Source organism: Sus scrofa, chromosome 6 (assembly GCF_054392235.1).
Source record: "Sus scrofa isolate SSC_HxYL_T2T_F1_AM1 chromosome 6, Sscrofa_HxYL_maternal_Yorkshire_Landrace_v2.0, whole genome shotgun sequence".
Classification (NCBI taxonomy): domain Eukaryota; kingdom Metazoa; phylum Chordata; class Mammalia; order Artiodactyla; family Suidae; genus Sus; species Sus scrofa.
This window is the reverse complement of record NC_139388.1, coordinates 128,996,452-129,068,540: the sequence shown is the minus strand read 5'-3', so window position 1 is coordinate 129,068,540 and position 72,089 is coordinate 128,996,452.

Sequence of the window (72,089 nt, the reverse complement as noted above, 5' to 3'; positions counted from 1 at the left end):
ATATATATATATATATATGTATGATGGTCACTTTTCTGTACAGCAGAAATTGACAGAACAGAGTAAATCAACCAAAATTTAAAAAAAATTAAAAATCAATTGTTCTTAGCTAATTTAAAAATTAAATAGCACTAATATAAGAATTTAAGGATGAATGCTAAACAATGTAAATTTTTAACTACAAACAGTAAGTTGCATGTAGTTAATATTTAAGTGTTTTTAAAATTTTAAAACATTTTATTGTGATTTATTTTGTAACCCAAGAATGGCTTCAGATTTTTTTGTAATGAGGATCATGGCTAAATAATATTCCATTGTATATATGTACCACATCTTTAACAACTCCTCTGTCAACAGATATTTAGCTTCCTTCCATATTTGGGGTATATAATGCTGCAATGAACATTGGGGCACATTGGTGTACATATATCTTATATCTTTTGAGTCATGGTTTTCTCCAGATAGATGCACAGGAGTGGGATTGATGTATCATATGCTAATTTTATTTTTAGTTTTTTGAGGAAACCATACTGTTTTCCATAGAAGTTGCACCAATTTACATTACGAGGTAAGAGGGGTCCCTTTTCTCCTCATGCTCTTGTTTGTAGAGTCTTTATTCTCTTTTTATGACCAAACCCATGGCATATGGAAGTTCCTAGGCTAGAGGTCAAATCTAAGCTGCAGCTGCCAGCCTACATCACAGCCGCAACTCTAGATCTGAGCCACCTCTGCTACTTATACCAGAGCTCACTGCATTGCTAGATCCTTAACACACTGAGTGGGGCCAGGGATCCAACTCACATCCTCTAAGATAATAGTCAGTTTTGCTAATATTGGCATAAATTGAAAAATCCTTGCATCCCCAGGGTAAATCCCATTTGATCATGGTGTATGATCCTTTTAATGTATTGCTGGATTCAGTTTGCTAGTATTTTGTTGAGGATTTTTGTGTCTATGTTCATCAGGGATATTGGTTTATAAGCTGTGTGTGTGTGTGCGTGTGTGTGTTGCTCTTATTGTTCACTTTTGGGTTTTACAAACATATTTTGTAGAGATAAATCTTAATGTTTAATCATAATTTTTTTTTTGGTTACAACCATGTCATGTGAAAGTTCCAAAGCCAGGGATCAAACATAAATGACAGTTTCAAGCTTCAGTAATGCTGGTAATCCTTAACCAGCAGCACCACATGGGAACTTCCAATCATAAATACTTAAAGCCTGAAGTATACAGTGTTTTTTGCCATGTGTCCAAAAATTATAAGGAACTTGTGGCAATTTATTTATATTTACTATTTTTGTATGTTTTAGTGTTTTATATTTGTTTTAATTCCACAAGTGACACATTATTTATAAATCTACACACCAAAGCATTTGTGTGTTATGTGTATATACACATGTATTTTTTATTTGGATACCATTTCTACCTCAATTTCCTATTATGCCTATCCATTAGAAATATACTTCTAATGGATTTCTAATGGTGGAGGACATTTTATGCCACACTTCTGTTTATCTATATACATATTTTATTGCCATTCTTTCTCTTTTTCTTTTTATGGCCAAACCTGCAGTATATGGAGTTTCCCAGGCTAGGGGTTGAATCAAAACTGCAGCTAAGGCCTATACCAAGACACAGCAACGCTGGATTCAAGGCACATCTGTGTCCTATGATGCAGATTGGAGCAATGCCAAATCCTTAATCCACTGAGCAAGGCCAGGGATCAAAACCAGGTCCTTACAGAGATTACATCAAGTTCTTAACACATTAATCCACAATGAAAACACCTTGTTGCCATTCTTGAAAGAGAATTTTTGTGGGAAATATTTCTAAGTCGACAGTTATTTTGCCTCAGAATATTGAATACATTTTTTTCTTTATCCTCTTTTCATTTTTTAATATTGAGATGTCCTTTGTAGTTCAGCTGTATTTTTTTCTGTGACTATTTTTTAAGATAATTCCTTGTTTTTCATGTTCTTTCAGGTATTTTAACGTGTCTTGGTATGTATTTATTCATAATTATTCTTCTTTGAATATATTGTACTTTCTGCACCTGTGTATTTATGCTTTTAATCAACTCTAGAATATTCTGAATAATGGGTTCTATAAATATTGCCCTTTGGCCGTTTTCTCTATTGTCTTCTCCTGAGGATCCAATAAGAAGCATTTAAAGTCTCTTCATTCTATCCTCTGTATCTCAATTTTCTTCTATGTCTATATGTTATTCTATTATTTTATTATGAGTGCTATTGTTTTTGCTTTTCCTGACATTCATGCATCATTGCTTCTCTATTCTTGTGCTTGTTGATCTTTGTGGATTGATTGGATGATAGTAAGCTATGGAAATACTGTTTGCATACATTAGGGATGCTTTCCTTAGGATTGGATTTGCAAAAAATTCTTCTGGGAACCAGAGAATGCTAATGACACCAATTCAGTCTCCAACAGGGTTTTAGCTCAATATAGATGTTCTGGGCTTAATTCCCATACCATGCTGGTTGACAAAGTCTCATTACCAAGATCACAGTGATGCTACAGACATCTACTTTCAGGGCAACAATACCCTCTTCTTTGCTCACCTTTTCTTAGCACTTATCACTCTTGGTTCTGCCTCTGGATACAGCTTATATTTCCTTTTTCTTCTTCTTTACTTCTTTCATTTCTTTCTTGTATCAGGGAGCTTAAGGCATCCTCTACCCCTTACAATCCCAGTAATAATGATGTCCCAATGTTAAAAGTTTTCTTACCAAGATCTAATGGTTCAACACTAGGGCGGGGGGATCACTCACCTTACTTAGTTAACCATATTACAATTCAAAATAAAGACATACATTTTCTTTTATTCTAGAATTTTATCTGTCATTGTTTCTTTGAATATAACTTTCCTGCCATTCCTTCTATTAGAGATGGAGCAGTAGTAACAGTAGTAGTAGTAATAATGTGCTATAGCAACACTTTTAGTAATTTTGTGTGAAAACCATGAGACTGATCTAGATGATTAACCCAGAAGAGCCTTGTCAACCAAATAGAAGAATATTAAGGGTAAGTTGAATTCTAAAGAAGTTAGGTAAAGAAGAAGAAAGGTCATCGTTGAGTACTGGTCTCAGGAAATTTCTAACAGAAGAAGGGAGGGATATATTGTACTTTTATAAGTCCAATCATCCCCCAACGGGGAATGGATCATGGAGAGTGGGTACCATAGGAAATGTTATTGATAAATCTTGCCTCTGAGCAGAAAGTCAAAATTAACACTCCTCTGAAATATCACTATTAAAAGAAGCAAACATAAAATTATAATTGACATTTAGTGTGAATTCCTTAATATTATATTCCAAATTAAATTCTCGCAGATATTCCTCAAGCTCATCTTCTTGATGCTGAAATCCATTTACTTGTTTTCTCAACCTGTAAACTTCAAGTCACTTTTGACACCATCTCTCATTGATGCTTCCTTCTTTGCTGATCTGTGCACATTTATCTATCTGCATACTCTCTGTTTTAATCATCACTAATTCACTGGCATGATTACAGCTGGGTCTGCCTGCCTCCCATACATAGAAACCAATTAACATAACTTTTGTCAAATTTTTATCCTGAAGTTAAAATCTGATCATTCCACTTCCCTATTTGTTTTATGACTTTGCTGTTTTCTACTGGTTTCTCAGTCTTAGCAATTTGTTGTACTATCTTCATCTGTGTTTGCTTCTTCTGACACTTCCAACTACGCAAGATGCAACTATTTCCCAAAATACCTCTGATATATGACTTTATGTCAAAGATTTTATTAAAATTTGGCTAGGTTGCACTGAAGTGATTATATCACAGTGTGGCACAGAAATAATTTATATCATAGTAGAAATCCATATTCCAAAACACCACAGTCTTCCCTGGAATTTTCCTTTTTTCTAATCAAATCAGTCAGTCAAGGGTTTTCTCTAAACAGAGAGTCATCAGCCCTGAAGAACAATTATGCTTCTCCCCTGGAGGGCAAGCATGGTTTTCAACAATGTTTTATTCCTCTGATATTAGGAAATATAGGATGTTTCTTCTCTACTGCTTCCCTTATCCTTGCTCAGACATCACACCAAATGTCAAATGAGTAATTATTCTTTTGCCTTTCCAATAACAGCTTGTGGGCTGAATGTCCTTATTCCTCTCCCCAGTCTAGTGAAAGTCATTGATGTTCCCTGTCCAGTGACCTTCCCCCCCTTGAACCTCTTTAGTACTAGTGACTTCAAATATTTATTATTACCACCTTTGTAACATAGGAAAAATATTTTTTGCTTTCTCATGAATACTTATGTTCCTTAAAAATAGGTACTCCTTCCTAGTAACATGCATTATAGTAGCTGGAACAAAGGAGGTATGTATCTTATGTATTTTTATGAAATGAGCATTTTCACTTCCCTCACATTTCTCCAAAAATATCTAAGTCAAATAAATTATGTCCTCAGAATAACAAGGGAGAGTCCCTTTATTAGTACAATAAAATTTATGAAATCATGTGAAAACATTATAAAATAATCACTAGCAGAAGAACAATAAGATATAAGCAGCAAGTACTTTACAATCATTATAATCAATTTTCACAATAACTCTGAGAAGAAGGTATTGCTATCCTGATTTTGTAGATGAGGAAATCAGTCACAAACTATTAAACAAAAGGCTAAAAGATGAACTATTAAGAATTTATGTTAGGATATGGGATATTTGCCATCTTAAATCATTTCTCTTTTTTAAAAACAATTGTTGGATTTGTAGTATATTTTATAATGTTTCTTATCTTTTATAAATAAAAACTTCAAGAAATTTTGGGAGTTTCAAATGCTACAATAGAAATGTTATGGTAAACTTGCAGGGGTTGGAGATACCAGCGTCTGACTAAACTTTAGGGCAGAGAAAGCAATGATGAGGCCGATCAACCATTTTCAAAAGTTGGGAAGGGAATTCAGGTCACCCAGTTACCAAATTCCAGTCCTAAGTGGTAGACTCTCGGTCATCTACTGCAGCAACATTCCCTGTGAGATACTCTTCAGTGTCTAGTCAATCAAGTTTACAGTTGTCTAAAGGAGTTGATGTACCCACTGATTCAAAGAACACAGCATTTCACAGTCAGAGATTTTCATGATCAAGAGTTTTGTTTTTGAGAATTATCCAAAATTGTCCTTTCTTTCCCTATATACTTTCATCCTACCTCATTCAAATTTGTTGTCTAGATCCTAATTGGCTACAAAATTTACCTTTTAGGAGGGACAAGGAGGATATTTCAGTTAAAACATATCTTTTCTTGAAATCCTGTATGCTTCTTCAGAATGTAAAAGGACCAGTAATTTTGAGAAGTATTAAGTAGTGGCAATGGAAAGCAGATATTTTTTCTTTATATAGTCAATAAATACTGAGTAACCTACTTTATATCCAAAACAATATAAGGTCCCAAGAAATTAATAGTAAAAATTGTGAAGGGATGTTATTCTTGTTCTCAGTGAGCATATAGGACAAATAATGAGACTTAACATGTAACTAAAATACAGGTTTATAAGTATATTGTGGGTGAGGCTGGTCCTTATCTAGGCTTGGAGTGTCCAGGAAGCCTTTCTAAAGTGTCATCTCACCTGAGCAAATCTACAGAGAAGCACGGGAAGAGCATCATAAGAGGAGGGATGCACATAAGAAAATGTTAATGACGAGATCTTGTCAGTTTTAGGAAGCAATATAGATGAGCTGTGACTAGGAAGGAATTGTGGTTCAGTGCAATATGCAAAACAAAGCAGGGATCAAGGGAATGAAGGAGAACATTAGAAAAGTCTTTCCTAAAAATAAAACAATAGGAACAACAGCAACAATTCCAATACCTATTGCTAGCTACTATTGTATTATATACCACTGGAACTTTATTTCTTTGAGTCTTTTGTTACATGTTATCGCCCAGGGCCTCCCACTAAAATGCAAATGTAGTTGGAATGAGTATTAATCAAAGCTCCTTTATAAAATAAAAACTTGGAGGATTTTAGAATAACTGAGGAATGTAGGTAGAAAATTGCCATAGGAAACTTCACCCATTCTACAGTTTTGCTGCAGGCCACTTCCACTTATAATTATCATAGCCCCTTTCTAATCCCTGGGAGGGGCTGTATTAATGTTTCAGTGCCAAGACCTTAAGGCAGGGGCTTCCAGGCTGGCTGGAAGCAAACAGTAGAGAAAATGTCATAAGCATATCCTCAATAGATTTCTACCAATTTTTATAGACTCTGAGATGTGATTCCAAAGTTTTCTGGGTAAGCATCCAACTCTATCCTTTGGAGATTCACCCATCACCAGTCTTTAATCCTTTTAAATGTTTGAAAATGATAATCATATCCCTCTTCCCTTGAGCTGTGAATATTGCATTTTACTTGGTTCTTCGTAAATCAATCCTTTTTGACACATAGGCAATGCCTTTGCAGCAGACAGATTTACAATTGCATTGTTAATTTAGGACAGTATATTTCCACATACACATTACTTTAAAAAAAGTCTAAGTGGATAGACAGGAAGAACAATTGTTCCATATTTAAGTGTGAAGTCATCAATTCTGGATATCTATATTGCTCATTCATCTCTACTTCACCTCAGAGACACAAGAGGAAAACCCTTAAGATAGGATGTGCAATTGATTCAGCCCTCTAGGTATCTAGCATGCTTTACTTTATGGCTTTATTTTATGATTTTTAGCCCCTTTCCTAACTAAGAATTCTGTTCCTTAAGATGAAGACTTTTTCTTGAAAGAAAGGAAAGCTTAATATGGCTTAGCAGGCAGGTAAAGGAAGGGGGAGGTGTAAATAAAAGTAAGGAAAAGAAGAATGATGAGTGGGTGGCTTTTGCAGATATCTTTAAACAGTGCCTATTCAGACACCATGGATGCCTAAATTTATTATAATTTCTTTACTTCCTTCCTTCCTAAAACTGATATGATGCATGAATTAGAATATGTGGAGGGAATCTAAAATATCCATTTATGTAAGATTTAGACAAGGTTGAGTTTAGAATTCCAATGGCTATTTTTCCCTCAGACTGGATTATATGGGCACTGAATAATGGGAGAAAACATGAAATAATAAGCTTATAAATTATAATATACATTTTATTTGAAATATAGAACATTTTGATAGAGGGCACTAAGACTCATTGTACAATGCAAGATAAGATATTCTAATTTGAAAAAAAATTCAGTATCTATTTTTATATGCATGAGGTATATAATTATCAAATTCACATAATTTTGACTTTCCCCTTTTCTCCCTTCCTAAACCTTTTTTTGCCAGACTAGATATATGCCTTTGGCTGTTGGCTTGATGAAATGAACCAGATAATTGCCAAATTTTTACTTTATTATGTGCCCATGTAGACACAGTCTAATTGGAACATATAATGAAATGTTTAAATATATACATACATTTTGCACAAAATGAAGCCCCAAAATAATCCTCCTCCCAGAACTTGGCCACTAGGGTATTTAAGGATGCACAACTGCAGCTGATGCAGAAGTTCTTTCCCAGATGTTCAATTTGACCTGGGGCATCTCAATCAAAGTTTGTAAGGTTTCCAACATTCCTAGTGGGAATTTTCAGAAAAGGAGGCATATGGATTATTCTGGCAAGTGGATATACAGGCAGAAACTTGTGTGCAGTGACTCCAGAAATCTCCCTGAGAGCAAGTCAAATAATAACATTATTTGTAACAATAATATTAATAAATAATGAAAGGAGCTGTGTTATTGCTTTTCAAGGAAATGAATTAACCATACAAAAAGCAATAGGAATAAAAGAAGTGAGGCTACATGCTGAGAGCCATAGGAGAGATATGGAAGACAGAGAAAATGAAAAAAAAACATAAAATGTTATAAAACCCCATGCATTATAACTATATATTAAGGGAGATAGGCAAGTAGAAGTTTGGGGAAACTCCCCTCTAAAGTTATTGTCCACATCCCAAATTAATCAGATTTCATTCCTTATTTTTATTTTAAGACGTATAAGCCATGCCCAAGCCATAAAGAACAAAGCCAAGCAAACTTTTTTTTTTTTTTGGAGCTATTCTATTTGAACTAGCAGTTTAACATTAAGAGTTTATCATGTGTTCAGCAGCATGCTGTACACTCTGAGGAAAGACACAGGTTTAGGGACTTAGACTCAATTTTAAAAGAGTTTTGTGAAATTTTGCAAAGCATTTTGATCATTTGTAAGAAAAAAGTTATTAAACTGCCATATCCATTCATTTCTTTCTAATGGTTAAGATATGTATAAGTACTAATTATTAAGAAAAACAACATGCATAAAATCTGTGGATTAAAGACTGTGTTGTGATGTAAGTAGTGCAGTTATTCTAAAAAGAAGAGCTTGATGACAGTTTGAAAAGGATTATAGGACATTTACTGAAGCGAAGGGTTACTTGCACCTAGAAGATTTTATTAGCTAGAGAGGATTGATAGAGCATCCTCCCAGAGTTCAAAACAGAGAAACAAGTATCACTGGTAACAGAGGGATTACCAGATAGACCTGGATCACAGAATAACTGAGCTGAGTATGGAAGATGAATGCAGTGGGAAATATGACTGCATGAGATAGGCAGAATTACAAAAATAGAGACACAGAATGCTAAGAATTCTCTTTCCCTGTTTCATGATGATGTTTCAGTGCCATGACCTGATTCTTGAATTTTTCAATGATCTTCACTCGTTGACCTGCCTTCACTCTCTGGGAATCACAAAGATCTGTGAATGCACCTGTGGGTGTTCTGTTGTGGTGACAGGATGAGTGTTACATGCAGAAGGCCTGTTACTTTCTTCTCCTCCCCTCAAAGCAGGCCATGTCAAAAAAGGATTGACAAAGCACAGAAGGGTGTGTTAACCTTGGTGATTAGGAAGAGGAAGAGCTGAAAAATGAATAAAATGTGTGCTTGGGAACCAACTATGGCTTAACTCTGAGCATCCTCTCAGAGTTAAAATCTTTCATCAGATTCATAAAGTATAGATAAATCCTAAGATGTAATGAAAAACTTTCATCAGATTCATAGAGTATATATAAAGCCTAAAATGGAACTAAGTTAGAAGTTGGAAGTGAGACTAGTGCCAGGATCACACAGGTTAAAGAATTAGAAAAGTGAAATGAAGGCATCCAAGAATTGTGCCACAGATTAAGGTAAACATTTAGATATCTATCTTCATTAGGGCCTAGCCATGTGTTCACTTCAAATCTTTTCTTGAGAATAAAATTCCATGACATATGGTATATATAGTTAATTTTCAAGGAATATTTGCAATAATAATTTCCTTTTCTGGAACTTTTTTGTTTGGAACAGTGAGAACATATATTTCATTATCGTTCTCAACCTTCTTAATCAATAGTGTATAATTCTTTGCTGGGCCATTTTCCTCTCATGCTTTCTTAAATTCTGGTATTCCATAAGGCTGAAATATAGAGATTGCAAAGAAACACCACTCATACTTGTGTTTTAAAAAAAGTAGCACTATTTATCCTTTGTGTTTTCCTTATGTCAAGTTCAAGGTTCATGTGTACAACATACCACACTTTATTTGCAAACAGGTGTTTCAGTGTATATCTGTGTAACTATGAGTTCCTTGAAGGCATAGACCAGTTTTGACAGAAAAGTGAATATACCAATAGGTTAGTTAATGCATACGTGAATATTTGATTGTTTCTACCCAAGTGGTACAGAGAGGTCTCTCAAGGATACATTTGAAACATAGGCCACTAGCCTAATTCTCTTCAGATTTGCCTTTTTAAATCTTGTTTATCTATTGATACAAATCATCTATGCTTTTTATCCTATTACAGCACACTACAAACTCTTGTCAAAACATCTGAAAAATTTTTCCTTTGAATGTATTCTTGATTGCATCTAGCCCCTTCCAACAACGTGGCTGGAGAGAGATTGTTTTAAAAACAACCACTATGGAAAACAGTACAGAGGTTCCTCAAAAAACTAAAACTAGAACTATCAAACGATCCTATAATCCCAGGATATATCTGGAGAAAACCATAATTTGGAATGACACATGGTTTACTAACGTTTTGTTGAGAATTTTTTGCATCTATGTTTATCAGTGATATTGGTTATTTTCTTAGTTTGTGATACATATAAATTTTGCTATCGGAGTGATGTTGGCTTCAAATAATGGGTTTGGATGCTCTTCCTCATCCCTGAAATTTTGTGGAATAGTTTGAGAATAATAGGTATTAACTCTTTTCAAAATACTTGATAGAATCCACCTTGGAAGCCATCTGGGCTTGGACTTTTGTTTCTTGGGGTTTTTTTTCTTTATTCAGCTACACCCTTGGCATATGGAGGTTCCCAGCCTAGGGGTCAAATCGGAGCAGTAGCTGCCAGCCTATGGCATAGCCACAGCAACGCAGGATCTGAGCCACATCTGTGATCTACAACACAGCTCATGGCAATTCCAGATCTTTAACCCACTGAGCCAGGGGTTGAATCTGCATCTTCATGGATGCGAGTCAGATTCGTTTCTGTTGAGCCACAATGGGAACTCTGGGATTTTTTTTTTTTAATTACTCATTCTATTGGTCTGTTAAAGTTTTCAATTTCTTCCTAGTTCAGTCTTGGGAGATTGAACATTTCTAGCAGATTGTCTATTTTTTCTAGGTTGTTAATTTCATTGCCATGTGATTAGTCATAGTAATCTTTTATGACTCTTTGTATTTATGTGGTATCAGTTGTAACTTCTTTTTCATTTCTGATTTTATTGATTTGAGCAATCTTTTTTTTCTTTTTGATTGTTTGGCTAAAAGTTTAACAATTATATTTATCTTTTCAAAGAACCAACTCAGTTTCATTGATCTTTTCTATCATTGTTTGATCTTTATTTTATTTACTGGTGCTCTGATTTTTATAATTTTACTAAATTTATGTTTAATTTTTTTCTCTTTCCCTTAGGTCAAAGTGTAGGTTCTTTATTTGATATTTTCCTGTTTTATTAGGTAGAATTACATCAATATAAACTTCCATCTTAGATTTGCTTTTACTACATCTTATAGATTTATAATTTCTGAGTTTACTTTTTCATTTGTCTCCATATTGGTTTTTTATTTATTTAATTTTTTCAGTGATACATTAATAAATGAGTAGTATTTTGTTTAGGTACCATGTGCTTTTGGCTTTTGTGTGTTTTGTTTTTTTCTTGTAGTTGATTTCTAGTCTCACACAATTGTGTTTAAAAAAAAAAGGTACTTGATATGACTCAAGTTGCTTCAATTTACCGAGACATGTTTATGGCCTATCATTTGATCTATCTTAAAGAATTTTCCATGTGTGCTTGAAAAGAATGTGTATTCTGTTGCTTTTGGATGAAATGTTTCACATATATCTATTAATTCAATTTGGTCTAAAGTGTCATTTAAGGCAGTGTTTCATTATTTATTTTTCATCTGGATGATATGCTCATTGATGTAAGTGGAGTATTAAAATTCCCCACTATTATTGCATTACTGTTTCTTACTTTAGGTCTGTTAATATTTGTTTTATATATTTAGTTGCCCCTACAACTAAGAAGGAGCAATGTTCTGCTTCAATTAATCCCTTGATCATTATGTAATGTCCTTCTTTGTCTCTTGGTGAGTCTGTATATTTTTTGTTTGTTTGTTTGTTTTACTTTTTAGGGCCACACTCACAGCATGTGGAAGTTCCCAGGCTAGGGGTCAAATCAGGGCCATTGCCACCAGCCTACACTACAGCCATAGCAGTGCAGGATCTGATCTGCATCTGTGACCTACACCATAGCTCATGGCAATGCTGGATCCTTAACCCACTGAGTAAGGCCAGGGATTGAATCCATGTCTTCATGGATACTAGTATGGTTTGTTACCACTGAGCCACAATGGGAATTTCTACAGTCCTTGCTTTAAAGTCTGTTTCGTATGATATAAGTATTGCTATTGTGGCTTTTTTTTTTTTTTCCATTTCCACTTGCATGAAATACCTTTATCCATCCTCACATTTTCAGATTTGAAGTGAGTCTCTTGTATGCATTTTATATATATATAAAATATATATATATATAATTTTGTATCCACTGAACTACTCTCTACCTTTTGATCAGAGCATTTAGTCCATTCACATTTAAAGAAATTATTAATATGTATGCACTTATTTCCCCTTATTTGTTTTGGGATTGTTTCAGTAGTTCTTTTTTCTTGCTCTTCACTTGCTGTCTTCATTTGCCCTGCCCAGCTTACTATTTGGCCTCAGGGTCCTAGTACTGATGCCAACAGGCTAGTGGGCAGGGCCAGGTCCCAGGGTTAGTAAGTGAGATGGAGAATTTCAAAATGGTTCTTGAGATTACCAGCATCCTTGTTGTAGGACAAGCTCCCAAACATGACTGCTGCCACCATTGTCTGTATCGCCATGGTAGAATCTCATTTCTTCCTATCTCTCTAGGAGGCTCTCCAAGATGAGCAGGTGATCTGACCCAGGCTTCTTTCAAATTGCTACTTCCTCAGTATGTCCTGGATGTTTAAGATTTTGTGTGTGCCCTTTAAGAGTAAAGTTTCTATTTCCCACAGTCTTATGGCTTTTCCAAAACTAAGAGTCTTTGGCCTTTAAAGCCAAACATTTCTGGTCTCTCACCTTCCTGTGTAGGACCATTTCACTGGGAAGCCCAGTATGACACTTGTAAATCTCACTCTGTGAGGAGAGAAATTTTAAATTTTCTCCTGTTTATGTTTTGCCCACCTGAAGGTACAGGTCTTTACTATACTGCATCGCAATTGCTCCTATTTATATCATTGTGGTTCCTTCCTTATATCTTTAGTTAAAGAAGATCTGTGTTGATTGTCTTCTTGGTATTTCTCAATAGCACATATATGTAATATTGATGTGCCCATGAGTGCAGGTGAATTCAGTGTCTTCTTTTTTATTATTTATTTATTTTTTATTTTATTTATTTATTTTTTTTTTTCCCCACTGTACAGCAAGGGGGTCAGGTTATCCTTAGATGTATACATTGAAGTTACAGTTTTTCCCCCCACCCTTTCTTCTGTTGCGACATGAGTATCTAGACATAGTTCTCAATGCTATTCAGCAAGATCTCCTTGTAAATCTATTCTAGGTTGTGTCTGATAAGCCCAAGTCAGTGTCTTCTTATTCCACAATATTGCCCAGCTTCTCTTTAAAATTAGAATACCCCATTAGTGAAACATAATACTTTAAAAACAGGAAAAAATAGAAATTGCCAAAGAATATCTTCAACTTAGGATAATCATTATGTTAGGAAATGTGTGTGTTCACATGTACATGCTTATGGGCATCCAAAGCTAAAGTAATTTTTATGGCAAATCATGATTTAATGACTTTGCAAACTCTGGTTTCTGTTGATATGGCGATTTTCAATTCCTGCTATTCTTTCTCTCCTGCTAGTCCCACTAATTTTCTTTACTTAGCCATTCCATCTTTTCTATCTCAAGGACTTTGCACTTTGTACTATTATTCAACATAGATTCAGAAGTCCTAGCCACAACAATCAGAGGTGAAAAAGAAATAAAAGTAATTCAAATTGGAAAGGAAGAAGTAAAACTATCACTATTTGCAGATGACATGATACTATACCTAGAGAATCCTAAAGACACTACCAGAAAACTATTAGAGCTCATCAGTGAATTTGGCAAAGTCACAGGATACAAAATTAATACACAGAAATCAACAACATTTCTATACACTAAAAACAAAAGATCAGAAAGATAAATTGGGGAAACAATCCTGTTTACCATTGCATCAAAAAGAATAAAATGCTTAGGAATAAATCTACCTAAAGAGACAAAGACCTGTTCTGAAAATTATAAGATGCTGATGAAAGAAATCAAAGATGACACAAAAAGATGGAAAGACCTACAATGCTTTTAGATTGGAAGACTCAGTATTGTCAAAATGATTATACTACCCAAGGCAATCTGCAGATACAATGCAATCCCTATCAAATTACCAAGGACATTTTTCATGGAACTCAAACAAAATATCTTAAAGTTTGTTTGGAACCACAAAAGTCCCAGAATAGCCAAAGCCATCCTGAGAAAGAAAAATAGAGCTGGAGGAATAAGGCTGCCTGACTTCAGACTATACTACAAAGCAACAGTCATCAGAACTGTATAATACTGGCACAAAGACAGAAATCTAGATCAGTGGAACAGGATAGAAAGCCCAGAATTAAACACATAAACACCTACAGTCAACTAATCTATGACAAAGGAGGCATGAATATACAGTGGAGATAAAACAGCCCCTTCAATAAGTGGTTCTGGGAAAACTGGATAGCCACATGGAAAAGAATGAAATTAGAACATTTCCTAACACCATACACAAAAATAAACTCAAAATGGATAAAAGGTCTAAATATAAGAGTGGATATGATAAAACTCTTAGAGTAAAACATAGACCAAACAATCTCTGACATAAACCACAGCAACATCTTCTCAGATCCACCTCTAAGAGCAAAGACAATAATAAAAAAATAAACAAATGGGACTAATTAAACTTAGAAGTTTATGAACAGCAAAGCAAACCCTAAACAAAATGAAAAGACAACCCACAGAATATGAGAAAATATTTGCAAATGAAGTGACTGACAAGGGATTGATCTCCAAAATATATAAACACCTCCTGCAGCTTAATACCAAAACAACAACAAAAAAAAAAAAATAAAAAAATGGGCAGAAGATCTAAAAAGACACTTCTCCAAAGGTGACATATATAGATGGGCAAAAACACATGAAAGGATGTTCAATATCAATAATTATTAGAAAAATGCATACCAAAACCACTATGAGGTATCAACTTACACCAGCCAGAATGGTCATCATCAAAAAGTCTTCAAACAATAAGTGCTGGAGAGGGTGTGGAGAAAAAGGAACTCTCTTATGCTGTTTATAGGAATATAAATTGGTGCAACCACTGTGGAAAACAGTATGGAGATTCCTCAGAAAACTAAACAAAGAACTACCATTTGATCCAGCAACCCTACTCCTGGGCATCTATCCAGAGAAAACCATGACTCGCCAAAACACATGTACTCCAATGTTCATTGTAGCACAAATTTTCAATAGCCAAGACATGCCAACAACCAAAATGTTCATTGAAAGAGGAGTGGATAAGGATGACATAGTATACTTACACAATGGAACATTACTCAGCCATTAAGAGAAAATAAATAATGGCATTTGCAACAACAGGGATGGACCTAGAAATTATCACACTAAATGACGTTAGCCAGATAGTGAGACACCAATATCCTATGCTATCAACTTACATGTGGAATCTACAAAAAGGACACAATGAACTTCTTTGAAAAACAGAAATGACTCACAGACTTTGAAAAAATTATTATTTCCAAGTGAGATAGATTATACTAACCAAGGCAATCTACAGATTTAATGAGATCCCTATCAAATTATCAAGGACATTTTTCACAGAACTAGAACAAAATATTCTAAAGTTTGTTTGGAAGCACAAAAGATGCAGAATAGCTAAAGAAATCCTGAGAATGAAAAATAGAGATGGTGGGATCAGGCTCCCTGTTTTCAGATTATACTATAAAGCTATAGTCATCAAAATAGAATGGTACTGGCACAAAAGCAGAAATCTAGATCAGAGGAAAAGGATAGAAATCCCAGAATTAAACCCACACACCTATGGTCAACTAATCTATGACAAAGAATGCAAAAAATACAATGGAGAAAAGACAGTCCCTTCAATAAGTAGTGCTGGGAAAACTGGACAGCTACATGTAAATAATTAAATTAGAACATTCTATAACACCATACACAAAAGTAAACTCACAGTGGTTTAAAGAGCTAAATATAAGAGTGGATACAATAAACTCTTAGAAGAAAACATGTCAAACACCCTCTGACATAAACCACAGCAACATCTTCTCAGATCTACCTCTCAGAGTAATTACAATAAAAATAGATATAAACAAATGGGACCTCATTAAACTTTTAAACTTAAAAGTTTTTGCACTGCAAAGAAATCCCTAAACTAAATGAAAAGACAACACATAGCTTGGGAGAAAATATCTGCAAATAAATTGACTGACAAGGGATTAATCTCCAAAATATATAAACACCTCCTGCAGCTCAATACCAAAAAAAAAAAAAAAAAAAAAAAAAACTGTCAAAAAATGTGAAGTTCTACATAAATGTTTCTCCAAAGACACACAGATATCCAAAAAACACATGTAAAGATGTTCAAAATTACTAATTATTAGAGATAGGCAATCAAATCTACTATGAAGTACCACCTTACACCAGGCAGAATGGCCATCTTCAAAAAGTCTACAAATAATAAATGCTGGAGAGGGTGTGGAGAAAAGGGAACTTTCTTAACCTGTTGGTGGGAAAGTAAATCTGTGCAAACACAATGGAAAGCAGTGTGGAGATTCCTCAAAATAAATAAAAATAGAATCATCATATGACCCTGCAATTCCACTCCTGTACTTCTATCCAGAGAAATCCATGACTTGAAAATTTACATGTACCCCAATGTTCATTGCAGCACTATATACAATAGCCAAGGCATGGAAGCAACTTAAATGTCTATTGACAGAAGAATGGATAAAGATATAGTACATACACACAATGGAATATTACTTAACCATAAAAAGAATGAAATAATGTCATTTGCAACAACATGGATAGACCTAGAAATTGTCATGCTATGCTAAGTGATGTTAGATAGTGAGACACAATCATCATACGCTATCACATATGTGGAATCTAAAAAAAAAAGGACACAATGAACTTATATGCAGAACAGAAACAGACTCACAGACATTGAAACTTTTATGATTACTAATGGAGACAGGTTGTGGGGGCTTGAATGGGCTGGACGTTTGGGATGGAAATGTTGTAAAACTAGATGATGATGTTTGTACAATTATAAATATAATAAAGTTAATTGAATATCAAAATAGGGTTATTTCTCTGTCTTATAGCAATCAAATTATGTTTTAGAAGTCCAGGGCTAGCAGCTATGCTACAATTCTTCACAAGTGTTTTCTGCATATGGAAATTCTCCAGTCCTCATTGGTTTTGAGTAGCTGGTAGGGATAAAGAACTACTAGAGCTCACAGCCAAATTTTTAAAAATAATATCTGGCACTGACCAACACATTAGAACATCTAATCTCTTGCCAGAACTTGATCACATGGCAATAATGGGCAGCAAAGAATGATGGGAATGTACTTTTTAGTTGGATCGCCATGGTCCTGTCTAAAATTATATTACTATAAAGTAGAAAGTGGATATTAGGTTACAAGTAGCCATCTTCCATACATTGTTTGTGTGACAGAAATATGCAAAAGCCCGGCTTTTACCAAGGCTATTAGCATTTTTAAATTGAAGATTCAAAAATATTTATCAAGGAGTAGATTCTTCTAGATTTACCACTTCTCTGCACAAACTCAGAGGTTTCTGCAAGGAATGTAAATTGCTTTAAAGTATAGCTCATAGACCAACTATTTATAATGTTTACTTTTTCTAATTGAAATAATGTGCCATCAAAATCAAGCTTTAAATGAACCATTGCTTTTTTTCCCCAAATATGCCACATATGAACAATATTTATTAGAAATTTCCTTTTTAGAACATTCTTGTTGTGCATCATTTTCATGTAAAAATTCCACTAATTTATCCTAAATTTATATTTTCATAAAAATTTAATATCTACTTTAAATTCCCTGAGGTATTATTTTACATGTACACCTCTCTCCATGCTGAAGGGTCAACTTACAATAACCTGTCCACATTTTTCTAAAGATCTTTTTACCAAAGGATTTCTGATACAAAAAAAGAATAAATTAGGTAGTTTAATGGGCATTTGTTATATGCTGAAACTTTTTCTATTATTATTAAAAATATTTCAGTTTAGTTTTCTTAATTCAAAAGTTTAATGCACATATTGCCTATGCAATGCTGGATCTAATACAGGTCTGTGACCTACACCACAGCTCACCCCAGTGCCAGATCCTTAACCCACTCAGCAAGGCCAGGGATCCAACCCACATCCTTATGGATACTAGTCAGGTTCATTACCACTGAGACACAGTGGGAACGCAAGACACATGTTATTAAGTTATATTTTAAAGTATAGTTTGGTAACTGAGCAGCAGAATACAACAAAAACTTTTTAAAAATGATTTTATAAATTAGACTTTGTGGAGAATTAAGACAAAACAAACCAAATAATACCTATCTTTATGAAATGTTCTTTACATGGTAAAACAGAACTCACTTTCACTGAATTAGTAATATGAATGTATTAATACATGATTAGTGGCAAATATTATGTTACAGACAATAAATGCTATTAGGCATTAATAGAAGAGGAACTCCTGAAAAGCTAACTCAGTTGTCCTCTTTTTCTATAGTTTTCCTTACACTCAGTAGTTATGCAATAAATGTTTGCTGAATGCATCAGCATTCTGTCCTGAACTGTGACATTAAAATGGTTGGCTCTAGGTTGAATGGAGATGAAAGAAAGAGAATGTGATCCAATTTTGGAAGAAAAGTATAAAAAAGAAGGTCAGCATTAAATAAGAGATGGCATGATACATTTGGTCAAACTGGCTTATTAGAAAAAAATAGTTTTAGCATTTATTATGTAGTTATATTCTACTTCCTTCCCAGATGTTCAGAGCTGCTAACTTCTTTGTCTTTGATCTAGATTAAGAAGTGGAAACAGGGTGAGGACATTCTTTACCCAAATGCACATTAATTCATATTCAGACATATGTGGTTACTTGGCATCCTAAAACCTCCTCATGGTAGAAAATCACCCTTGGTCTGTAAAAAGAAGGTATTAAATTCCAGGGTAAAAGAGTTCGGTCTACTTGGCCTCTGAGTGCCGAGTCAGTAGAACATATTAACTTTTCACAGTGCACTCAATTGACCTGTCCTTCACAACTGCATCACTATGCTAAAAAATGTGATTTTCATAGAAATGTTCAATTTTGCTGCTTGGAGATTGTGTGAAAGGAAAAAATACAATTTCTGCACCTAAACTGCTCCTCAAATTGCTCACCTTAGAAAGTTAAAATTGTCTCTGAATATAGTGACACTGGACCAACATGTGTTAGGATATTATTAACTCTTTCATCTTCAGTTAGCTCTGCTGTCCTATGACCTCAGGTCAAATGTAGAAAGCAAATAATAAAACACTTCAAACTTTAGCTTTTCCACCTTCCCCTGGACAATTCCAGGGGATGTTAAGAAGTGCTAAGATTTTTTTTTTAACTTTATTTGGCTGCTTGAAGATGAGTGAGACTTTACACAACTAATTCTAGACATTAGGACTACATAGGACCATGGAAATCTTTCTATGAGAGAGACTGCTTTTAGCTCACTTCCCTTCATCAATATCCCCCCACCCATCATCAATACACCAATGAGTTCTGATTGCAGTTTTATTCCCAGTCGACCAGTTTATAAGCTTTCTGTAAAGGAACTTCCCTTCGTGTGAAGACTAGGATAAAGCATTAAGGTTTCAGTCATACATATTTAAAAGTGCAGTTGCAAGAGTCTTTACATCAGAAGATAAGGCTGTGTATTTATCATTATTTTAAATCATTGAGTGGTTTCTGAATTTCTCTTTGCAAGTTATCTATCATGGCTCCCCTATTGAATATTCTAACACTCTACCTATTTAATCTTCTTATGTAAACAAAAGTTTAGTTTTTTACATCTCCTGCACTATCTGACAAAAATTTAAGACTGACTGTCAATTTATCTTTTTAAAGCAACTATCCAAAGTAATGAAAATACCCTCAATAAGAAAAATGCCCATAGCACATACTTCCTTTTTCTTATCTCTCTTACTCTTTCTTTCCATCATGATCAACATAGCAAATATTTATATAATACCCACTATAAATAAACTCATTTAGTGGCACTGTATGGAAAAACAAAAAAGCCACCCTGGTCTTTCCATATCTGCCGTATTAATATCATTTATGTTAAAATTACCCCATACTGGAAAAATCTCATCTCTATCTCCAGCCCCATCAATAAGCATTTATCCAACATTACCAATCATAAAACACCATTTTTTGCAAGTAAGGAAAGAAAGAAATGCTAAGAATAGTCCCTATGTTTAACCAATTTTCATTTTTCTATTTTCCATTTTTTTTTGTGGGGGGGGGTTGGGGAACACCTGGGGCATATGGAAGTTCCCTGGCTAGAGACTGAATTGGAACTACAGTTGCCCATCTATGCCACAGCCACAGCAATGTGGAATCCAAGCCACATCTGTTGACTACACCACAGCTCATGGCAACGCCGGAACCTTAACCCACTGAGCAAGGCCAAGAATCGGACAAGCATCGTTATGGATATTAGTCGATTTCCTTTCCACTGAGTCACAATGGGAATGCCCTAATTTTCATTTTAATAAGAGAGAAAAGAGCTGTTTATATAATTTAGGAACAATAAAGAAACAAATACTCAGTAATTTAGTTGAGGTTCCCAAACTTCTGTTCACAAGAATTTCCTGGTGTGCTTTTTCAAAATAGTTTTCTGAGCTCTTCTGAGCTAGAAGATAACTCTCACCTTTAATGTTCAGGTGAAGCTGATGGTTCACCTGCTAACTCTGAGTACCAAGGCCCAAGGATGTTCTGAATCTAATTTTATGGGAAAGTATTAGATAAATTGTATTTTTATGAGAATCCTAGGTTTAATCATGCTATGTTCTGTAACTCTAATATTATTTTTACAGATTAGAAAAAAAAAATAGTACAGGTTGATTAAATCGGTGTTTACCAAATCTAGTTGTAGATCAAGGTAGTTTTTGAAAACAGATAAACAAACAAAAAAAAAAACAACTCTTACTTTACTGAATAAAACTATCTTGGGTGGTGGCCTGGGAACTGAACTTTTGAAAAGCTGCTCAGATAATTCTTATGCATAATCAAGTGAGGCAACTCTGCACTAGGATTTGTCCGCATTTACTATAGCAACTTTGAGCTTGAGCTAATAAATTTTTCTCATATAGAGAAGTAGGATGTTAATGATTGGAGTCCACACATTGAAGTGTAGATCTGAATCATCACTCACTTTTATGATCTCTGCCAGTCATGGTAGTCATCAGCACAATTCTCCTCCAAGGCACAGAACAGAGCTGCTTTTCTTTGCCCTGTGTTGTTGGGTTGGCCCAAATGACAAGTTCATTTTGTGGAAAAAGAAAAAGGTAAAGTGAAATGTCAAGGCCTTTTTCTCACACTTCTGTGTGCCTAAAGGGTGAGATTGAGAGTAGATTGGCCCCTTTATTTCACCTAGCATGTTAATAAACCTTTGGATATAAAAAAGTAGGTTGGAAGTTTATTTGAAAATAGAGTGCCAAAGTGTTCCACCTGATCAAGGATGAAGGACTTATTTTGGAAGTAGCAGTCATAGTCCAAAAAAAAAAAAAAAAAAAAAAAAAAGACTCCACAAAAATAAGGATTTGGGTTATGAGATGAGAAAAGAGTCCAGGGGTTTGTGGGGGGAGTTCCCTTCATGGCGCAGCAGAAAAGACTCGAACTAGGAACCATGAGGTTGTGGGTTTGATCCCTGGCCCCACTCAGTGGGTTAAGGATCTAGCATTGTCATGAGCTGTGCTATAGGTCACAGATGTACGTGGTTCAGATCTGACATTTCTGTGGTTGTGGCATAGGCAGGCAACTGTAGCTCTGATTAGACCCCAAGCCTGGGAACCTCCATATGCCACAAGTGCGGCCCTTAAAAAAAAAAAAAAAAAAAGAGTCCAGGGGTAGAAAAATGGAGGTAAGTAGTGGAAAAGAAATGTCTAGGAAATAAATGAGGGAATTGCTGAAAAGTTGAAATACAGGAAGATAAGAATGGTAACCCAACTGGCAGGGTAAATGACATTTAATAAAAGGATTAGTAATCATTTTTGTTAATTTATATATCTGCCTTATAACCTTTAGTTGAGGTGCATTAACTAATTCTCTGTGTGTCTGTGCATGTGCTTGAATTTAATAGGGTTGTATCAGACACAAACAAACAAAGCAAAGCTGAATACCTTGTAGATGCTTGTGCTTTTCATTTTAATAAGAGGGAAAAGAGCTGTTTATATAATTTAGGAACAATAAAGAAACAAACAAATAAATACTCAGTAATTTAGTTGATGTTCCCAAATTTCTACAAGATATTCAGTTTTGCTTTGTTTATATGTCTTTTACTTTTTTTAAGATTTTTATTTTTTCTATTACAGTTGATTTACTATATTCCATCACATTCTGCTATACATCAAAGTGACCCAGTCGTATTTCCAATTGATTTCAACCCATCATTTTTTGGGTATTGATGGTGTTTAATGTCACTCCTTCAAAGGTATTTTAATATTGGGTCATTCATAAACCAACAAATATTTAAAGCATATGGACTTTTAGTGTTGACACTAAAGGAATTGTGGCAGGTAAGACATTGATATTTCAGCTGGGGAAATAAATACAAGAATATCTAATAAAATCACTGTAATGAATGAAGTATTTTAAGGTCCAATACTTGAATATATGGAAGAGGAAGAGAACACTATCTTCAAGGCATTTTTCAGAATTTGTCATGTGTAAACTTCTCAAAGTTTTGAGTTTGTGAACTAGGTATTTTATCTCTGATTTATATGTGACCACTGATAAATCAAAAACATATTGAAGTAAGGCATAAGAACTTTGTCTACACAACATTCTCATAGAAGTAGGTCATATCCAGATCTAATAGGACAGTACAGTACTGAAGATAAGTCAGTTTTAATTCTATCTCAACTCATGAAAATCTTTAGCCTTTTTTTGCATCAGAAGGCAGATCTAGACACCCAGGTAGAATTTTAAAAGATGACTTTATTAATTTTTTTAAAAAACATAAGCCTATCCAACAATGGAATAAGTCACCTTATTTATTTAGTTGCCTGGAGTAGTGTTTTTTGTTTGTTTGTTTGTTTGTTTTTCTGCTCTACTGAAAGGATTCCAAGGGAAGATGGATGACAATCCGTCTGAGATATTGCAGAAAGTTCTCTTTCTTTTGTGTGATGTTGGATTAGATGTCAGCTAAAATCCCTTCTAAATCCCCAATTCTATGCCTCTATGATCCTAATTGCTTTGTAGTGTGATGCAGACTATAAATGAAATAATTTAAGAGAAGTGATCAACCAACAGATATTTATTACTCTTTCCACAATGTGCCTGGTGCCAGGAGTCTCATCTCATATATGAGGATAGCTCCTTTTCCCACTTACTCCCTCATCTTTGAGAATGTGAATCAGTTGGTGACAGGAAGGAAGTAAATAAGAGAAAAAGCTCTCAGAAAAAAGAACCCGAAAAAAAAAGTCAATGTTACCTCTCAGCGTTTGCCCAAGTCTAGCTGTTTCATGAGCATCTTCTTAGAGTTCTATTTTGACTTCTCCCCTTTCCCGGAGTGTCGGAATGTGGAAGAAGAATCCTGCTGATTGACTCACGAAACACATTACCAGAAGCTCTCTATTTTTACAGTTAAGGCCATGGAAGCAATTTATACTTTACTTAGAAGTTTATTGCATTTTGATAATTGCTTTTCCCCTTGAACTGTAGAGTTTTAAAATATAATTTTTGACTGACTATAAAAAGGAAAAAAAATCCATATAACTTTAAGAGCATTTTCAAAGCTTTTAAAGTCTTCACTAAACTAAAGCAGCCCAAAGTTACCTTGTTGGGTTGTTTCAAGTTAGCATCATAATTATTTTTTTTAACCCTTTAACACCCAAAGCTCCCAGAGACAAAGAAATGACAGCGATATTATCTCCATATAGAAATTCTTATCCAAGGACTGTGTTTCTGAAGAACACAATGAAGGGAGGAGGACATCAAATAGCTTGTCAATGACCTTGGAAGGGCTCTGTTTGTACACACACAAACAAACAATGAGTCTAAAGTGCTCAAACTCATAGAACCCAGTAGTTATTCAAACAGTATCCATGAACAAAATTAGAGGATGAATTTTCCTATGGATGACCATTTTCAAGTGCGGAACTGAATATGGGCAGTTAGTCAAACGTCTATTAGGTTTGTTTATAAACATAATGAAAACATTCTCACAAATCTTCCCACATAGACTATCAACATCTGGAAACATTTGCTTTGCACAGATCCAGGCAGGTAACAAGGATAATGGTTGTTTTAAGTTCTATATGCCATTCTAAAATGATTCCTAGGATCACTTTTGAATTTTGCCACCTCCCTCTAGCTTTGTTGTTATTAGACTTAGATTTAATTAAATGAGCTAGTGGTTTGATTTCAACACAGCAACTCTTCACAAGTGTTGGCTAGTAAACTAGCTGAAAATCAAAAAAGCAATCATCTACTTGTCTATAATCATTTATATTCAATCAACTATGTTCAAACTATTTATTTATTATGAGTCTTTTGTAGTATCATAATTTCTATATTCTAGAATAGGTCCCCAAGTTAGCACAAGTGTTTATTGACTTGCCGGGACTCCACAGGTAGATAGTGATAAAGCTAGGATAGAAACTAGAATTGTTAATTCAATATCTAGATTAGAAGTACTCATTCGGACGCAAGTGAGGCAAATTATCTTCCACCAGAGTTCCTCCCTTCATATCCACCCAATAATCATGTACAATTATGAATTTGTTGCAGGAAAGCACAAACACAGTGTGGTAGGGGATACTTTTCCACAATGACTTATACTCAGGTAAGATAAAGATATTTCTTTCTTTTTTTTTTGGTCTTTTTTAGGGCCACACTAGTAGCATATGGAGGTTCCTATGCTAGGGTGTTTAATCAGAGCCACAGCTGCTGGCCTATGCCATAACCACAGAAATGCCAGATCTGAGGTGCATATGTGACCTACACCACAGCTCATGGCAATGCCAGATCCTTAACCCACTGAGCGAGGCCCGGGATGAAACCACAACTTCATGGTTCCTAATCGGATTAGTTTCTGCTGCACCACAATGGGAACTTCAAAGATATTTCAAGGAAGGGGCAGTTCATAGAGGGCTTTCATTTTGGAAATGTGTTTCCCTTTTCTAGTGCATCCAATCTCTACTTTATTATCCCATCTATGTAATAAATTCATGGATGATGGATCCATAATGGGTGATAAAGAGAAATTAGGTTAATAACAATAACTCATTTATCTAATGTTCTATACTTGTCTAAGTGCTTTCAATTATAAATGGTATTTGATGAAACATCCTAGTGAGGTTGACAAGGCAGAGATACATAGTCTTTGGCAATAAGATGCCATAAATGACACTATTATTTTGTACAATTGAAAGACTAGTGAATAATATATACTCTATTATGTGCATAAGAGTCCAAAAAGAGTAATGATAATATCCAGTTCAAAACAACAACAAATTAATTCTTCACTTGAATCATAGTATGTGTGCACAGAGGCAGGGTGAACTGTCTTCAATTTAAAGAAGAGGAGAAAATGGCAGTTAGAAAAAAACATACTTGGTTACTCAGGCTGTTAGTGCAGAACCAGAAAAAATTGCTTGAGGGTTTGAAGCTGAGATAAGAATAGACAATCACACTTCTTTTCATTGTGTCCCCTACTGTTTCTCTGAGAGGAAAACTCTTCTAGGTGAGACATGAGTCCACTTATTATGGCACTTCTGGTCATTTTTGATGAGACTCCATATCCTAATGGTGTACATTTAAAATACTTTCTTTAATCCATGGCTTCTGTGGAAGCTTTTTCCTTCTTTGCATCACAAGGTTTTTCAATATTGTATTGGAAAGTACTTTGAACTCTTAGGAAGATAAGTGCTATTTAATTGCAAAATGTTATTAATCCTATGACTGTCATTATGAGCACCAGCAAAATTTTCCAGTTAATGCATCTCAATATTACTGCTGTTGACATCCTTTACTTTTTTTTTTTTTTTTTTTTTTAGCTGGTTCAATGGCAGAATTGAATGTCTCAGAGGACTGGTAATTGGAAATTGGATTCAGAGTATCTTGCTTCTAGGTCTTTAATATCCAATATGTTGCCCTATTACCCCCATGTTGAATGGTATTTTAGTAGCATCAGTGCTGTCCTCACACGTGATTCACAATCCTACAACATTATGCCTCAAGTCTACAAGGTGGAGGAAAAAAATCAGTTTGCAGAGAGATGTAGCTCTCATCTGGACTTAATGATTTTAACATTTCTATCTGTGGAAATTATTTCACTAATCAATCTTTTTTAATAAAAGAGACAAATTCTTTTAAAACTTTTCATCGGTACTCGATAAGACAATCTTAAATGGTGTAACTTTTTAGGTTCCTTCTCTCCTTTACTAATTCTGCCCACAGCTCACACCAAATGTACATCTCTTACTGAAACACAGATATTCATTTCTGGTTGACAAGAAAGGCACTGATGTTTGAAATATATCATGTGTTAGTTCCAATTTTGATGATCTAACGACTCAGTTCTTTGTCATACTACAAAGTTCATTATTTCCATTACTTACTTCTTACCCAATCTTGTTGGCATTTATTCCCTGAATTGTTAAATTCCCTATTTTCTACTCATTAAACCCTGTTGTTGGCTATTTAAGGTTGAAAGTATAGAGTTTGTATTTTGGGATGAGGTAGAAAGAAATTTTGTATGGAAACAGAACACTTAATGAGTTAAATATCAAATAAGCCAAAGAGGTAAATAAATATTTCAGGTCCCAAAACAAAGCTACAGATGAGAACTACCTTTTGTTTTGATATTGTTATTTTTTTCTGTCTGTAAAAATGTGAGCAAAATGGAAAGATGGTATGTAGGGACAAAATATGCCTTGTAGTTTAAAGGAGTTAAGGTGTATTATATTCATATCAAAATGTTATACTAAACTACTGTTCTGTAATTATTGGTGTACATTTAAATCAGTTTGTTAATGTTTTCAATGCATTATATGTTCAATGTCGGTCATAAAGTATATATATCATAGTTCTTTCTACATCTCTTTTCAAGGACCTCAAAATATCACTAAGTAAATACAGCCTATATATGTGAAACAATAATAAGGCAAATATATAGGTTAATAGATTCTATAGGTTAAAGCACTCTGGCAAAGCATATAGCATTATACATTTCAAATCAGTATTATTATCATGAAAATTAAATTATGTAGTAAAAGCAAGCTTTACTTTAGAGAATCAGAAAGGAGACAACGAAGAGATTTAGATAACCGTAGAAAGGTGTGAAAAAAAAATTGATTTCAACCCTAATGCTTTGCAAGACTTGGGTGATCAGATATAGTAAGTTGATCTTTATCTTAGGTTGGATTCTCCCAGAAGTGAACTCTGAGACCAAGTGGGAAGTAATGCAGGGAAGACAAACTGCTAAGCTAAGAGGTAACTAGATCTAGAAACCCTGGGGGTGACAGGAAACTAGGGGAACATACTTAGAAATATCCCATTCAGAGTTCCCTTGTGATGCAGGGGTTAAAATTCAGCATTGTCAGTCCAGTGTCTTCAGTTGCTGTGGTGTGGATTAGACCCCTAGCCTCAGAACCTCCACATGGCTTGGGTGTAACCAAAGAAAAAAAAAACAAAACAGTGATTTGACTAAATAGAATGAAAATTTTCTTTTTAACTAAGGATATAATAGATAATGAGAAATAGAAACAGGTTAATGTAGCCAAAGACCCAAACAGGTTATAAGAAAACCTCTCAAATAAATGTGTCCAGAGCCCTTTCTCACTGACTCTGATATGTGATGTTAAGGAGATGATATCAACTACTATTGATGTAACTGGTCAAGAATGTAATATTTATTATAAAATCATGTTAATAAGCATGATTCTTGACCTCAAACTGGCTGCGGGGGAGCCTCTGTTTCTACCCTGTGAGAACTTGAAAATATGTCAATTTCTCAGCTAAATGTGGAAAGCACCTACCACATATCATTATATAGAAATATTTACTATTCTTACTATCTACAATAGCATAGAGCTGACAAGTAAAGTAGTTCAGTGTTTGGCCTTTAATGTTAGATTGTGATAGTTTATAAGATTTTTTTCACTTATATATTCCGTCATTTCTTTTCTCTATACCTCCTTCCTTCTCTCCCTCTTTCAATCTGCAGGTCACTCTGCCTGGAGATGGTGATACAGACAGGTACACTTCTACAAGGAATTTAAGTCTATAATTTTGGACAGACATTTAATAGTAATAGTACTGCTAACAAATAGGTAACAATAACTATTCCATATGATCCACCCTGGCAAAAATAATACTAAATAGATGTAGGAAGTATAAATTTCCCAGATTTCAAAACAAAACAAAACAAAAAACTTTGTAGTAATAATTTCCCAATCCCATAATTCTGCTGATGACTGAAAACCTAACTTGCCTATTCAAAGCAAATTCAGTCATTTCTGTTTACTAACAATCTCTTTGAAATTAAACCTATGGAATATGGAAAGTTTCTTCCTTCCTATTTTTCATTCCCTTCTCTTCTGGAATGAGAAAAGTTCCAAGGACGCTAGGTTAGATGAGAGTTATCACTGGAGTATAATCTTTTCCAGATTGTCTTCCTCTGAAATGTAAGAATAACAATTAATGAAATAAAATTATAATATTAACAGATGCATACTGAACACTTACTATGTTTCAGTTGATATTGTAAATAATTTATGTGTAGTAAATATTTCATTTTCAATTCAATTCAGTGAGGTGGACACTGATTTCACATTTTACTAATGGAGCCACTGGTCATCAATCTCTTTTTGATGGTTTCCACATGGGATATTTATGTCACTCTCAGATTCCCAGGTCCATACATGTCTTTTTCTTTGTTCTTTTCACCCTGGTTTAAGGACTTCCCAGGTCTGCTGGCCTTCTTTCAGACATTTTTGCATCCTCTGAACACATAAGGAATTTTGGATGTCATCCCACACCACACTGACCTATATGAGACTGTCTGAGGCAACTCTTAGCCATCACACTGTGTAATTATTTCTCTCCCTGAAGGAGCCATCTCAGCATCAGGATATATGACTTCCCCTAGTGACAATTTCTAATTTTATTAAGGAGTTTAATATTTCTCTATCCCCAAAGTGATGATTCTAGCATTTGGAATCTATGCAAATGAGGCATTAGTGACAAGGCAATGGGCACCATTGGAATAGAAAGACCTTCCTCCTTTCTGACTAACCCCGGGATGAATGGCTGTTCTTTGGGAAAATAAATGCTACAGATATCTAGATCAGGATCCTTCCTTTCTCAGTTCTAAAGGCACAAAACTAGAATGTCCACAGGAGGATTCTGCTTTATCTCTTCTCAAAGTAATTTTACTTCCTGAAGGAGAACTAGAAGGCAGAGAGCACGGTCACCATAGAATTATTTCAAATTGGCAATACAGAGGAGAAAATATAATTCACTAGATTAAAATTTCAGTGGAAATATGAATTGAGAATGGGTTTTATAAAGGAGAGACTGTCAGTTACACTAAGAAACTAATAAGCTGATTTCCATCCACTGGGACAAAGGAGAAGGGAAGTAGAATGAATCACCATTTTCCACTATAACAATGACAGTTGGAAGACTCTTATGACTCTTCTGATGATAATAATTTCCATTTCGATAGGCTTCTTTTCCAAGATGTCTAAAGTATTTTACAAGAAATTCTTGCCAACTATCCACATGTCTCAAAAAAGAGAGATACAAATACTTGAATTCTCATTTCATAGGCAGCAAGTGTGTCTGAAGGTTTGTGAATACACTGCATTTTTTTCCAAAGAAATTTTTAATAAGGTATGCTGTGCAAACTGAAGCATTCAGTCATATCTAAGAAGAAAAAGAAAGGAAGATAGAAGTATAATATTTGGATACAAAGTCCCCTAAAAGTTCTTATTATCTTCTTAAACCCATCTTTTGAAAAGGAGAAAATTAAAAAGATACAATTGTATTTTCTGTATATATTATATTGTGGTTTTTGATAAATATCAACTTTAGTCCTTTAACATTGAGTCTTTATGTACTTCTCTGATTAATATATTATTATTTCCTCCCTCATATCATAGTATTTTTGTTTTCTTTTATCTATGTCAACACCTAGGATGGAGTGAACATAAATCAGATGCCCTGTTAAGTTGTATTACTTAGTGAGTATATATAATATCAAGTGTGGAATGAAAGTATATAAATTATTCAGCACAATAAGGCAACTGAAGATTTGTCTACTAAGAGGAGGGAGATATCCCGTAATGATGAGGATTTCCTCAATTCCTTGTCTTTCTTCTAACTTAGAAAATAATTATACAAGAGCCTTCTCTTTCTTCAAGTTTTTCACTCATTAAAAAAGGGAAGATTTCTGCTAATTTTGTATGACAGGCAGGATGACTGTTACCCAAGTATGTCCATATCCTAATCCCCCAACTCTCTGAAAATGTTTGTGGACAAGGGGAAATAATGTTGCAGACAGAAGTATGGTTGCTAATCATCTGACCTTAAAATAGGGAGAATATCTTGGGACTCTTTGGATGGGTCCAATATAATGAAAAGGATTCTTTAAATATAGAAGAGGGAGACGGAAGGGTCAGTGTCAGAGGAATATAATGTGTAAAATAATTAAACGGCTATTGTTGGTTTTGGATTTCCATGGACTCAAGAATGTAGGCAACCTCCAGAGCTGGAAACGACAATAAAATGAATTTCTCCCTAGAGACTCCAGGAAACATTGTGGCCCACCTGACACTTTAATTTTAGCCACCTGCATCCATTTGAGACTTCTAATCTCCAGAACTGTAGGCTTACAAATTTGTGTTGTTTTAAGCAACTAAGTTTGAGGCAATATGCTATAGCAGCAAAATGGAACTAATATAGCATGCAATACATGTTCAGTAAATGACTGAATGATGGATGAACCAACTAGAATAAATAAAATCCTATCACTTACTCACATTCCAAAATCTGAAATTAAGCTGGAAAAACTAGAGTTTATGGACTAGTTTCAAAAGACAAAACTTCAAAATTGCATATGTCAATCACAATGCCCATATCCATCATTTTTATCCCAGTTTCATGTCTTCACTTACATCTGTGAGGAGAAGCATGGTATTGGAAGAAGAATAAGCAGTTGCCCATGAGCTACCCCAAATGATTTTTTTGGAGGTTCTCCAGTTCTATAATAATAGCTATGCTAACATAACGCTCACCACATGCATTGTTCTAAGCAGTTAACATATATCAAGTAGCTTAGTCTTCATAATTCTATGAGGAATCTGCTTTCATTATCCCCATTTTATGGATGGGTACTATAAATAGACACAGAGAGTAAAGTAGCTTGTTCAAGAGCACATAGCTAGGTAGTAGCAGAGTCAGATTTCAAACTCTTAAATATATCTATTAAATAATGTATTCAATCTAAAAAGATCTCCCCCACTTCCCAGTGCCACTTTTTATAGGTATCGTTTAATTTGAGCATTAATTGATATGTTTTATTAGCCCACGAGATTGAGACTAATGATAGTCTAGAGTGAGGAAACAGTATGAGAATAAAGACCAAGTAAAAGTCAGAGAAGTGCTTTTCCGTGGTCTCAGGCATGTGAAAACTGTAGTGAAAAATGAAACTAGATATTTGGAGTTGATTTACAGAAGTTTCTCAACTTTAGTTTAAGAGATTAAATTCTTTCCAACAATCAGTAGAAATATTAGTTTTTAAGTTGTGTTGATATTTTTTGTTTGTGTTCTCTGTTGTTGTTGTTATTGTTATGTTCACAGAAATAAAAGGATCAGAGTTTTCATGTTTGGCAAGTTAATGCATCTTGGCTCATGTCCAGAGGGATGGCCGTGGAGAACATGAAGCAAGACATTCAGTGAGAAGAAAAATGTGGTTGTACAAATGAAGAGCATGGGGATTTGCAGAAAGGGAAGTGACCCCTGGAGTAGAACATCAGGGTTCAGATGCAAGGCATATTAGGAACATAGAACTGACTTGCAAATCCCTCAAAGTGTAAGAGAAACCAGCATGGATGGCTTTAGCATTCAAGACTGGGTAACAAGGAAACAGATTAACTTGAGTAGAGGGAAAGCTCAGAGAAACAGACTGGTTTGTGTTTGAAGAGAGAGGATAATGAAATTGGTTTGGGGAAACATCACTGATACTGAAGGAATTACATGCATTTGAAATATTTAGCCCCATGAATAAGTACCTGCTTTGTGATTGGCCTTTAGATGTCTTGATTTCTATTAGGCCTTCACTTTGAAGCTGCTCATCTAAATTTCATTGACTGTAACAATCCTCATATCAGAGGGTCTTTGATTCCTAGATTCTCCATCAGTCATTCCTAAGTCCTGCCACCCTGCTACCTGGTCACTCCCTCAATTTCAGTTTGGTGGTTTTTCCACCCACGGAGATGAGAAGTTCCCGATATAAATAGACATTTTGGAAATTAGTAGCATCTCTATTGTGTAACCAGATGTGATCACATATATGCACTGGGACCAGAATTCTCTACTACTCTTAGGGATTTTCAGGGGTTCCTGAAGATCTGTTTGTTAGCTGCATGACATACTGTATTTTTTACCCACCTGCTACAGATGCATTAGAACCAAGATGCTATTTGAATATTGCTTTTATACCACTCATTTAAAAAGCTACAGACTTTCAGTGTTTTTCTCTGAGGAGACAGATGCTTCAAACATAGAAATAGGAACAACATTCACCAGCCCAGACTATGTCCTGACCTTCTGCAGCTTTTTTCTTCATTGTTTATATCAAACTCCTAAGCCATGAGTATCTATAATGTTTCCTGGCAATCTTCTTTCAATTGGCTGCCCTGTTTCTATGTAGTTTAAAAATTCATCATACTTGAAAGTCATAATGAATGTGCAAATTATCATTTTTGTTAGAATGCATCATAATGCCTCACAATCCATTGCAACAATTACAACTAGTCATTACAGGATAGCTCTCGCAAAGTTTATTACAATAATGTTAAATAAAGCTTCTTCACTGGTCTTTAACCAAAACAGTTTTCTTATGTTGGAGTATAGTTTTATGAAATTTGTCAACTGCCAATATTCTCTTTTAGATCAAGGAAACTTCTAAATGAGTGGTAGAGTTATTTGAATCTTCCTTGATCCCATCTGCCTCACCTCCAATGGAATTATTTTTCCCTCTTCTCTTTTTCCACTAAACTATCTATATATTTCTATTCTTGTGCCTATAATGCCTTAGACTTTTATTTCTATACATCTTTCACCCTCCCATTGGACTATGAGATCTTTGAGGGCAGGGTTGTAGGAATCAGAAAAAGCTGGTTCTGCATCAGGGTTCCATCAGATCTCTACAGTGTGTGGCCAGATTTCTCTAATCTTCAATTTTCTCATCTGAAATATGGGATTTGTCAAAATATCTTATGTCTTATATACTCCATGGGTGTTATGCAAATCCAGTGAAATGCTTTGTAAACTGAATGTGCTCTAGAACTATAGATGTCATTTTCCCTTGCCAGCCTATTTCCCTTCTCCAGTCCGGACTTCTTGTCCCATTCTGCCTTGTTGCTTCTCAGTATTAACATGATATTGTTTCTGGTATGAAATAGAAGGGAGTAACAAAAACAAATACTTGAATTTTCAGGCACACGTAGATAACAACTGCTTCCTGTAGTGTCCTTCTTAAGCAGAAAGGACAATGATATAAATAGCTCCTGTGTTACGAACAGTGATCCACACCACTGTCAGACCCTTTCCAAAGTCCACTGGGAAATTAGACCTTATCAGTGTCAAGCATCAATTCACAATCACCACAACAAAGTGGCAGAAGTTGCTGGAGTGACATGCTCTGCTGCTGAGGCCAAGAGTCTGTCACAAGGAAATGAAGAAGGACAATTATCCTGAGATTTAAGTCTGTGTAGACAGCCACTTTATATCATTCAGGACCCAAGTTTTCACATTGTTAGAACTCCCCAATGACCGTCCCCTACTAGTACCCTATCACTCCCTAGAGTTCACATTACTTTTTACAGAGTAAACTGAATCTGAACTTGGAATCCAGAGGGGAAGAAAGGCCACCATCAAATTACCCTTGGTAAGTCCTGACAGCTTCAGGCAACCCGAGAAGTTGGGAGCTGTTATCCCCCCGGGGGCCTCCCTCAAAAATGACACATGTATCTCATGAAGATATCCTAGCAGGTAGCATCTGAAAAAAAAAAATAAGTCTCACTATAGAACACTGTCAGGTAATGAGTAGAGTGGCTTCAGTAACTAAAGGCATCAGCCTCTTGGGGATATGTTAATCTGCTTGTATCTGCGAGGAGGAAGGATGAACTGGAAGATCGAAGTCTGAAGCTGTCACTGCCTGCAGGGAAGTGATGGGTGAACATCAAACTTCAATTCAGATGAACATGTCAACACCTGGATAGGAATTTCACTGCTGGGATCTGTTGATCTGTTGATGGGGAGGGGTCCAAAGGAGAGGGAATGAATGTCACAATACATACACCTCTCCAGGCACCACAGTATTAAGGGTGGTAGTGAATTTTCATAAAGGGCAAATAGAAAAAATAAACACTGAATTCTACACGTGATAAGCTCTCAATAAATGGTAATAGCAAGAGGAAAGGAGCTTCTGAACTGTCTCTTATGAATTCTGTCCACAAGTTAGAAGCAGTACATAGGCAAAGAATCACACACCAGAGATGCATATGCTTAGAAACAATGGGAAAACGTTCAAATTTAAGGTAAATGCATACCCCAATAAAATGTTTAATATTCAGAGAAAATAAGGTCAGATTATGAAGGCACTGTCATTGGATCAGACTCCTTACTTATCAATAAATCAAGAATTCTACCTTGAAATTCTTCATTTCTTGAAATTGTTTTCTAATATTCAGTGGTTAGTTTTGTTCACATTCAAATTTTAGAAATTAAAATTTTAAAGAAAATGGTTACAAACTAATTGAATTTCAATTTATTAAGATGCCAATTGATAGGATCATTTTTTTTAACTCTTAAATATTCACTTCAAAAGAGTATCTTACTGAAGTTTCCTTATTGTTCAGCTGATTAAGGATCCAATATTGTCACTTCAGTCTCTCAGATCACTGTTGTGTGGGTTTGATCCCTGGCCTGAAAACTTCCACATGTCGTGGGTGTGGCCAAAATAAAACAATGATAACAACAACAACAAAAAACAAACAGTATCTTGTCTGTATTCAATGCCATATTGGCTGCCAGATACAGAAAATTACACCATTACAGCTACAAAAATAAACACGTGTGGAGTGTTTTCTCTATTCCAGTTCCCAATCCTGCATTTTAAACAAATTATTCCATCTAATCCTTGCTTTAACTATATAAAGTTGGTGTTGTTATTTCCATTTTATGGAGAAGTGAACTGAGGATTAGAGTGTCTAAATAATATAACTAGGGTTCTGCAACTAATAATGGGTAGAGCAAGAATTTGAAAGGGAGTCTAAAATTAGAGCCTCCAATTTGAAGATGTTTATTATGCTATCTTTCTCTTATTTAACATGTCATCAAACCAGCTCATCTTCTGTGTTAATTATTACATTGCTAGAGGACACATGTCAACTGGCCATACACTATTAGAACATACATTTTTTTCTTCCTTCAGACAAGACATAATCCATCAAAATTGTTGATCAAATAGATTCAAAAGCAAGAAATTTAGCAAACATCCTTGAGAGCTTAGTTATGAAAACTACTGCTGTAAAAATTATGAGCTATGTTACTGTATTTTTTTACTTTCTTAATTTGGAATGGGCAACCAAAATGCATTGCACCAAAGAATTACAGCTATGTGAAGAAAGGGAATGCCCTGGACATATTACTCACAGAACATATTTATGCTACATATTTCTAGATTTTTCCAAAGCAGGTCTAATTCTTGCCTTTATATTCCTTTGTGTCCTTTGGCCTCTATTTTTGTCAGACTGTGAATCCCTAAGTATTGTTTGGAAAATATAATAGCTCTCTTTTTAAGAATGCTGCTATTTTTTAAGAAAATAAATATGGCTGCATTTATAGATATAGATATTAAATAAAATACATATGCATGCATCTGTATGTTGAAGATAGACATGTCTACACTCTAAATTGCATGTAGTAAGTGTTCATTTTTCTACTGATGTCTATAATAAAACTAGGAGTATGTTTTTGGGGAAGCAAACAAAACACAACTTAACCCTAAGACCTAATATAATCATACTTAAGAATGCAGCAAATCCCTTGAAAGCATATGCTGAAAAAATTCAATCTTATAATAAAAGGCTAATGATACTATAAATATGTCATATATTACTAATGTAAGTTAGCTAGTGATTTTTAACATTTGGGAAAATATACTGAACAACCACAGTGGGAAAAAGACTAATAGCCTGAGGGAAGAGAACACACTGGTGTGTAAAGTTCTTCAGCTTTCAAAGATCTTTGATCCCAGAATTCTTCTAGAGGATGACATGTTACTGTCCTTCTTCCTCAAATCCACTGGCCAGCACTTTATGGAAGCTGTTGCATGTAAGAGAGTAAATAGATTGATCTGAACTAATAGGGAGGGCATCTTTCCTCCATTCCTCCCTCCCTTCCTCTCTCTCTCCCTCCATTGACAAGCACACCTACACATGCACATTCGCATATTCATGTACTGTAAAGGTTATAAAACACAAACACCTCTTTGTTCTGACACAAAACTAGTATATGTTCACAGTAAACAATCTGAAAATGAAAGAAGCCCTCAAACATAATCCATAACCCCAAACCCAAAGAAATTCATTGGTCAATCTTTGCTCTTCATTGCTGTATGTATTTGAATAGATACTAATATTTTTCACCTTTTCCCATATGTTTCATAGAATTTTGTTTTATTGTTTTGTTTCCTTTTACAGCCACACCTGTGGCATGTGAACATCCCTGGGCCAGGGGTTGATTCAAAGCTTCAGCTGCAGCCCTATAAAATAGCTACAGCAACAGCAACAGTGGATCTGAGATGCATCTTCAGCCTAACCATAGCTCGTGGCAATGCCAGATCCACAACACAACGAACAAGTCCAGGAATCAAACCAGCATCCTCACAGAGACAGTGTGAGGTCCTCAACCTGCCAATCCATAACAGGCACTCTTAATAGAATTTTAAATGCCTAAGATAGAATGAAGGTATTTATTTATTTTAGGAGACATGTGATTGTTTCCATTCAAAGAGTTAATCATGGATAGAAGAAAGAGCAGTAGAATATTTCAATGTTTCACAGAAGAGATCCTGTCAAAGACAGAAGAGTTAAGAAGGGGAGTTAGGAACTCTGAGCCTGGCCAGCCAAGAGATCATTTGCTAAAAGAAACAAAACTTTTCTATTTAGCAAGGAGCTGAAATCAAAGATTACTCAAACTATCAGAAGAAGAAACAGGCTAGGAAATAAAAAACAAACAACCCAACTGTATATATTTGGATAGCAATAGAGTTATCATAAAAATGATATTTAAATTTGTTAAAATTTATCTAGGAGTTTCTTTTATTGTGTGATTAGATTTATATACATAAATCCATATCTCCTTGATAAGTTAGCTATGCCAAGTCAAATGTAATATTTTCCATTTCTAAGAAAATTTTGAATTATTAATACATATGTTTATGCTCCTTTTAGTTCCACCCCCAAATTATTATGTTACTTGTGGCAATAGTTGCTTCCCTCAAGAATTTCAAAATAAGAAAAGTAAAATTGGCCTTCAGGTCCTAAACTATGAAATAAATTCATAGTTCACAATCAAAAATATGCACAAATATATTAAAGAATTAGAATGAGTCCAGAGATAGTATACCAGAATCACAGACTGATTGAAGGTTAACTTATCCAGAAAAAAAGGAGAGTAAGAAATAATTGGCAAGAGAACCTTAGGTAAAGAAGGGGTAAACTAGAAATGTTCATCTAAATTCACCCCTGGGGTGGAGGATACCCTGGTTCAGTGCTGTGACCTACTCTTTTTCATCTCAGGCATATTGACATTTTCTGTTCCCCTGTTCACTAATTAAATTTCTGATTATAATTTGACTTCCCAAGCAGTACTGCTATAATCAGTGACTGAGGTGCTCAGCGCCCATATTCATCCAGACTGTTTGGTAATTATTTTACTGTCAATTATTATATTGACATATTAGGGAGTGTGAATGTGCACTCTTGTATTCAGATGTTCAGCTCTGGGATGCTGTGCAGATAAAGCTACTTTCCATTCAAGGTTAAGGGCCGTATCTTACACAATGCTGATTTGATTAGTAATATGTGTCTCGTCTAAAAGTACGTGCTGTGTGATTTCACGATTTCCCTTGGCCACTCAGGAATTGACATCTCTGTGGCAGCACCACAACCTTCCGGCACCCCTCCATCTGTAGATACACACAGATAGATTTCAAAGCTACTGTGCTCAGCCTGGGTTCAGTGATTGGGGAGATAAAAGAATAAGAAGGGATGATAAAAGTGGGTTTAGCTGAGACTGGAATCTCAAAGAATAGGAGTCATGTGTCAGAAATGAACCAAAGCCTAGGAAGATAAACAATAAAAGATTACATACATGCAGCAAGGACATAGAGAATTAATAATCATTCATATTTCACCGGCAGAGAATAAAGAAAATGGAAAGAAATTCTGTTTCTGTTTGAGAGGGATGGAAGGAAAAGTCTATCATATCCACATCTCTGCAATTTAGGGCAAAAACTAACGATCATTTTGGGCAGTTGTGATGACAGTTGCGATGACAGTGTCCTAAGGCAAAAGGTTCCATGATAGCCCTGATTTTCAAAGACCTTTTTGAATCTTCTAATTAGATGATGCTTCATTATGTTCAACATGCCTTTTTCTATAATTTAATTGAGCAGAATATGTGGATCCTAATTCATTAATAGCATTCCTCTGGCAATTTCATATCCTATTATTATTCAAGCAAAATGCAATTTTTTAACCAGCAAAATTCTTGGATAATTTACCAATATCCATTTCTCTATAAGACCTATTTTCATGTAATGATATTTGCAGTGCTCTGTTATAAAACTTTACTAACCTCAAATGTTATGACTTAACAAGTATTTATTTAGCACCTGTGATGTGCATAGGCAGGGTCACCCTGATTTATAATTCCTAGGGCACCCTCAGTGCCTCAGAATAACACTTTAGAATCGTACAGTGTGAAAGCTTCATGGTCCTATGTGGCAGCCTATATGTAGGCTCTGCTGAAATCACTGGGCAGACAGTGATCTGGATGCCTGATGCCTGATGCCTGCCCAAGAGATTTTGGTTCTCACACTTCCATGATGCCTACTATATATAAAATATATAGCCACAAAGGGTCTACTGTATAGCAGAGGGAACTATGCTCAATATAGGCTTTTAGAACAGCCTATAATAGAAAATAATCTGAAAAAGAATATATATGAATATATAAAAAGAATATATATCTATATCTATATAGATATAGATACAGATACCTGAATCACTTGGTTGTGTACCTGAAACTAACACATACTTATAAATTAGCTTTATTTCAATAAAAATTTAAAAATCCCTCCATGATAGGTTATTTTAAGGTACTGAATGTTTGTCCTCCCAAAGAGCATATGTTGAAATCTTAATCCCCAATATAGTAATCTTAGAAAATGGGATATTTGGGAGGTAATTGGGTCATGGTAGTAGAACATTCATTAAATTTCATTAACACCCTTATTAAAGACACCTAAAAAAGTTTTCTTACTCCTCCCACCAGGTGAGGACATAGTGAAAAGATGGCCAGGAAGTGACTTTCACCTTCACCGCATGTGCCACCATATCACTCTTGGACTTCACAGCTTCCAGAACTATGAGAAATAAATTTCTGTTGTTTGTAAGACACTCAGTCTGTGATGTTTTGTGAACTAAGTTATTTTGAAGTGCTACTTCTGAGTATCTGACTGGAGCATGAAGGAAGTAACACCACTTCTCTCTATGTTATATAAAAAAAACAGTTTCCTAAAGGACCTATAATTTTCCAAGAACTTTCTAATTGTAGAAATGTTCTGAAATTCTTGAGCTGTAAGTGGCATAGCTTTTTGGTGGGGAAGGATTTGACCTCTAACCATAATTGGAATTTGACTATACCTGGACTTGTCTGATGTTTTGGAGAATACTCAATGAAACCGGATTGGAGTAAAAGATAATGCAGATTCTATGTCAAAGAGTGAGTGAGGTAGAAACTGGCTGAGAATTAGTGGCAGCTCTTTCCCAGGGAGCAGTGGAGAGACAGTCCTAGAAATCCTTACAGGAGGCAGGGACAGGTGAGGATCTTGTTGGAAAGAGAGGAAAATCTGTCACTTCTGAGCAACTGAATTACCTCTCAAGGGTGATGCTTTTACTCAGAATAAATGTTTATCATGTGTTCTTTGGCAGGACAGAGATTGAGATTATGGCTAGGATAAACTCATACTCTTCTTGTTTCTTTTTCTTTTTTTTCTTTTTATGGCTGTATTTGAAGCATATGGAATTTCCCAGGCTAGAGGTAGAATCAGAGCTGCAACTTCCAGCTTCTGGCCTACACCACAGCCACAGCAATGCCAGATCTGAACCTCATCTGCTATCTACACAGCAGCTTGTATTAATGCAGGATCCTTAAGCCACACAGAGAGGCCAGGATTTGAACCCGTGTCCTTAGGGACACTATGTTGATTTCTTAACCTGCTGAGCCACAACGGGAACTCCTCCCCTCTCTTCTTAATCCTGGCTTTCGAATCACCAGAAAAAGAATAATGCAGTCTTAGGATGGAACTGAGCCGGTCTAAAACACACACTATTATCTGAGGTGTAGCATTCCACTACGTCACACACCTGTACAAATCCTGGGCCTGCTAATTCTCAGGTGTGCCTCTCTGCATCGTATATATCCTGTTATCAGGAAGGGTGACTCCAGCTGACTTGACTCCTCAGATTCTCATAACAACTGCATCCCAGCTGAGTTTGGCTAATAGTAAATGTGAACATTTGGAGGGCAGGAGAAAGAGTACAGTCTGAGTTCTTTCCAGTTTCTTTGTGTTAAATGACACTTGTCGAATTGGCCACATCTCCACTTGGATCCCTCTCCTACTGGGTGGGCCTTTATGTTTCAGCAATGCCACTTTCTCTCTTTCTTTGTCCAGCCTATGGGCAATGGCTTTCTTCTGATGTAACTAATTTCTTTGTTGCTTTACCATTTCCACTTGGCTTCTCGGATTTACTATTACTTTTGTAATAAATTCTCTGAATTAAAATTTCTCTTTTGGAAAGACTAAGAGATCTCTGTTTTTCTGGTTAGAATCTAACTTGATGCTATTTGAGACTGATGCTAATTTTGCTAGAGGCAAATGAAGCCTCAGTACCCTGGGCCTTCCTAGATGTAGCACTATCTAATTCAGAGCAAGGGATCCCTTAAGTAGATATCCTGGATTTTTTAATATGCTGAGAACCTGGTGTAATGTCACATCAGAAACTTTGATGCTATTGCTTTGTCATTGTTTGGTTTTGGCTCCTGCTGTTTCTGAGTTTGAGGGTTTGAATAGAAAGACAGTCTTGAGATGTTTTGAAAACTTATGAAAATTCCACTTCTGTATCGACCCCAATTTTGCTTATGATGATGATTATAACCATATATGTCAACTTACTGGTCCTCTTTTTCATGGAAACATGGGAATTTGATATAGTCTTCCATTAGATTATAAAGTATAGTCCGTTAGATTATAAAGTATCTATGAGTAACTAAAGACTCATAGATACTATATATACAAAACTGCCAGGTGTCTATTAGTAGAGGCATCTCCGATAGTATATGTACTTGAATACTTTCACTAAAAATTAATTACATGTATTTAATTTAAACATTAGGAAAGAAACTTAGATTTTTTTTTTTTTTAATTATAAGACTATCTGTCTCAGTGTGACTAGAGACTTTAAATTTGTTTGTCGGTTTTCTCTTTTCCTTGAATGTTTTTTAAACATCAAAAACATTCTTCAAGAGCTATAACATCAGTAATTGACTTTTCACTGGGGAAACACATCATGAACATCTCAATTTTATGATGTTTCTACAACTCGAGAGAACTCAAGTATGTGGCTTCAAAGAGATAATAGTCAAAAATAAAATTTCCCAGGGAAGCTATGTTATTAATGGGCAGAGTTCTCAAGTTTTTGAGGTTAAGTTCAGTGAAGTATCCACATGTTAGAATAACCTCTAACTTGTCTGAATATGTTGCAACTGTAAATTGAATCTGAAAATATCCTTAGGATATTCTTTATTTTGAAATGTGTCTAGTACTAGATTCTCTTCTTCCAAAAAACATTACTTTCTACTCTCCTCCTTCACTCTCAAGGTTCTGAGGAGGTCATGCTGCACAGTTAAACCAAGTATTACTAAGTTTGATGTTTAGGAGTGTACTTCAGGTGTTATACCTAGACAAATAGGTGATCAGAAAAGCAGGAAAGAGAGGAAATGAGTCTAAATATAACATAAGACCCAAATAAGAGATTATTAATTAAACACTATATTCTAAGAAATGGAAGAAAGAGAAGAACAGTAGGGGAGGTAATAGTGATTTAGTGGGAAAAAGATTTGCATATGAACTGTTTTCGCTGTGATGTGCTTTATGCTATATTTTGTAGAAAATTGTACGCAAATATGTGTACAAAGGAGAATGAATCTGAAATAACTCTTAGATTTCTTTCCATTTCTTTAAAATATAAAACTTTTTTCACTAAAATGCAGAAAAGAAAATGAAAACAATTTGTTCATTAAACTATAAAGATGGAAGATATTTTAGATTTTGCTTTCAGTTCTTCTGATTCAGTTTGTAAAAACATTGTTTTTTAATCTTTAGGGACTATTAGATCCCTGACAAACATTGGGAAGAAAACATGCTCTGTCTTAGAGAATCACAGCTTTTGTAAATTTTCATACAAAGCAAGATTGCATTTGGGGATTAAGAAATAACAGGTGCTCAGATCAAAATGCTCAAAACTATATTTCAAAATTATGAAAACTGAAGCAATTTTTTTAAAGAAAGAAAATGTCTAAAAATTGGGGTAAAAAAGTAAATGGTCCACTTTGGCAAATAGAAAAGCAAGAAAAATATGTATTATTTTTAAAATAAAAATAAAGATAGATAAGGAAAAGATCAGGAAAAGATGAAAGGCTTCATATTTTTGGCTTTAACCTATCAAACTGGTAGCAAGAGTACCTAGAAATAAATATTCATAATCCCAGGAGTAACAAGAAATTTTCTCTAAAATCACATGAGATGATGTCTATTTAACTTTTAAGGAAGAAAAAATGCAGAAAATCTATATTTTCCTATTTAGATAATATCTAGAAATGTTCCCAATATGAGATAAAGCAGTTGGCTATGTGGAATATATTTCTGGGGAAAGGAAAAAAAAAGGCATAAAAATGAATTTTAATAGGAAAAGCCTGGAGGATTTAGCCAACATTTTTTTCTTTGGTACAAGCTTTGAAAAGTACCTAGAAGTAGGAGATATCACTATTAACTTTTTTGAGGAAAAGATTTGAAGACCTAGTAGACAATTTGCTACAAGATTTGGTAATTGCTTACAATTAGAACATATATCGTTTGATTTCAAGAGAACAAAGTATGTAGAAGAGAATGCCTTGTCCTTTAAAACCACAGCTCTTAACAGTCTCTCTCTCTCTGTTTCCCGCAGAATCTGGGCTCCTTTCACTATTTATTGAAAATGCTAGGAGTTCCCCGTCGTGGTGCAGTGGTTAGCGAATCTGACTAGGAACCATGAGGTTGTGCATACGCTCCCTGGCCTTGCTCAGTGGGTTAAGGAGCCTGCATTGCTGTAAGCTGTGCTGTAGGTTGCAGACGTGGCTTGGATCCCGCGTTGCTGTGGCTCTGGCAAAGGCGGGTGGCTACAGCTCCAATTAGACCCCTAGCCTGGGAACCTCCATATGCCTCAGGATCAGCCTTAGAAAGGCAAAAAGGCAAAAAGGCAAAAAAAAAAAAAAAATGCTAGCTCAATCATGGTTCATATACATTGCTACTTCCTTCTTTTCTTTCAGGAAAATTATCCAGTCAACATTACCAGGCCTGATGAAACCTAAAACAGAATATTTCTATTTGCTTAGCAAGATTACCTGTGACATTGCTAGCCTGCTTAGAGTTTTTTGCAAGTGACTGAATTTCACCCCTGCATACGGAGGAACTGTGCTCACAGATCCACCACTGGTTAAGAAGCCAGGGACTGGATTTCAACTCCTATGTGTTCCTTAGCTGAGCACCCTTGTGCAAAACATGATTGATTGCAAGACCAAGTATGGGATCCAGAGTGGCACAGTAAACTCCAAAGGAGGAACATGGTAAATTTATCAGTCATGGCAGGAATTGAGTAACTGAGGACAAATTAATTAATAACTCACAAAGGAATGGTCAGGGCTAAGGAAAATTTCTAGGAGATGACAAAGCGCTATAAGCTAAGCTCAAAGGATCAGAACCCAGAGAGAGTTGTAAAAATAGCTGCCACTGTAGTTCTATCTGATCCATAAGGTAAGCACAACCCTAAGGAGTTATGACTTTGTAGAACACAGCCCCCGACAATTCATGCCTTGCAGGAATGGAATAAGTAAACGATTACTCGGACTTTTTTCTCCGCTCCCCAGTCTATCTTCTGCCTTCCTCCATTCATGAAACACAAACAAAAGCCAATGGCAAAGGAGTTTGGTTGATACAGTCCAAAGGGTCAGATTCTAGAGGCAAAAAATATGGTTGAGCAGATAGAAGAAATATCTGGACAGGCAAACAGAAAGTATTTAGCATAGTAAAGCTGTTTATTCACAACTATGTATCAGCCTGCATCAGATCTGGCCTTGAGACAATTGGATCTCTATTTGCCTATCTAAAACAATTTATCATCTGCCATTCTCTACTTTGAGACTTTTGTTGCCCCCAGTTATATCCTGAATTCTCATTTAGAAACTGAAATTACTCATATATTCATTCCTTCTTCACTCCCACTACGGCAGAGTAGATAGACCATCTTGTACTGTCAGCACAGGTCTTTTCTATTTTGGGCTTTGTTCCTCCTGACCACAAATGGGAGACTTGTTGGGAAAATATATGAAAAAACCAAGCCTCTCATGATATATGAGAAGAGTGACATTTTTTTCCAACCTTTTCCAGGCATGTGATTTTGTCAGCTTCCCTTTACTCTCTGTATAAGAATCAATGTATAATTTGAGTTGAGAAATCCAACAGGAAATTTGAGCTGTTTGAGCAGGGATTTAGATTTCCATATCTTGTATTGAGAGTATGTCATCATGTATATTCTCTTTCTAACCACCTAGATCCCCTACAGTTAGAAGAAGTTTAAAAATTGTTAATTATGATAATGATATTCTCTGATACTCTGCTACAGACAACAGTGTCCTAGAACAGAGAAAATTTTGCTATAGGGTTGGGCATGAGATTCTTACTTCTCTTCATCCTTTTGTGAAATGAAGCATTCTGGCACCCTGAAGACATATGGTTTTGGAAACACCAAGAGACCAAAATTTTGCTTAGAAATGTATGTTTTCTTAGCAATCATTATCAGTATTGTCATCATAAAAGCTCTTTCCAAGGGATTGGGAGACATTAGACATTGACATCTGGGAAATACTGTGGAAGTTGCTTCTGATAAATTGACCATTGAGCACAAGTCAAACCCTTTGTGAAGGCCCTTGTTATAAATTGCTACTGTGGCAAGGAGAGTATTCATCTTCATTTAAATTGGGGCATAATTGTTAATATAACCTCAATAAGAAGTCATAGATGGTCTAGTTTAGGAGATACTGAGTTATAGTTGTTTAGCGGTAGATAGACTGCAATCTAAATATGATGAAGGGTCACATTTCAATACATAATCCTTAACAAGACCGAATTTCCTTAATATTATGACATCTCCAGAATAGGGTTAGCAGGGACAATTACTCTTTATCACAACTTGGAGGTGGAATTGGCAGAGAATATGAATATTCTCTTAATGTATTAGGTAGGCAGTTTTGGGGAAAATAATACAAAAGTAGTTCTGAGCAATAGCATGGGAAAAGTAACAACAAAACTGAATATAATCAGACTTAAGCTTCTACTACACATTATCACTAACATGAAATGGAAATAGTAATTTTTACTATATAACTTTCGTACTGACTAGGGATCTTATTCTTATTACCTAACTTCAGCACAAACTTGCAAATAAATTTTTGCTATTACTCTTTACAAAAGAGAAATCCAGAATACAAAGAATTTAATTTGTTCAATTTATAGAGGTATCTTAAGCACCAGGATTGAACCCCAGATTCTCTGATTCCACTTTACTCTTTCTTCACCTTCCGTCCCTGTACATTGAATGCTGTTCTTTAAAAATTGTTCTGTATTTTTATATTTAATCTGAAACTTTATGGTAGGATTCTAGAGGAATTCTGAGTGAATTTCATTGGATTTTAAATGCTTCAAGATTCCCTTGTACCTAAAATTGCTGTGAGAGTTAATCCTGCCTACTGGAATTTATTTTAAAATTAACAAATTTGTATTTCAAAGGAGAGCCCATTCAGTACTCAGTGTTTAGTTGTTTTTATTCCTATAAAAATAAATTACTGTTCTGGTTTCACTAAAATTTTCTATTGAGATGCTGTCTATACCTATCCATCTATCTTTCCTTCAGACATTTATTGCTCATCTACCTTGTGTCTGATACTGTCTTTGGAGTTCAAAGAATGCGGCGATATTCTTAGGATTTCAGTTGTACCGTTCACAAATATTGAATCTGTTCCCTGATTTATATACTGAAACAGAATGAAAAAGTGAGCCTTGTAATGAGGCTACACTTTCAATGGATAGAGGATTTAAAATGCCAGTAAAAATTTAAAAACAATAAACTATATAGTTGATATTACTTCTTGAAATATGAAAGCTGTACCTAATCCTAATAACAAATGTTATTTTCCATAATACACAAAACCTAGAATTTCAATAACACAAGGTTTACTTTTCCCCCAGGTCACACTTTTATGTAGGTAGAGTGGTTCTACACCATCCTATATCTCTGCCATCCAGAGTATGTGTCCTCCTAGTTTACTGTGGCAGGAGAAATGAGAGATGAATGTCAAAGACTTCTTAACTGTCTTAGTCAGAAATGACACACATCAGTTTTTCTCACTTCATTTGCCAAAAGTAGTCACATGGCCTCTACCTAAAGTAAAAGAGCTTTGGAAATACAAGGAAGCAAATATAATGTCTGAAGTACTATGTCGTCCAAAGAGAGATTGCTAGGGATGCTTTCACAACGAAGTTTGTATGGGAGGGTAGTAGATGAAGGTATGCTATGAAATTTATATTTTCAGGAACAAGAAAGGAGTAATACTTTTTATTTTTTTACTATTTAGGCCACACCCACAACATGTGGAAGTTCCTGGGCCAGGGGTCAAACCTGCTCCACAGCAGTGACCAGAGCCACAGCAGTGACAATGCTGGATCCTTAACTCACGGAGCCACCAGGGAACTCCCCATAAAGCAGTTATAACTTAGATTTTAATTATTTCACTGAGGCAATCCTTTCATTTGATTCAAGGATAAGAGTGGAGCAAAAAAACATAGGTGCAAAAGAAAATATTTCTATAACACTCTGGCATAGTGCCTGTTTGGAATTTCTGATTTCTGGTACAAGTCTAGCCCAATTTCCCCAATAATCATTCTTTAGCTACAAGAGTCTAAGAATAATTTAGTTTAAATAGCTTATTTCAAGAATATATGTTAGATTTTTGCTTTCACAGAGCTGGTGTCACACTGAAGGTGTAGATCATAAAAGCCATTCAATTTTCCTCAAAGAAATTATTGGACATGTTTAAGTAAATGTGGTTTACTACTTCTGTGGAAATCAGAGCAAAACTAGTGCTGTATGATTCAGCACAACATGATTTTTCTCCTCAAATTGAGTAGGCATATGGCTTTCCATTACAATTCAACAACCATGTCAAATCTTGAGATCTAATTGCAGCTCACACTCCCTCTTTCGAAATGGTTGACTTGGGCAAGCAACCAGCAACAGAAGCATCAAGCAGGTGTTCCTAAATCGTTCACTGGTTTCCATTTGGTTATTCTTACAGACCCTTTGGCAAGGCTGCCTGTTGATAAACTCAAACCTGTTCATTGTTTTGGATTGATAAATCAGGAAATAAATACCTTAAAGTGAATGGTTTCAAGTTTAGGTAACATCCAAGGATTTCTATTTACCTATGAGACTGTGTGGGGCAACATTTGATTATGAAACATATGCTGAAGCAGCAGGTTTGAACTAAATTCAAACAAAAATGTACCATTTGGCTTGGGTGGATTGATCAACAAGAGCAAACTATGCTCCCATATGATACTCAGGTAACAAATGGACCAATTAAAATTCTGAGAGGTGTCCTTGGGAGTCAAAATGGCCCAAAGTTATACTGATAGGAAGTAGATTAGCATGAAAGTGTATGATGGGGGGGAGTCTCAGGAGCTTTTTTATTCAGTGAAATCAAATTCCTCACATCTGATCAGAATTATTGTCCAAGACCTGCGTCAAAATAACTCAGGTAAAAACTGTTTGGTCAGTTTGAAAATAACTTCCAATAAAATATTTAGGCATTCTATAGGAAGAAGAATGTTCAGCCTGTTCTCTATTCCATTAGCTTAAATTGTTTCATGGGTGAAGATTTGTCAGTGTAGGTAGGATATATGGTAGAAGGAAACTCTGTGCTGTTACTCAAAAGGTGGAAGAATTCTTCCTAATAGTTTGAGCTCCTGTGCAGTGACCCTCAGTCTTGTTTGCACTTTGCTTTCATCTGGGGAGCTATATAAAGTTCTGATGCCTGAGTTCTACCACACATCCTAGGTTTAATTGGTCTGAGGTGTGAGATAAATGCCACAAATTTAAAAGCTCCTCAGATGATTCTAATAGACAATGGTTGTTAAGAACCACAATTCAAACACTTGTTATGGGCAATACCCTCTTGGGTTAATAAAAGATACTTTAAAAAACAATATGTGTTAAAAAAGCTAGAAACTCTTTGCATATTCATTACCTAAAATACATATAAAATAATGCTGTCTTGTGACCTTAATAAAGTCCCTGAAAAGAATAGCAAGAAAATATGAACAATACATAATAATGAAAGACCTCAGTATGTAAATCAGTTTTGAACAATTTTATATTTGAGATTTAGTCATTTTTTGACATGAAAGTTTAGCGTAAGTTTTCTAAGAAAAGTCACCTTGGAAGGACACAGGGCCAAAGATAAATTGGGTTACATTTACTTCCTTAAATTTCAGTTTCCTCATCTTAGCAATAATGCTAATTAGATAGGAATACATTGAGAGTGCCTTCTAGGTTCAAAGTTCGTGGATTCAAAGTTAAACTTTGGCTACCCTTTGACTTGGAGTCCCTTCTCCTCGGAGTCCCTTCTCCTCTCATTTAACCAAAGTGCAGCTATTATAAAAATGATCCATTTAGTCAGAAGTCCTATTTGGGCCTAGGGAATTGTAAAGTTCAAAAATATTGTGGACTAGAGCACAGTTTACATATGAGGCACCATATAGGCCTTTGCATGGAAAGTAAGCACTTGTTCTCACAGGTGATGCTTCTGAATGGCTTTAGCCTCAGTATAACCATGTAGGAACTGCACAGGCCCAGCAAAGCACAAAGAGTCTTTCATGTTAAGGAAAGACAGCTATGTCCTTCATATAACTAATTCATTATCAAATAAGTTCAATGAGAAAAAAACTAGATATCAAAAATAACTTTATCTCCATATAAGTGGGGGTTTTATTATAAATCCAGAATTATCCACAGAAAAATCAGAAAAATAAAGTGAAAAATGCATGTGTCATTAACGTCATAGGATAGTGAACATTTTATGAAAGTAAATTTCAGTTAATTTCTGTTTGAAGACCCTCTTGGTGACATGTTTTATTGACATTTAATTTACTTATTACAAGTTTGATATTTTTCAAAACACTTTCATGAGTCCCTCATATTTTTTTTTCTTCTTAAAGAGGAAGAAGTGATTTACTTTTGAACATGTGAAAAAATGAAGATGGGGAATAATGAAATAATGAAGTTAAATTGGAATTTTAGATTCTAAGAATTAATAATCTTAGTCCAGATTCTTGGTCTTTGGGAGTATCCCAAGGCCATTAGAAACAGGATTTTATATAATGTGACCTAGCTACTTAGTACACTCTCCTGTTGCCTTCCATATTTTGTGTTGTTTTCATTTGGAGAAGAACTACATAAATACTTAGGAGTAGTAGTAACCCTTAAACTCAATAATATTTTAGGACAATCACCATCTCCCAAGTTGAAGATATCTCCCCTAGAAGCTCCTTTCTGAGCTCCCCAATGTTGGAAGATCTATACAATATATGATCACAATGTTCCAAACAGAACTTGAGAGAAATTAAGACCTGTTTATCATACCATATAGCTATTTGGTATGAAGTAAAGAAGGAAAAGTTTTGAAGCATTCATGATAGATAGCTAAATAGTACCTATAATTGATTTGGTTATCTGAATATATCTGAAATGATACTGTTAAAGTATTCATAAATGAAGCATTGTTGAGTGATGGATTCTTACCACCAGAGTAGTATATTTTTACACCAGCTATCTCTGACAAGCCCAAGAAGTCTAATACTTCAAATTGGACTTGCAGACCTCTAAGTGAATATGCCAAATTTAAGTATTCTCATTCTTATGACCTATTCTGTCTTTTACTCTGATCTCTACTCTTCTGAACTCACAAATCACATAAGAAAGTGATAGAAAATAGATGTACAGTTTCTTAGAGTTAATTTATTTCATTTCCTATAATTTGGTGATGAATAAATGTTATGGCCAAGGTCCCAAACTTAGCTGATTGTTTATCAGAGATTTTAACTAAACCAGGTTCTTTTCACAATCTATTTATATTATTTTCCATAAGTTGAGTATCAATTGATACAGCCCAATCTATGAAAATTGAGTGTCTTCTTCAATAGTTTCTGTTTTAAATATGTCATATCACCAGTCCTATAAGATTTTTTTTTTTCCTTTAGACAAAAACTGTCTTCTTTGGAGTGTTTCAGTCTAAGACAAACACAGAGCAAACCCCTGGAGGTGTATAAATAACACAGTTGGTCAATCTAATTCAATCAAATGAATATTTGCTCCATAAAAAAGTCCAAAGTTATTTTGAGTCAAATGATGCTTGTTTTGATCTCTGACAACTTTTCAACCCCCCAATCATTTACTTTTACAGATGCTTTACAGCTGAGGAGAGAATGAATCTCAGAAATAAAGTGTAGGGAAGGAAACATTAATCCCAGGTGTTTTGAGAATTGAGAGGGTGTTGGGTTAGTGGGCAAGTTCTAATTTGGGTTTTAATAGTGGCATTCCCAAGCAATTAGCTGAACACCACAGGAGGAAATTAAGGAAGAGGTGGAGAAAGAACAGCAATTTATGAACAGAAGCATAACGGGCAGCTAAATGGGACTCAACTTCATTCATCCAGAGGGTAAGACACCCAGGAGAATTAGGCTAAAATGTTGTCTTTTGTTGGCTAGAACAAAATGGTTGCCTAAACTCATGCAAATCTTGTGAGGACCTTCCCTTTGTTGAGACTGATTGAGAGCAGTGCATGCTTACTGTGCATCTGTCCTCTTCTTAATGGACTTCAGTGTGCCTGCGTGTTTGTTTTGCCAACAATCAGTCAAGATCAACAAAATAACTTGTGTATACTCCTTTAACATCTTTGGTGGGAATTTTTGCAGGAGTCGAACTGCAATTTCCTCTTCCATGCACAATTAGTGAAGTTTCCCCTTCTGAAACAGGATTTGACCATTATATTAATTCAATTAGTGCTCTAAATGTGTGCAGAGAAACGAACAAATAGATTGGAAGATATTGACTATTGAAGTAGGATGTTTGCTGTAAAAGAATTGTATAAAAAGCAAGAAGTTTAAGGAAAGAAAGGGGAAAAGAAAAAAAATACCATCATATATTTATTTCCTCATGATTGTATGTTGGAAACACTTGGAATATTTGTAGGTGGGGATGGAATTTTAGATTATAAGAGTATACATTTGTCAGGAAAGATTATAAACTCCTGCTCTAATCCTGAAAGGATTGAAAACAGTACTGCTTTACAAACCTATCTCTCTAATTCTGGAATGGATTTCTCAATTGTTCTTTCAGAGAATCAGACTTTTAGTATGATAATTAGCTAGTTTACCTAACTGAGAAGCAAATATCTCTGTGATCACTCAGGCTGACAGAGAGAAAAAGAGCAGGAGAGCTAATCCATATTCTAATGACTGCAGATGGCAATACCATCACACATCTCATCTGTTCCTAGGTGCAAATTTTCTTATTAATACCCAAACTTATGTCCATTTCAGATTGGGGTGGTTTTTTATGTTGCCACTTACTTCCCACTGGGATTGGTAATTAAAAACTCTCCAGAGTAGGTCATAGTTAATCTAAGTTTGTTTTTCCCCCCAGAGCTTTATAATTATAAAGTTACTACATTTATGGCTATATACATTGCCCCATGTTTTATCCATTTCCAAAATAATGCTGCTGCATTTTTCTTCTTTTTTTTTTTTTGTTTTTAAAGCCAGAGATATGGCACAATGCATAGTATGAGATTTAGTAAAGTAGCAAGGATTTTAGTTATAAAAAAAAAAACCAGCATCCAGAGAGGGTGGTCATTTGGGCAATTTTAGCAAGCTGTGGTAAAGTCAATTGCATAGCAATGATGATAGTACTAGGTTGCCAAAGTCTCCTTTTGGCTTGGGAACAAATTGCTTAGGCTGATAGCCACCTTTGTGTTAAGAAACCTATTGAAAATTTGGGAAATTAAAATGTAGCTCATTGCCTTATTAAAAAAAAAAAATCAACTCACCTGAACCATATTACTGATATATTTGCTACTAGTTTTGATTTTCTGAAATGATGATTTTCTTATCTGGATTTAATGCATAAAATGTACATGTTGAATTCTATGGTTCTGATTTTTAATACTGAAGTAATGTAATGGTAAAACAATATTAAGGAAATGAATATGTGTTCTTTAAGAAATATGAAAAAGTAGAAAAGTTATATTTTTTCTAGAGATCTTATTGTACTATTCTAAATCTAATATCATCATTAATATTTACATTATTTTGATTTAAACTCTCATCAATTCCAAAATTTAATACAAACTTGGAAGCCTAAAAACGAGCTCCAATATGGTGGACTTTACACAGCAGTAATTATCATTTTCAGTCAATATCATTTTAAACAGTTGAGTGGGTCAATAATTAAAAGGTTAGTAGTGAGTGACTGACTCCTCCAGTGTTCCTCTTCATAACAAGATATCCTACTAAACTCTTCATTTTCATTATCTCTCTCTCACACACACACACACACACACACACACACACACACACACACATACACACAATCTCCTTGATCATTTTTGGGATGGAAGGAGCTTATCTAATTTTCTTCCCTAAATCCAAGGCCAAACACCCTTAAAAATGTGAGTGGTGTTGTGTTTTCGGATCTGAATTGAAAGCATTACATTTATTTTCGTTGATTAAATTATACAGCATTCTTTATATGTGGAGAAGAAAATCCAGGGCCTATGATTGAATTACTTGTTTTCCATTTTCAGAGGTAAATTTAAGGATCGTGAATTGCACTCCAAAAGGCATCCAAAAATGGATTGGTAGATCTGTCATAATTTCTCATAGAATCAATTGAATATCCCTCTGTATTTAAGGGATCTCCCAATTCAGCTTAATCAGGAATTCTCCTTGTTGGAAAGTATTGGTCATTCAGCTTAGCTGAAAAACTAAATTTATGAATTTCTTTTCTGTAGGACTTTAAAAAGGAGGAATCAATGTTGTAACAATTAAATTATTTTCCCCTTCTTTTCTTATCAATATAATATATCTAATGTGATTTCTTAAAAAACCGTTAAATCAGACAAAAATGATTAAACTAAATTGAGACAATGATTTTCAGCATAAATTTACAACCAACATCAAGCTGTCATGTTATAAGGCAGTCTATTGAATACAAAATATAGTAATTGACTGTCCTGGGAGATTTTACATTTTAAATGTCACCTGAAATTTAATCCAATTATATAAAGTAATCATTCGAGATGCATGAAAAAGGTTTTCTACTAACAAAAATGCTTTAGCCTACTATCATTTCTCTCCTTGCCAAATTTTCCTATGGCGTAATACTTGCATACTATGACAATTTTTGCAACTTTATCTAATCAATAGTAGTTTTTAGGTAAATAGCAAATTTTTAAGACAAATAATATTTTTGTGTCTCTTTAGCTGGAGAAATATTATAAGATTAGTTTGAAAGTAAATATGATTTTATTGTGGTAGTTCCACTTTTTCTCCTCAATCCCAAATTTCTCAGTAGCATGAAACTCATTTGTCAAGCTAACTGGCAAATAACATCCAAGAATAGCAGCCCTCTCCTTCTTAGGACAACGGACATGAAAAAACTTAAAATAACAATTAAGCAACACAAGTGGGAAAAAGAATCTGTTTCCTTTAAAATTGGCAGTTAGGACTAGATCTATCAGTCCATATTTAATAAAGAGAAAAATATTAATTCTATCCAATTTTTGTAAAGAATATTAATTGCAAAATTATTTTCCAGCATTCTTACCTTAAAATTTTTATGAATCTTTGCAAATATTATTAACATGAGACTAAAATATATTAATTCGCTAGTTGTGCAATATAAGTTAGGTGAGCATTATGAAAGTTTAAATTTACTGGTGAGGAAACTGAGGCACTGTGATTTTCCTGCCAAAGGCCTCAGAGACAGTACACAACAAACCCAATCCTAGAATCCTAGAAAAAAATTTTTTCAAGGAAAACTTCTTGCAATCAATAAGCTTGTGCTAAGTAGGATTTCTTTTAAGAATCTCTATGATGGTGTGAGGCTGAAATCAAATGTATTGACCAGTAAGATGATCCTGGGACAACTCCTTGTGGTATGATTTTCAATTCTCAACCTTTGACTCAGTGACATTTAGTTATAATATTTAGGAGATTAAAGTGGACAAGATGGAGCTAGTCTCTGAGGAGAATTGCTTTTGAAGACACCACACAGTTTAAATCTCATCATCAAAACAGTGGTTCCTAAACATCAGAATGCTTAAGAAAGCAGGATCTGCTTCTGGGATAGAACCCAGAAATCTGTATTTTAAACAAGCCCTCAAAGTGAAAGTGAGCCAGCTGATCCAGATTTTGAATTAGTTTAGGCAATCATTTTGATGAACGAATATAGCCAATAACATAGGTACATTTTTTAGGCATCATTGAAGATAAGTAACAGTGTTTCATTTATCTACAAAATAGAGTTTTAGGGCAGAGAGAGTGGTCACTCCACATGGCCAGACCAGCAGGCCTCATTGTTGCCCTAAAGGGGCATTTCCTAGATGAAAGTTGTAGCTGAATTTTCACAGCCCATTTAGTCCTTGGCCTCTCTGTTTCACCTGCCAACAAAGGGGCCAATTAGTGAAGACAGTTTCAGTACTTTTTTTCAGAGACAAATCCCTTCCCACTAGGGAATTATATAAGCCCACCAAGATACTTTGAATAACATGAGAAATCAATTCTAGAAGGGGCCCAAAATTCTGATTGTGGGCCAGAGTAAAACAAAGCCATTAATCTTTTGTGAATAAGTGAAACGTGGGCCCATGTGGGTAGAATCTTAGGTAAGGTAAAATCAACCTTTTAGAAGGCAGTCTCACAAAGAGGGCAACCCTATCTGTGTGTTTCAACTGTCATTATAACACTGAATTTGTGTAATATAACATTGAATCAAAATAATGTAGTATATATTTATTCAGGGCTGTTATGAAAACAACACAAAATGAAAAAATCTAGCTACATAAAAGAGGAAACGACATGTAATCTTTTACTCTCAATTTTCATAGCAGTATCTTATAAAATCTTTGTGTTATGGGAAGCTTTTTTTTACTCTATCACCCAACTCCTAAGTTTCCCACTGAAAGTACATTTTTAGTGAATTGCGGTTAAATTATTTAGCCGTTCTTTTATAGGCATAAGGTAATCGGATACATAATGTATCACACAGCTCCCCAAATGTCCCTGATGGATGCTGTCTTTCTGCTAATTAAATTTATACCACTACCATTAGGAGGGGAGAGAGGGGTTTGAGGTTTTTTTTTTTTTTCTTTCCTTCTTTCTTTTTTTTTTTTTAATTATTATTATGCTAAGTTCCTCTTCTTTAAAAGGAAAATTAAAGGTCAGCTGTTAATTAGCTACTTTTGAAAAGTATCCATTAATATTACATAAATTACTGTCTACAAATCCAATTAAATTCTTAGGTCATATTGGAACTAAATAGATGATTTAATTTTCAGGGCACATTATGAAATGAGGTCTATAGGAGAAATCAATAGAGATACAGTGAAGGACTAAGCTATAAAGGGTATATGTGTGTGTGTCACATCTACAAGTTTTCCACATATTTATTTCTACTATGAGTAAATAGATGTCCACTGGATACTCAGGTAGCCCTTTGTGTTACTATAGAAATCAACAGCCAAAATTCACCTTAGAGAAACTTCAGTGGTTTAAAAAAAAAATGAATGAAGAGGGGATATGGGGGAAACAAACACATAGAAATTTAGAAATGCTTACCTCTGAGTACAAGAAATGAGGTAGTCTGAAAGTATACGCACCAATTTATTAATATAGGCCTTCAGAAAATATTCAGTTGCCCAGAATTTAGTGTGGTTTAATAACATAAATGATAATAAAATGATATTAGTATAGTAGAAAAATTTGATATTTAAAGAAAAGACAATCATTATTCCCTAAATTATCTTTTGCTAAATAATTTGCAATGTTTATTTTGCCTTGTGAACCCCACTACATTGTGGCCTTAGAAGCTGTATAAGTTTTCTATGGCTGCTGTAACCAAAAACCACAGATTGGGTGGCTTAAACAGAAAGAATTTGTATTCTCATAATCTTGGAAACTGGAAGTCCAAGATCAAGGTTCCCATAGTTTTGGCGTCCTCTGAGGAGTCTTTCTTTGAACTGCAAATGACCACCTTCTTGCTATCTGTTCCCATGGTCTATTCTTTTTATTTATTTTTTATTATAGCTAGTTTACAGTGTTCTGTCAATTTTCTACTGTATAGCATGGTGACCTAGTTACACATACTAGTATACAATCTTTTTTCTTACATTCTCACACTCCGTCATAAGTGACTAAACATAGTTCCCAGTGCTATACAGCAGGATCTCATTGCTAATCCATTCCAAATGCAATAGTGTGCATCTATTAACCCCAAGTTCCCAATCCATCCCATTCCCCACCCCCTCCCAGCAATGACAAGTCATGTTTTTTTCTTAATTGTCTTGCATCCTTGGTGTCTTCTTGTGTCTTAACATCTTCTTTTTATAAGGATTAGATTAGGGTTCACTCTAAAAGTCTCATTTTAGTTTAATTCTTTAAAGATCCTATTTTGAAATAAGGTAATATTCTAATATACCAATGTTAGTGCTTCAAAATATGACTTTTAGGAAATCACAATTCAATCCATAATAGAGGAGTATCATGGTATGTTAACAAGAATGGTATATATTACTTATACCTAGGATGTGTCATGACTGAAGAATTATTCTGAGATTCTAGGTGGTGTAACATGTTGATTTAAGTCATGGAGTTTTAATTCAGACGTTGATTCAAATGATTCTTACTCACTTATTTATAGGCTGAAAAAGCTACAGCATGTTATTTAACTTCATTAAGTTTCAGTTTCATTATTTGAATTTTATTTGAGTAATTAGTATTTCTGAAGATTTAATGATTAAACAAAATATGTTTAAAACATTTAGATTGTTGCACAAATGAAAGGGGTGGCTAATAAATTGTGCTATTATCTTTTTTTAACCAAAAGATTTGGTTTTGTTAAGGTCTAATTTATGTACCATAAAATTTACTAAATTCAATGATTTTTAATAAATTTACAAAGTTGTGCAACTATACTACATTCCAGTTGATAATATTTTCTTCATCCTAAAGATATTTCTTATTATTTTTGACGTCATATCTTGTTCCCATTCCCAAGTCTCTTTAGATTTAGCTATTCTGGAAAACTTCGTATAAATGGACACATACAATATTTGTTCTTTTGCATTCAGCTTTTTCACTTAGAATAACATGGTTGATGTTAATCTATGTTGTAGTATGTGTAAGAAGTTTCTCCTTTTTATTTCTGAGTAAAATACTGTATGGATCTATGACATTTTGTTTAATCCTTCATTACGTGATGAAAATTTGAGTTGTTTCCACTTTTTGGCACCTGTGAATGTTCACGTACAAGTTTTTGTGTGGACAAATGTTTTCATTTTTTCTTGGAAGTTCCTAGAACAAGAATGACAGAGTTGTATGATAAAATGTTGCTTAGCATTATAAAAAAATTTTCAACTTTTTTCCAACATGACTGTACCATTTTACATTCCCACCAGCATTATATGAGTGTTCCTGTTTCACTATATCTTTCCTAATACTTATTATTTGCATTGCAGCCTTTCTATTCTAGTGAATGTAAAGTGGTACTTCATTGTGGTTTTAATTTTAATTTCCCTAATGAGTAATGATGTTTAATATATTTTAATGTTTGTATTAATTCTTCACTTATTCTTTAGGAAAATTTCTTCAAATATTTGGTCATTAAAAAAATAGGTATTTATATTCTAACTACTGAGCAGCAAATGTTCCTTACGTTTCAAATTCTGGCTACAAATATATCCCTTGTCATACACATGATTTGTCAACATTTTCTCTCAATGTATGGTGTAGCTCACTGTTCATTTTCATTTTGGTGACTTTTACAGTGCAAAATTCTTAAATTTGAAATTGACAAATTTGTTATTTTTTTTCTTTCTTAATCCTACTTTTGATGCTATAGCTAAGAAATCTTAACCTACCCAAGGAATGAAGGATTTCTCCTATGACTTCTAAAAGTTTTACAATTTTATCTGCATCTTTCTAGGTCTGTGATCTTTTTTGAGTTAATATTTGTATAAGATGTGACATAAGGATCTAAGGTCATCTTTTTACATTTGGATATCTAATTATTTCAGCACAATAAATTGAAAAGGTTATACTTTCCTCAGGAAATTACTTTAACGCCTTTATCAAAAATCCATGATCATAAATATGAGTTATTTTCAGATCATCAATTTTATTCCATTGATTTGTCCCTCTTATGCCAATAACACATATTCTCAGTTACTGTAGCTTTATAATATATTTTAAAGCTGGAAAAAAATAGTCCTTCAAATGTGTTCTTCTTTAAAATTGTTTTGAAGTTGTTTTGATATATTTGCATTTCCATATAAATTTAGATCAGGTGACCAATTACTGCAAAAGAAAAATGGCTGAGTATTTTTTGTTTTTTTGTTTTTGGTCTTTTTGTCTTTTCAGGGCTGCACCCATGGCATATGGAGGTTCCCAGGCTAGGGGTCTAATCAGAGCTACAGCTGCTGGCCTATGCCAGAGCCACAGCAATGCCAGATCTGAGCTGTGTCTACAACCTACACCACAGCTCATGGCCATGCTGGATCCTTAACCCACTGAGCAAGGCCTGGGATCGAACCCATAACCTCATGGTTCCTAGTCAGATTCGTTTCTGCTGCACCATGATGAGAACTTCAGAGATTTCGGATAGGAATTACACTGAGATGATAACATGGCTCTTATCCTGTATTTAATTTAAATTCCACGTACCTGGGGCTGATTTGGGGAGCATTCCCAAGCTAAAACAGAAGATTCCTCCCTCCCTCTTTTCACTGTTTCAATAGTTTTTTGAATAAATCCTTATCAAGTCACTTTTTTAGTTTCCAGAGTACAGAAGTTTCTGTTTTGACAATTTTTATTTGGGTTTTATTATTGACTTTTGGAGAGACAATTTGTCATGTTTATCATCCAGCCATTTCAGAAGTCATCCCCTACCACTGCATAGATATTCTTCTTGATCCAATTATTTAATTTCAGACATAATTATTTTCTCTTCTTTAAAATAGAATTACTAGCCCTCAACTGGTTTGTTGGGAAGGTTAGACATTTAATATATTTGAAAGTGGTGGTGTGTTGAACCACTTGGTACATGACATATTCAATATATTCCCATTGCCTTTGAAAATCAGGCATATATTAATAGATGCAGTCACTAAGAGGTAACTAAAAGTATTTGCAAGATTTCAGTGTAAATTGGGTAACTTTTTTGACTCCCCAGTTAAACTAAAAGGCTCAAATCAATATTTGCTAATGCAACTTTCTTTTTTGTTCTCTTGGATAGATACTTTTATATCCTTTTATCTTCTATTTCCTTATTAAACCAGGGCTACCTTGTGACAATCCAACTTTCTTCACCAGACTCAGAACATTTTACTTTCAGCTGCCCCTTTGTTAATGAGTGTGGGACTAATCTTGGTATACAGTTGATCGTTAAATTGTTTGAACTGTATGGGACACACTTATATACAATTTTTTTCCGATTGTAAATACTGCATTACTACAGTATCTGTGGTTTGTTGAATCCATGAATTTGGAACCACAGATAAGGAGGAATTGTGTAAATGGGGGGCTGACTACCAGTTATATGTGGACTTTTGACTTCATGGAGGGTTGCCACCCCTAACATCTGCATTATTCAATAGTCAACTAAAATCTTATTTAATGAGGTCCTTTGAAAAAGCCAGTAGCAATACCATAGGTACCAATTGATCACAATAGTACAGGTCCATTTAATAAAAAACACTATTATTTATGGGTAGTTCTTATATATCACAACTATCTAACATTTATAAGCAGGCAATAAAGACCCTGGTAAGTGCAGATAAAGTCGAATTTGCTGTCTTCAAGTTCATTTTTGCTTGCTTTCCCTTAAGATTTTGGTTTCTTGGTTTGGAATGTCTTGTTATGATATGCATATTGGAATGGTGGCAAGCTTATAGAGAATTAAATAGCAAGGAAGGAGCTAAACCTTTATATGAAATTTTATATGAATTGAACTAGGATTCAGCCTAAGCAAGATTCCATAATTTGAACTAAACCTTGTAGGATCAACTCAATATTCTATAATTCTCTAAAATAGTGTTCTCTATCTTCTTGCCTTAAATTACTCATTAGTACAATTCAGAACCCGTAGTAGTGGCTTCTGGTGGGAAGAAGTTTTCCTGGTAGTGATAACTACATTTATTTTGTATAGACAGATATAGATATAAATATAGATATGTAGAATGTAGGAAAATAGTATAATAAACAGTGATAATTGGACTTGGTTATTTTTATCATGTATACATATCTTGATGCATTGTTTATTCCATTTTTTCTATCTCTGCTCTTTTCAAAACTTTTCTCAACATATTTTCTTATTTCTCACATCTACTTTTCATTTTTTTCCTACACCATCATCCTACTATCCTGTTGCACTCATCTCTCTCTCTCTTTTTCCATAAAATGCCTCACTCACACTTATTTCTCTTTGTTTTTTCTGTACTATTTCAAACATGTCCATGTACATTGGGAGCAGTTTATATTCCTCAAATAATCCACTTGAAGAAGCAGTTAATGTTATATTTCTAATAAAGAATTTTAATCATGGTAGCCATAAATATCTCAAAGATGATTCTCTCTGCATTTTCATTAGAGTCAGGGCTTTGTTTAGAGTTTGCTTTTAAACAAACACTTGTCCCAGCAGTGCAGCTCACCAATATAGAACAGAATCACAATGTACTTCCAGCCAAATTCAGTTTATTGTCAATTTCAGTAGTGTTTCTTATGGTAGCAATTATTCTCTGTAAGCCTGCAAGCAAGCAGCAGAAAACTGAAATCATCAAAGAGTTTTTATCTGCAGCAATTCCAGAAATGGCAGGTAGCTGATAGTTTAAACTTTAGTTCTCTGCAGTGGAATAGTGCAAATAGGAGAATACCATCTGCCTGCTCCTGGAGGCTTTCTGAAAAATATACTCAAGTTAATAAAGTTTTGGGGTGATATTTAATGACTTTGGTTACTGTTGCACTGGATGCCATGGCATCTCTATGATCCTGTACTCCTTCCCTGGACACTCCTGAGACACATTTTATATTAGAGTGGCACTGCATTTTTAAAAATATGAATCAATACTTAAATATTTATCTAAATTTTCTAATTACCTGGAGTGAGATATTCCAATGTGTAAGTCCCTTGATTTAATCTCAAAATAGGGTGATTTCTAAGAGGTACATGAACAGGAGCGAATATAAAAATAGGCACCCAGATTTGGATTTGTTTTTGAGTGAATACTTTGGATATTAGATCAAGGAATGATCGTAAAACGTCATCCAGACTATTTTTCCTGTTGATAATTTATTTAAAGCATACTAGACAGCAAGTAGATTTTCTATAACTGTTCTAAGCAAGCTTTCTATAAATTTTCTAAAGGAAGATTTTTTCCTTATTTCTTTGAACATTAATGCAACAAATATGTATTTATTTGCCATGCTGTGAAAATACAGTGGTAGAAAAAGCCATGAGGTTAAAACAGTGACCAAGATGGAAATACTCTCCTGTAGCTTACATTTTAGCATAGACAAAAATGTTAATAGCACAATTTCCTAAGTGCAATTATAATAACTGTACAAAGGAGTCATGTAAATAGTGCTATGAGGACATAAAATAAATGATGTGATCTGAATATTTGTATCCCCCTCAAAATTCATAGTTTGAAATCCTAACGACCAATGTGATGGATGATTTGTTAGATGATTAGGTCATAAGGGTAGAGCCCTCATAAATGGGATTAACACTATTTAAAAAGGACTGAGAACAACCTCTCCTATTGCATCAAGGGAGAACCCAGCAAGAAGACAGCCAGCTGCAAACCTTTACCAGGACCCAACCATGTTGGCACTATCATCTTTGACCTCCATCTTCTAGAACTGTGAGAAATTAAAATTCTGTTGTTTATAAACTACAAAGTCTGTGGCATTTTGTTATAGCATCTTTTGTTTTATGAAAGTATAGTTGATTTACAAGGTTGTGCCAATTTCTGCTGTGCAGTGTAGTGACCCAGTCATACATATATATACATTTTTTTTCTTATGCTATCTTCCATTATATTCTATCCCAAGAGATTGGATAGAGTTCCCTGTTCTGTACAGCAGGACCTCCTTGCTTATCCATTCTAAATGTAATAGTTTGTATCTACTAACCCCCCAAATCCCAATCTATCCCACTCCCCTCTCCCCCTTGGCAACCACAAATCTGATTTCTATGTCTGTGAGTTTTTTTCTGTTTTGTAGATAGGTTCATTTGTGCACATTTTAGATTCCACATACAGGTGATATCTCATGAGATTAGTCTTTAGTTTTTATGATTTAGTATGATTATCCCTAATTGCAAATGACTGAGAGTTATTCCATTGTCTTTATGTACCACATCTTTTTTAGGCTAGGGGGCAAACCAGAGCTGTAGCTGCTGACCTACTCCACAGCCATAGAAATGTGGAATTGGAGCCACATCTGCGACTGACACCACAGCTCAAAGAAATGGCGGATCCTTAACCCACTGAGTGAGGACAGGGATTGAACCCACATCCTCATGGATATTAGTCGGGTTTGTTACCACTGAGCTGAGCCACAATAGGAACTCCTGTACCATATCTTCTTAATCCATTTATCTGTCAACATTATATTTATGTTATTTTCATGTATTGGCTATCGTGAATAGTGCTGCAATGAACATAGGGGGTGCATGGATATTTTTCAATGAAAGTTTTGTCCAGATACATGACCCAGAGTGGGAATGCTGGATTATCTGGTAGTTCTATATTTAGTTTTCTTAGGAAACTCCATACTATTTTCTGTAGTGGTTGTACCAATTTAGATTCCCACCAACAGTATAAGTGTCTTCCTTTTTCTCTACATCCTCTCCAGAATTTGTTATTTGTAGACTTATTATTGATAGCCATTCTGACCAGTGTGAAATTGTACCTCGTTGCTGTTTTAATTTGCATTTCTATAGTAATTGGTGATGTTGAGCTTTTTTTTTTTTTTTCATGTGCTTACTGGTCATCCATGTGTCTTCTTTGAGAAATAGCCACTTAGATCTTTTGCCTATTTTTTTGATTGGGTTCACTTTTTTATTGAATTGTATGAGTTTTTTTTTTTTATATATATACATTTTGGAGTTTAAGCCCTTGTCAGTTGCATCATTTGCAACTATTTTCTCCCCTTCCATAAGTTTTCTTTTCTTTTCCCTTTTTTTGTGGTTTCATTTACTGTGAAAAAAGCTCATAAGCTTGATTAGATCCCATTCGTTTATTTTATTTCTATTGCCTTAGGAGACTGCAGGTCAAATATGTTGATCTGTATTTTAAGAACAATGGGAATCTACTAGGGTTTTAGGCCAGGAAGTAACATGATTTATTCTTTTTTTTTTTGAAATTTTACTGTTATATTTTTTACAGAATAAAATACATATATTTAAACACAATTACATTCACATGGATTATTATATCATGGATCTTAAGAAACAGATTAAATGACTCCCTCTGGAGAAGTGGAATGGAAAATATGCTGAGACAAATAGGAAATTTATTCTATACTTTATCCCATTTTGTATGGCTTTCATCTTTTTTCTTTAAAAATTAGCTTTATATTAAAATTGTGTATATTATGCAACTAAAATTTATAAAGAAGAAAGCCTTATATACCATTAAATATTTTATATAGCATAATAAAAAGAATAACTTAACTGGTAAGAATAGCAAAAATAATACACCCTCTGAAAATAAGTAAAATATAAAATGCATAAATTGTTTAAAAAACAGTGTAACTATATAAATATGTCCTCATAACTTGTTACATCTTATTGATTCTTCAACATAGGCATTACACCATTTTAAGTGATGTGATAAACAGGACATTATAGACCTTACATTGTACCATGGAGAGAAGTGGTTATTAATAATACAATTGTAGAACTGTATTATTTAATTGTACAGTTGCATTATTTAATTATAATTATCATAAATTATTTGATGGAGAGGAAATCAGAATCAGATCTAAGAAGACTTCAGCATTCCAAGAATGATGTCATATGACCCCCTTCATGGTGGAGTGTGCACTTATTTACTATGAGATATATTTCTTCTCCAGAGATTCCTTGTTTGTGTATCAGTTGTAGATTTTTGGTTTGCAGATATTCTGAAGTTTTGATGTAAGAGTCTACATGTGTATGAGATTGTTTTAAGTTGTTGGTCTCTTAATTGCAAGTTCATCTCCAGTGTCCTGCATTTGTACCCACCTCTTCTCATGATTTCTGATTTTGGTAGTATAATTGTGCATGGATGATTTCGTACCTTTACTGTATATATACCTTTACTGGTGAGCCTTGTCATTTGTGGAATTTTGTTTCCTGTTGCTGTCTTTTCTTTCCTGCCTAGAGAAGTTCATATAGTATTTGTTGTAAGGCTGGTTTAGTGTTGCTGAATTCTCTCAGCTTTTGCTTACCTGTGAAGGTTTTGATTTCTCCTTCAAATCTGAATGAGAGCCTTGCTGGGTAGAGTTATCTTGGTTGGAGGTTTTTTCCTTTCATCATGTTAAGTATATCATGCCACTTCCTTCTGGCCTGCAGAGTTTCTGCTGAAAAATCTGCCAATAACCTTATTAGGGTTCCCTTGTATGTTACTTGTTTCTTTTCCCTAGCTGCTTTCAGGATTTTCTCTTTGTCTTTAATTTTGGTTAGTTTGATTATTATGTGTCTCAGGGTGTTCCTCCTTGGGTTTATTTTGTATGGTAGTCATTGTGCTTCCTGGATTTGAGTGAGTGGTTCCTTCCCCATGTTAGGGAAGTTTTCGGCTATTATCTCTTGGAATATTTTTTCTGTCCCCTTCTCTCTCTCTTCTCCTTCTGGCACCCCTATAATATGGATGTTTCTGTGTTTTATGTTGTCCCAGAGTTCTCTGAGACTCTTTTCATTTGTTTTCAATCTTTTTTCTCTTTTCTGTTCTGCATCCATAATTTCCACTAATCTGTCCTCCACCTCATTTATTCGTTCTTCTGCCTCCTGTATTCTGCTGTTAGCTGCTTCTAGTGAATTTTTTTATTTCAGTTAATGTGTTTTGCATCTCTTCTTGTTTAAGTTTTATATCTTGTATCTCTTTGGTCAGTGTTTCCTGTAAGTTATCCATCTTTGCCTCCAGTTTATTTCCAATATCTTGCATCATCTTCAGCATCAACAATCTAAAGTCTTTTTCCTGGATGCTGAGAATCTCCACATTGCTTAGCTGATTTTCTGGGGTTTTTCCTTTCTCCCTCATCTGAGTTATAGTCTTCTGTCTTTTCATTTTTATCGGTTTTTTGGTGTGGTGATCTTTTTTCAGATAATAGAGTTGTAGCCTCTCTTACTTCTGGTGTCTGCCCCCCTTGTGGCTGAAGTCAGTATGGGGGCTTGCTGTAGGCTCCCTCATGGGAGGGGCTGATGCCTGCCCCCTAACATGGTTTATTCTTTCAAAAAATTCAATCTTCAATGTAGAGAGTTAATATTTGAGGACAAGAATGGATATTAAGAGGCTGATGCTAACTTAACCTAGGGTTGAAGTAGAGATAGAAGATGTGAATGTTTTTAAGTGTTTTAATTGGCAAAATAACATGTTTCAGGATGAATGAGATAGGGAGTGGAAGATGCCAAGAGTGATTCCTATCTCTGAACCTCCCATAATGAAGTTCAGAATTAGCAGAGATATTAAGCAGAAATTGAGGAATAGATGAATTTTAAACTGTGAAGTAATCTAGGCTAGTGCAAAATATTGATGACAATAACATACCAGGGGACACTGAGGCAGTATATGAAATCACCTAAATAGTGTGGAAAAAGAGGTAAGGTCTTGGTTCTAGACTGTTAAAACTTTAATTTTTAAAGTTTTATTAGATAATGATAATGAGCAAAGTATATAATAGCAGAGATATAGAAGAAGAAATAGGATAATTTGATTGTAGGGAGTAATGCAATATTCTATATGCCATATTTTGTCAAGAAATTTAAAGATCTACTTGATTCTGATCAGCTTGTTTTTATTAGTTTGATTCTGAAAATAAAGGAGATGTAGAAACAGCTCAATTTCATTATTGACTATGGGAATTTTTTTCTCTCGTAGGTTAAATGTAGAGTACTGTCTGGCTTTAAGGATAATCCCCTCTTTATACAGATAGAATCTGTAAACTTAAGCCCAGTGTTCAGATGGATAGAATCAGAGCAGGTGAACTGAGGGACCTCAAATCTGCCATTGCTTACCTTTCTTCTGCAATTTTTTCCCCTATAAATACTACGAAAGAATAAGGATCCCTTTAATCAGTAGCGTGGTTTACATTGGTAGTGCTCCTATAAAACAGAAAAGTCTTTGAGTTATAGGGATCAAAACATTGTTTTAATAAGATATTCATAGTAAGGTAAACTGTATTCTTAAGATGTGTTCATATTAGCGAAATGTGTGTGGTATAACCAGATACTGACTGTGCGTATCCCAGCAATATATTCTCTTGGAGAAATGTGTTAATATGAAGTGCTTACTCTTGACATGTAACTTTGATTGCAGTGAAGTTTACTTAATGTACATAACCTAGTAATAATAATATCTAGAAGGATTCTTTAGGTTGAAATTTTATTTTGATAATGAAAATAATTGTATTTTCTATTGATAAAATAGTCATAATAATAATAAAAAGCCATAATAATTATAATATTATAGTAAAATGTAGGTTTGTTCATATTCACAATGATAACAATTAAAACATAGATTTTCATATACTATTATACATTTTGAATAACATAACATTCACTATTTTAAAGTGTATACTTAAATGCATAAAGAAATTTTAACTACTAAATGTCAACAATTTAGCTCAAGATTTGATGAAATCCTTAGATTGATGAGATTAACAGAAATATATTTGTCTTCATTTTAACATCTTTCGTTGCCCCTGATTCTGACTCTCTTCACTCTCCTTCATGGGTTAATGTACTCTACCAGTCTAAATGATATTGTGAGATGCTTATACAAATTCTCAGTGGTCTCTTCATGAATGTTGAAAATTCATATCCTTGTGGCTCAGTGGGTTAAAAATCTGGTGTTGTCACTGCAGTGGCTTGGGTTGCTGCTATGACACAGGTTCAATCCCTGACCCAGGAACTTCCACATGCCATGGGTACAGCCAAAAAAGGAATTCATAATTTGGACTTCCACTACTTTTCTCATAAACACTACTCTAGCTATACCAATATAATATGAGAGATCCAACTACTCCTATAATTGGAAGGAATTAGTTTTTATAAATATGTAATGCTAGCTATCATTGAATATTTAAGTTATCTCCCTCATCCATGGATCATTCAATGCTGAAAATTGAAAGCTTCATATGCTATTATTTTCAAAAGCTCCATATGTTACACTTATTGTTAGGAAGAAAGAAAAGCAACCTTTGTACAGAAAATTTTGTTTGTCACTCTTTCAAACCTTTACAACTTATTAAAACTATATGAGGAGTTCTCTTGGGCTGCAGCAGGATAATGACCTGGTATTGTCATTGCAGCAGCTCCATTCACAGCTATCAGGTAGGTTTGATCCCTGGCCAGGGAACTTCCCCATATCATGGACATGTCCAAATAAATAAAAAAATTATATGAGATGTTTACTATACTACTTTCTCTTAGCCATTATATGCAAACTGTATACACACTAGTGCTTGAATTTATATTCCCTACTTTGGACTAGATAGTAGTTATAGAAATAAACAGTGGTTATATTTAATGAAATTATAGAAGAAGTCATCATTCTACTAATTATTATGTTTAATAACAATAAACTTCACAAAAATAATTAGAAGTTTGAATTTTAGGGACTTCTTTCCAATGACAATATTGATTGATTTTTTGACAGCAGATTTATAGGCTCATTTCCATGAAGGGAATAGATTCCCCTGTGCTCATAGATTTATCTTTTAAGTTCAAGATCCTTTAAGCAGATCTAAGCCTGTTTTGAATGGGCTTCTATTGAAGGATTTCTGATCAGTCATTGAGGAACAGATTTCTTCTTTCTGCTACACATTCCACTGTGTATAATGATTTGAAAGAAACTTAGTATAATGTGGTTTCTTGTACAGACATGACAAATGGCATTTTATATTCAATTCTTTAAAATTTTATGGTGTTGAGTTTCAAATATTTTAAAAGCAATTTGGCAATGAATGAAATAGTCACTTCTGATAGTTTCTAGCTTTTTTCACTGATCATTTTAAATGTATTCTTTCTTTTCTTACTTCCTCATAATAATATTTTTTCTCCTTGTGACTGCTACCATAAGTGTCTCTATTCTTACTCTGTTATTTCATTACACCACTTTATACTTTACAAAAATATTTTTAATAATTGTTGCTTTTTATCCACAGTCACTAAAGTCCTGTGAAATATTTGAGGTATCTCCCATTAAACTTAATAAACAGATATGGCAACTAAGACACACAAAACAAAGTCAAGTTCTGAAGGTGTTTTTAACAATGTTATCAGTACCTAGAGCCCTAATTCTCAGGGTCTGCAATTTCTGATCATTGTATGATTCCACTCTTTGGGAATCATAACTCTTGCTCCCAGGACAAATTCCTAAGATCATTTGGGCATCTGCTACATGCTTAGCACTGTTCTGAGAAAGGTGGATATGGAGAACAGACATTGCTCCTGAACAAGTGTATAAACTAAGGAGGAAACATAAAATTTGTTTCATAAAAATATAGAATGATCTACAGTGAACATAAACATAACTACATGGGATGTTCTTTTCAAAGCTTCTTAGAAGTGATTATTCTTATTCAGGATTTGTGGAAGTAAGGAACATAGATTTTGAAGTTATGATAATGAAATAATATCACATGGAAAATGACATCATACAGACTTTGAGATATATGCAGGAAACTTCTATTCTTCCATCTCCTTGTTCAACTTAGTTGCTCTGTATCCCTTACTGTTTGCTTTCTCCAGTTTTATGAAAATAAAGAGGAAGGCCCATGGAACCCTAAAGGGTTACAGAAGAATACACATAAAATATGCATATAGAAAGTATATACATGTTTTCAGTATGTCTATATTCTGTAACTATGAAAACACAGCCCCAGTTTTTTTTGTTGTTGTTGTTCTATGTCCTAGATAAATCTAATGTTTAAGACTTGATGGAATCATAGCACAAAAGTAATGTAATATTATAATGGTGGGCTGATTGGATTTGCTCCCAACTTTGAATTGTTTCTTTCCCATTTACTAACAATCTGGGTAAGTATTGGGACCAAATGTGCTATCCACCTAATAGTAACAGGACAATAAAATCACATTTATTTCACTGTTGTTTTCCTCCCTCACTGCTGGCAGCCGAAGAGAAGAGAAAGATCCAGTCCAAACTCATTTTCTCTACATTATGCCTTTGTGATATCTCTCTATATAAGTAACAGTGGCTTGCAAACCATTCTTCTCATCTAAATAAGAAGAGATCTGCCACGAGACCAAGAGAGATCGTGCAAGTATTTAGACACAAGGGTATTGTTCATGGAAAAAAATCTATAAAGTTGGACCTGTAAATCTTGATTTACAGAATCTTGAATAACTTGGTTCAGTTACAATAACTGGAATGACAAATCTATCTTTGTATCTCAATCTTCTTTTTTGCCATTCATCTTCTTCACTCTTATTCTTCCTTCCTCTTCTCCTTACCTTATCTTTTCTATTAACACAGCTCTTATAATGGGATAAATATTTTACTTGGGTCAGGAGATGTGTTACAAGTTGTCCCTGCCCTTAAAAAACATAATTGCTGGGGTTAAAATGTAGCCATAATGGTGAAGAAAATATTTGGAGAACTGAAGAATGGGGAAACAAAAAAGGTTTATTGCTAGCTACAGGACAGCATAGAAGGTTAGGCGTGCAGGAGAGTTTTTATAGAAAGTCCTATGGACAGGACTGTAAGTTAGCTCCAGTTCCAGTAGATTAGTAAATACATGCTCCTGCATGCACAAAAGATGTGATAGTCATGACACACAAGGTAGTTTTAAGTAGTACAGCATGAATTGGGGGGGATTTTAATAAGCATAAATAATATTTGTTTTTCTTGAACTGTTTATTTCTCTACTGTTATTTTTCCCAACATTTTATAGTGAACATTTTAAATTTATTTTAAAGTCGAATGAGTAATATATTGAGGCTCTATCCTTTCACCGAGATTCACCAATTGTCAATGTTTTACCTTGTATGATGATTTTTCTCTGTCAACATATGCATATACACACACAATTTCTTTTTGCCAAATAATTTGACAGTTGCAGACTTCATAACACTTTAACCAATATTCCGTTATGATCATTCTACATAACAAAAATATGATTATAATACACAAGAAATTTATTATTGATACAAAATTGTATCGAATAACATTACAAGCAAAATTCCCGATAATCCACAAATAGCTTTTGAAATTGCTTTTTACAGTCTAGGTTTCAACCAAACTTCACACACTGCTTTGTCACTTCTCTCAACTTTGTTTTGGTCTAGAAAAATGTCCTGCCATATTTTAATTCAGAGATTAACCATTTTTTTATTTTATTATTTTATTTTTTTTCATTTATTTTTGAGTCCTGACCAATTGTTTTGCAGTATAACCCACTCTCAGATTTGCCACATTGTATTCCATAGTTCAATTCAGGTCAAACATTTTGGTGAAGAACACTGTATATGTGACAATGTTTGAGTGTACCTCTCATGGCATTCCCTTTAGGAAGCACATAATATCTGATTGCCCAGTTATTGCTTATATTAATTTTCAGCATTGGCTTAAAGTAGCATAAAACAATGAAATTAAAAAATTATTGAAGTATACTTTATTTACAGTGTTGTGTTAATTTTTGCTATATTGGCAAAGTGATTCAGTTATATATATATATATACACATA